Below are 52784 nucleotides of genomic sequence, written 5' to 3' on the forward strand. Positions count from 1 at the left end.
TACCAATATCCCCATACCAATTGCCACCTGGGGACCTTCAGGTGGCCTCTGGGTGTCAGCTGCAGCCGAGGTCCCCAGCTCTGTACAGTGCAGCCTGGGGAGTGAGTGGCCACTCTGCATGTTTGTGGTGGCCCCTGAAGAGTGACCAGTGGCCACTGAGGAACAGGGGTGGTTTCAAAAAGACCAGGGCCCCAAATGCTTCTGGCGGTACATGATGCCTGAGGCTGTGCAACACGTGTGTGCGTGCGTGTGTGTGTCTACACATGTGGCAAATGACAAGCCTGAGGAGAAACTGGGCCAGGCACTAGGTTCCAGTGATGCCCCAACAGACAGAGGTTAGGGCCCCTAACCTCTGGGAACTCCCAGTCACTGAGGGAGATGAACAAATAAAGAGTCAGTGATTTGACAGCCAGGGCCATGATATGAGTGGCCACTTGGCTAGGGAGGTCAAGAGGTGACATCTGACCTGATCTGAAGGAGCCAAGAGCTGGGCAGTAATGTACCAGGCAGAGAGCACAGCATGTGCCAAGGCCCTGGGGTAGGAACAGAGCTATTTCTGTATTTACCCATGTAAGGTCACTTTTTGTGCTAAAACTGTCTCAAAAATAATAAGTGGTTATCATATCATAATGTATAAATGTATCATATCAGCATGTATACCTTAAACTGAACACTATCTCAGTTTAAAACAAGCTAATTATTAAAAATCTTTATAATAACTAAAAAGTGAAAACAACTCAAAAATACTTCAGCAGATGAACAGATAAACGTTTGCCCATCCACACACTGGAATATTACTCAGCCATGAAAAGGCATGAAGCTCTGACACTCACAACAGCATGGATGGACCCTGAACACACAATGCTTGGTAAGAGAAGCCAGACACAAAAGGCTTCTCTGTGTGATTCCATTTATGTGAAATGCCCAGGACAGAGACAGGAAGTGGATTGGCAGGGGCTAGGGGTGACTGCTGATGGGGATAGGTCTCTTCGAGGGTGACGGAAGGTTCTGAAATTGAATAGAGGTGCTGATCGTGCAACCCTGTGAATGTATTTAAAATTGTGGAATTATGCTTAGATGGATGGTGTGGTATGTGAATTATAACTCAATTTTTTTTCTTTTTTTTTTAAATAACAAAATCAAAGTCAGTTGCCAAGATTCAGCCCCATGACCCCTGCATTTGCTTCTCTCCTTCTAGCTCCATCTGACCCCATGGCTGAGCTGGAGTTTGGGCAAGAGGTCTCAGGGAGGCCTCCACCCTCTCTGAGCTTCAGGGTCCTCACCGTTGAGGGGGGACTCTGGTCTCTCTCATAGAGCGCAGCACACATGCGTGCACGCTCCACCCCCTGCCACGGGGCAGGGGCGGGTGGGGGACACACAGGAGTCTTTGTGCTGTTGGCTGGCCTCATTAAGAGGCAGCCCCTGTCACCAAGCCCTGCATGGCCAAGGCCAAATTCATTAGCTGAGAGCCTTCCCTCTCGGCAAACTGTGCCCAAGACGCTGCAGTCCTGGGGGGTGAAACCAAGGCAGGAGCAGCCTCTAAGACCCCAGACCCTCAGCCCTACTGGGTGTGCCCAGCCTCTCTGTGCTTCCACCTGGGGCTAAACTAGGGTGAAGTTTCCTGGAATCCTACAACCCACTGGCACACGCCTTGTGCATAACCGGAAAGGGATTCAGAGATGACAGACACAACCCGGCCTCCCTCCCTGGCCTGGGGCAGTTAGGGAAACTAAGTCATGCAGCAGCAGAGCTGGGCAATGAAAATGTCACAGAATTTGGTTCCTAAGAGACCTGTCGTGTGCTCGGAGGGACACTTAATAAACTCCTGCTGCGTACTCAGTACCAGCCCAGGGGAAATGCCAGCCCACCCTCCCAAGGGAACCCTATGGCACAGGGGGTTTGTCCATTCCCATTTCTCAGAAGGGGAAAATCGAGGCCCATGGGTGACAAGGAAGGTTACAGTGCCCCATAAAATGTTTATTGCAGAGCCTGGTCCCCAAAAGATGGAGAGAACTAAAGGACCAATCGTGATCATCCCCAGACGTCCGTCTAGGGATGCCCCTCCCTAGCAGGGACCTGACTCCCAAATTAGTAGCTCAAAGCACTCCTGCAATGAGAGTCACAAGCCCCTCACACAGAGATGCACACCCTACAAGTTTATGCTCATTTTATTATAAAAAATACAGAATCCAACATTGATTGTGACGGGAAGGGGGAGGTGCCATCACTAGCTCCAGGCATGGCGACACCACCGCCCATGCCAACCCCTACAAAAGCCCCCCCAGCTGGCATGCCTGGTGGTCTCCTGGCAGCTGTGCACCATATATATTTATATATAATATATATAAAACACAGATCAGGAAAGGAGGGTAGAAATATGAAATCTGTATAAATGTGCCATTTGCTTCATCAAAGTGTCTTCGGGAGGCCACTTCCTTTTTTTGGTGGCGCTCCCACCCCCCATTTCATTTTGTCCTGTTTTCTTTTTTCTTATAAACATTACTAGTCATAGAGTAGAGGAGGGGGCTCTGACAGATGAACAAGCTTATTGCAAAGTGCAGCTTCTATTCTAAAAAGTCCACCCCACCCCCACGAAAATAAAAACCCCCATGAAGGTGTGACCAAAAAAAACAACCTGTCCAGTTCATCCTCAAGAATACAGTAAAAATAAATCACAGTATATACTTGCTGGCTCTATTTACAGAAATGTAACATCCTCTCGGACGCAGGGACGACTGGGAGAGGCTGCAGGACAGCGGGGAGAACTGCGAGTCCAAGGGGCCAGGGCAGCGCAGTGGCCTCTGATGTAACAGCGTGGGTTTCCACTCCGGGTGATGACTGCCAGGTACGAGGGAGGGTGGGGTTGGGACTAGGGGGACAGGAGTCTGAGGTGGGCTCAGAGTCCAGGGGTCTCGCCTTGCCCCTCTGCCTCGTACTGGCCTGTCCTGGGGTAACTGTGGGTTCTGTGGTGGCCTTCAGCCAGGACCCAACAAACGGAGTAACCAGACTAGGGATCCCCTTCCCCCAGGGGGCCAAGGACCTTCACCTCATCCATTCTGTTTCCTTCCCAAAGTCACTGGCAATAGCAAGGAATAAATTAAATTAAAAACTCCAGTCTTTCTTAGCTAACCATGAAAAAATAAACAAAACCCCCCAACATCACTGACAATTTCTCAGGTTCTCCAGGCCCCTGATGAGACGGCCTGGCCGGGAGCTGAGCTCACATACGGCCTTTCGGGTGTCTGAGGCGTTGGCGCCCCCTGACCCTGGGGTCAGTCCTGGGGCCAGCAAACAGGCCTCTGCAGATGGGGGCAGCACCAGTTGTGGGAGAGCCAGGTGTCTCTATTTGGTCTTGGATGCGGTCGTCCAGGTGGGGCTGGTGTCTTGCAGGCCAGGACTAGGAGCCCAAGAGTGTCCAGAGCACTGGGACAGTGCTGAGGAAGAGCTGGCAGCTGCCCAGGTTACTGCACGAATTATTGCTGGTGAAGATGGGCTCAGGGGCCTCGTACAGGGTCTCATCTGGGGGACATGGAGACAGGATGGTCAGCGGTGGCCCAGACCCCTCCCTAAATGGCCACCCTCCCCCATGTGTTTTTCACTGCTTCCTAGAGCTTATCCTGACCTGACCATCATTAACTGTCTCAACCTCGGCTCCCTGTGGGGCACTGAGGTTTCTGTCTACCTTGATTGGGGCTGTGCCTCCAGTGCACACCAAGGTAAGTATCCAGCACCCAGCTAATGTGTCCCTGGCCCCTGGGTGAGTCTCAAAGCTGCAGTAGCTCCTTTGCCTCTGCATGTGGCTATGGTGTTTCAAGAGCTCAGAACACAGGCTCTTGAGTCTGTCTCAGGAAACTTCCCTGACACCCACACCCCAGGGACCTCAGCGAGGGGCCTTGTGATAGGCTTCAATCTTCACTTGTGAAGGTCTGAAATGTTCTGATTTGCAGATGGAAAACTGAGGCTCAAGAGTGAGCCTGCCATTGCTGAGGTGGTCGGACTCCCTGAGCTGTGCTGTGACCATCCCCTGACTCTTCTGACTGCTCAGAGGGTCCTCAGTGAAGACACAAGGGTTGGGGCCTGGACTCTGCCCGACTCCCTTGATACTTACTGGTTGGCCGCACATAAACCTTCAGCCGCAGGCAGGGTGTGTCCACGGCGTGGGGAGGTGTGGCAGCTGGAAGAGAGGAGTTGGACAAGACATCCTGGCACTGTGGCCCCCTCCTGCACCTGTCCCCCGCCCCTCCCTTTTGCTGAACCCTAACCTCAGAAATGGCACATATCTGCATGTAGCTCCATCTTACCCTGGAGCGGCATAAGGCAAGGCTCAAAGGTGACAGGTAAAAATACATTTACTTTCAACTGATTTTCAAATCTCCATGTAACCAAATGATCACCACGGGGTCAAATCCCTGCTCTCTGGATGCCTGTCAGCAATCACTACCTATCTGGATCTCAGCTGGCACACAGTAGGTACTTGGGAAACAATTATTTCCATCTGGGAGACAGCAGAAGCCAGTTACCCTGGGACAGAGGCAGGTTCCACCTCTCCTGCAGGAAGCCACACTGCAGAAGTCACAGGAACACAGAAGCATATTGGGTCCTCATGCCTAAAATGCCATCGTTATTGCTCCTTGCTTCCTGGCCAATGTGACAAGGGCCCTGGAGGGGTGGTACCACAGCTCAGCGATGAATCAGAGGGAGGTGGCTGGCACTGTGCACACCTGTAAATAGGTGTGGGCAGCCGCAGAGCTGCAGCCAGGCCTGTCCCCACCTATCCCCCCAACCTGTCCTCTGTCTTTGGCTGCCACCTCTGCTCTGGCCCCCAGAAGCCCCTCACTTTGGGAGATGAAAATAAAGAGCATGTAAAAAAATAACATTTGTCACAGAGATAAGACAACTAATTACAATAATTATCTTTATGAAACTCCCATTGTAGAAAGAAACATAATTCTTCTTACATTACAGGACTTAAACACCTACTCCCTCTGCCCTCACCCCCTTCTTCCCTGAATTAAAAGGAAAAACCCAAGTAGAGCAGAAAAGGAGGAAATGGAGTTTTTAAGTTTTTAAAAACCTTGTGGAGTTTAATTTGACACAGCAGGAGCCTCAGTGTCGAGGAGCTGGGTCCCTTCCCTGCAGCAGGGGATGGGGTGGCGAGGCGGGGACAGGGCCCAGGAGACACCTGCCCAGGCCAGGAGGTGCTGGGCAGAACCAGGGCTCCGCCCTCCCCTGGCTCTGACCAAGCTCTGCTCTGCAGCCAGACTCACCATGCCTCATTCTCCTCCCAGAGTGCTGCAGGGGGTAGGCAGCCCTGTCGCAGTGTGGGACAGGCTGACTGACAGTGAGGCCATTGGCCCCCACAGCAGAGAGGTCCAGTGGCCGATCCTGAAGCTGAGACCGTATGTGTGGCCTCAGCCCATCTGAGCCTCACTTTCCCCGCATGCAAAATGGGGACTCTGACAGTGGGGTTTCTGTGGCTTGCTGGGTGGATAAGAACACCCAGGCTGACCTGGGGACAGAGGCCAGTGCTGGACAAGGTACCGGATGGAACCATGCCCTACCATCCACCGCCCCCACCTCGCCCTCTCCCGCCACCTCCTCATTTCCCAGTCCCACCCGCCCACTCACAGATGTAGTAGTATTCGTGGCCCGGGCGGAACTCAAAGCCCAGCGAGAAAGGTGTGAAGAGCTGGAATTTCTCGGAGAACTTGAGCGGTCCCCCGGGCGCGGCGGGCTGGTTGCATTCCCAGCGCTTGAAGCCGCGCTGCCGGTGGTCACAGGAGGCGTGGCCCTCGCCATTGACCATGTACAGCACGTAGTGCTCCATGCGCTCGACCGGCGGCAGTGGCGCCCCGTAGTGTGGGCAATAGATGTCCAGGTAGTCGTTGATGCTCACCTCCACCGTGTAACCCCCACTGTCATCCGCTGCATCCGCGTGAAACCTGGGAGAGGGACCAGCGGTCAGCGCAAAGCCGAGCCCACTCGGGGGCGGAGCCAGCTGTCGAGGAGGGAGCCGGGTCCCGAACGTGTAACAGGAGGGGCCAAAGCAGGGCAGGGTGAGGGATGGAAAACGTGAAGGGTCTATGTGGGGGTGTGGTCAGCACATGGCGGAGGGCAGTTTTAGGAGGCTGGGCAGATGCTAGGAGAGATTCGAGGGTGAGAGTCCACGGTCCCGTGCCTGGCACTCACCACCACCCCCAGGTCGCAGGCTCAGCAAAACAGTCAGCTGGTAAGCACCTGGGCCTCTGGCCCACAACACGATGGGAGCTAGAAAAGAGTGACTGCCACCAGGTACTCTGGGTAACATGCACACGACTGGTACCACGTGATTCCGAGCCGCCTCCCTACCCCCAGGCCCAGCATGTGGGCCCCTCTTAAACAAACAGGCTTCGAACAAGCTGTTGCCCCACCAGGAAGTCCTTCTCCAGAAACATTATTACAGCTTGACTTCTGTGTCCCCACCTCCAGGCGGCCCCTTATCCTGCCCATCACATACAGTCTTAGCTTTCCTTCTCCAGATCCGCCTGCCAAGAAGGCCCAAGGTGGCGTGGTGACATACGCCTGGAGTTCCAGCCTCCGAGGCAAGCTCTGCCTCCACTATCCTTCCCCCCCATGTGACAAGGCTCCGAAAGAACGCCTCAGTCACTCCCTCGCTCTAGCTCAGTGTCCTGGGTTCAACCGCAGCTCCACCCCTTCCATCCTGTGTCACCCCAGCAAGTTCGCCTCACTGTCCTTCCTCAGGAGCCTCAGGAATCCGGCAATTCTCCCCCAAGCTCTTGGTCACTCCACCACATTCCCCCCGCCCATGACATCCCTACCCCCCCCAGCCCTGACTCCCAGCCTTTGCCAGGGAGGTTCCTTTAGACTGTCATGCAGCTGAGCCCCTTCCTGGGGGAGCCCTGACCCAGCCTTGTTTTGGGAAGATGGAGGTCAGCTGGCAGCTCCCCTTCCATCACCGCCTCGGGTTACAGCGCCAGGAGCCTTTAGATCTTCTGGACATGGTCTCCTGGGTCCCTGTCTTGTTAATGCGGCCTGGACTGAGGGGGGACAAGGGGGGGCTCCCCAGAGGGGCTTATTAGCACATAAAAGGCCTAAGCATCCAGGCTTGCAGAGTAGGCTCTGCCATGCAGCCCCTGTATTCTCCTCCCTTCCCGTACAGGCAGGGAAACTGAGACCTCGCCAGGGTAGGTAGCAGGGAGGGCACAGGCTGCTGGGATCCCAGCCTTGCCTCTGTCTCTGTACCCATCCTGCCAGCAGCCTCAGCCCGTGGGAGGGAGCTCGGAGGGTCCCCATGCCTGGAGCAGTAATTGGCACAGCCGGCACCTGAGGGGGCAGAGGGATTACCAGATGGCAGAGGCTGGCCTCCTGCAGCCCCAGAGATGCTGCACCAGGGCCCCTGGGACCGGCAGGAATGAGGCAAGCAGAAGACCCTGATCACTTGTACCGTTTTCCTATTCATCACTACAGCAGTGATTTTGAGTCTGTAGCTAAGATCACAGCACGTAGAATTTCAGTTCTGGGAGCTGAAGGGAGCAGATTCTCCTCAAGCCCCTTTCCATTCTGCTGGGTTTATCCAGGGATGGGGAGCTCATTCCGCCCCCAAAGAGGTAGGAGGGTTTTTTAATAGAATTAATGTGTCTGGAAACAAGACTCAGGAAGTGAGCGTCAGGCTGGGGCCAGGGTCAGCCTTGCACTCACTCTGTCCAACCCTCAGGCTGCCCAAGACTGGCCGGGCATGGGTGTCTCAGTGATGGCCCATACCCTCCAGCCCCTTACAACTGATGAGTGCGGAGACTATTCCAGGCTTTTTGAAAAGTCATTTTTGCTCCTTCCCAGCCCCACTGAAAACCCCATTGACAGCCTGGCTCTCTACAGGACTGTTTTGAGACCACAATGGACTCAGGAAGGTGGGGCCACAGCATGCTCCTTTCTTCCCCCTCCACCTCTGCCTGTGTGCCCCATTACACCTGCCTCCCCTGCACCAGCTGCCACCATCATTCTCCCTTCACCTTCTGAAAAGCATCAGAGACCAAGGACACTTTGCTGGCTCAGAGACTGGACATCTGTGCCCCACCAGGCCCGTCAGTCTTCTGTCCTTCCAAAATCCAGGGCTTGCTTTTCTGAATATGAGTCAGACTCTGTGATCTAATGGCTCAAAACCCTCCCCATCGCTCAGAATAAAACCCACGGTTCTACCCTGGCTGGTGTGGCTCAATGGATTGAGTGCCGGCCTGCAAACCAAAGGGTTACTGGTTCAACTACCACTCAGGGCACATGCCTGGGTTGCAGGCCAGGTCCCTAGAAGGGAGCACACAAGAGGCAACCACACATCAGTGTTTCTTCCCCTCTTTTTCCTTCCCTTCCCCTCTCTCTAAAAATAAATAAATAAAATCTTTTCTTAAAAATAACCCCACAGTCCTCCCAGGCCCACAAGGCCCCATGTGGCCCCGACACCCCCCACCCTCATCACCCTCTGCCTGCCTTCCAGCCACACCAGCTTCCCGGCTGTTCCTGTTCCCACCCAGGGCCTTTGCACATGCTCTTCCCTGTGCCTGAATGCTTTTCCCAGCCTCCTTATCATATATGTTATTACAATATCATCAGTTCTACCTCCACGTAATCTACTGTCTGCCCTCCTAACCATGGGGGTCAGCCTCCTTCTCTGCCCCTTCCCTGTGACTAACACAAGTCCTATATACAATGGCACTTAATACATGTTGGTAGATCAAACAAAGGCCAATGATTCAAGGTGTTAGAGTCTTGGGGAGCAAACAGTGGCCCCTATGTGGGAAAGAGAGGACTCCAGGCAGGCGTGTCCCAGGAGAAGCCCCCCACCCCCTACCAGTACTCTGGCTACTTAAGCGGACCATTTTTTCCCCTTCCTGGCTCTAAAATAGCAATGGCCTTGCTGTGTCGGCATTCCCGGTGCCAAGTTGGCTATCAAGCCAGGGCGAGCACCTCTGCTCCTGCCTGTGTGGACAGGCCAACCCCCAAAGGGAGCCTGGTGCCTGGTAACTCTGGCACAAGCAAGACAAAGCCTTCATTTCCTCCATCTGGGCCTTAGCCTGATATGCAAATACTCTCCTTTTGCAGCAGACAGAGATGGAAATTCTCACTAAGGGGTTAGTGACTGACTTAGGGTCTTTCCCAGACAGTGGGCTCTTGAGGCTTTCAGACTTTCTGCTCCCTCCCCTACTTCCACCAGCCACACCTCTGCCCCCATCTTGATCGCCCTGCCAAAGTATGCTCCTCCAGGTAGTCCTCCCAGCCCCACGATCCCTCACCCATCAGGGCTCCCTGACCTGCCCTTCACAGCCACCCCAACATTGCCAGCCACCCGCCCCCTGCAATCATCAGGCAAATGGCTAATTAGCTCCAATTGGCCAAACTGTCATCATTAGGAGCCAATAGCAAAGCAACTAATTAGGGAATCTCACCCAAAACAGATGTGGGGGCTTCCAAGACTGGAAAGTGAGGCACTGGGGGGTGGGCAGCAGGCCAGGGCCCTGGGCACCTATCCTGCACCCTAGTGGGTCACAGCCTACTTGTCCCTGCTGCCCCAAGAGAGGCCCCTGAGGCCTTAGTGCCTACCCCCAGGGTTTTGAGGGCCTGAGAAGGTATTTCCCCATCTGAGGCCTGGACACCAGGAAGTGAGGACTGGGTAGGACCTCGGGGAAAATTAGGGCCCCAAATTAGTGCAGGGTTGGAAAGGATAGGTATGGTCTTGTGGGTACAGGAGATACAATGAATGCAGGGGCCCCAGAGCTAAAGCAAGAGGAAAAAGAAGGGACATGGTAGGTGCAAAGGTGGGAAAGGGGCACGGAGTCAGAATCAGTGAGGGGCCTTAGTCTCAGTAAGACATGGTGCAGATGCACTGTCCACAGGCCTGTCTGGACACCCCCACTCTGTCCCCAGAATGCACAGTGTCTGTGACACTCCCTGGCTAGCCCCAGATCTGGCTGCCTCTAGGAGAGGGGCAACACCCAGTTGTGCCTGGCTTCCCCATGGCCTTGCTTGACTCACTCACTCTGGGTCTGTGAAATGGAAGCACAATGGGGCACCTGACCCACAAAATGGGTGGGTTAGAAGGCTGCATGGCTGGGTGGTGGGCTGGGGGAGAGGGCAACTTGGCCCATGTGGTGACTGGAGCCCCTCAAAGCCAATATCCTCAGGTTGACAGGAAGATCAAGGCATGGGGCCGAGTGTCCATAATAGTCAGGTGTGGGGTGCACCTGCAGTGGGGTTTGACTGGCCATGAGTTCAAAGTCTGGTTGAGGTGAAAACAAAATCCCCAATAGGTTTTGTGCTCACATGCCAACCTAGGATGGAACAGCATGGTGGGAACTTGGCCCCTTTTCCTCCCACCACACAGGGCTCACCTGGTGAGTAGAAGACACATTCCAACCCTCCCTCTGGACCCACTTCCTGAAGAGAAAAATCCTACCGGGACACCATGGGGCACTTCCTGAAGTGGAGGGAAGGGGAAAGGGGGTGTCATAGAGAAAACCTGACTGATGGGGTGGGACCTCCATCCAGCCTGGCCCGGTGCAGGGGCTGCAGAAGGCCCATGGGAGGAAATCACTGCCTCCACACCCCCATTAAGGGGGCTGCTGCCCCCAGGACACTGCCACCTCCACCCATGCCCTGAGGGACTTGTAATCCTGGAGAGAACATCCTCAGGGAGACCCAAAGGTGGGATATGCCAGCCCCCTCCCCAGCGCAGCTCCCCGGCAGGTAGAGGCCAACTCCATCAGTGTCTTCTGTTGGCCTGGATCCTCCATCCCAGATCCTGGGTCTCCCTCTGCTGAGACCACCCAGGGTTGTCTATGATGGGGAGGGATGAAGGCTGGGGACAGGAGGACCCACCTGCTTACCAGACCACAGGAATCATTTGCACCCTAGCTCAGATCCAAATGGGGGGACCCAGGTCCCCAGCAGGTGGGCAGTCTTGGAACTGCCCCATTCAGCAATCCCTGTCCCCCAGTCCTGCCATACCCACCCTGGAATGTCACTGTCACTATGGATTTGAAGCCCTGGAGGAACCTATTCTTGCCCACGGGAGCTGGCTCCTTTTCCCCCCTCTTTGGGAGGGCTCTCTGCCCCTGGGAGTCCTGCTGCCATCTGCCCAGGGGCACAGCCTGCCCCCCCTCACTTCACAGAAAAGACATAGGTTTAGAGCAACCAGGCCGCTTGCCTGAGACCACACCCAGGGTTTCAGGACCCACAATTCCAAGTCCAGGCCCTCCCATGACCTCCTGGACCCCATCTTCTTTTTTGTTTTTTTTTTTAAGATTTTATTTATTTTTATTTTTAGAGAGAGGGGAAGGGAAGGAAAAAGGGAGGAGAGAGAAGCATCGCTATGTGAGAGAAATGTAGACTGGTTACCTCTTACAAACTCCCAACCCAGGCCTGTGCCCTGACTGGGAATTGAAACGGCGACCTTTCCCTCGGCAAGCTGGTGCTCAATCCACTGAGCCACACCAGCCAGGGCACCTCCCTTTCTTGCTCCAAGTCACCAGAGCCACCAGGTCTCACTCTCTAAGCCCCACAAGCCGAGTGGAAGAGCTGCTTTCAAACAAAGCAAAAAGCCTCCTGTGACAAAACATAGCATTACCCCTTTAAAGCTGCCACCCTCAGAGGCCCAGGCAAGGCTGGAAGGGATGGGACAGGAACAGAGGCCCCACACCTATACCACAGGAACATCCTTCTCAAAGCCCCATTTTCCTGCCAGATTATCTGAGAGGAAACTCGGTCACCACTACCGCCCCCCATGAGCAATCAGGCCGATGGAGGGCCGTGGGAGGCTAGAGCCCAAGATGCCTGGTGGGGGTAGGTGCCAAGCCCAGAGTCCCCATCCGGGTCAGCACAGCTGGGTCCACTTTGACTGCGGTGATCTTGTTGGGTGGGGAGTCTGAGGGCTGGCAGGCACCCCGCATGGTGCCTACTCTGCACAACAGTGGCCCCTCTGCAAAACAGGCAGCACAGGGTCCAGGGGGTCTGGACACATCTCCCAGCAGGGACCCACCTGGCCCAAGAAGGAGGCAAAGGGTGAACAAGGAAGGTAGACTGTGTGTCACCATCAGTGAGGCCCTGGGGCAGCCAAGCCAGGCTGTACATGCAGACACAAGAATTCTCCAGACATGCTAAAGACACACGTGTGTACCCCCACAGGGACACACATATTCTCCCCATGCACAGATATGAAGGTGCAGGTACACACATGCATCCCTAGACACCACACACATTCCACACACAAACATGCTCCTGCGAATGTGTTACACTCTCCACATGCATGCACTCCAGGCATAATCACGAGGACACGTGTAAAGACGTCAGGGGTGCCGTGCATATGTACGCATATGTGTCACTCTACCACACAAACCAGTGTATGCACCACACACACAGGCATGCACCTCCCAAGGTCCCCAGGACCCCAAATGTCAGAGACAAGAACGTGCGCCGACACACACAGACACACCCCACGGCCCCCATGAGCACAAGTGCATGTGCAGCCCCACACTTGGCCAGCGGCCAGGCCAGGTAAGGGCAGCTGGCCCAGGAACCTGGCCCAGTGATGCCCAGTGGGCAGCCTGGAGATGGACAGCAGCTGATGGGGGTGCCCAGGAGGGTGGCTGGACTGGCAACAGGGTGCCTCCCAATGACAGCATGGAAGTGGGTATGGGGCTCCCTCTTTGACGAAGTCCACAGGCCTCAGGAAATGATCTGCACATCGGGAGGACATAATTTGGGAACAGCCATACACTTACTACCTCGGTGCAGCTAAGCACAACGCCCAGCCACGCAAGGGTGCCTGTCCGTCCCCATCTGAGCACAGCCACCCCTTGGGCTCCTCTCTTCTCCTCTCTCTGTCTGTCCTTGACTCAAGCTGCCAAGCTCTACCTGAGTCCCCTTCCTCACAGAGCCGTGTGTGTGCCACTTGGGCTCACCAACCACCCCTCTTATGTCTGGGTTTCCCCAGCCTGCTACCACCACTGATCTCTCTGATTTGGCCCCACAGCTGTCTCTCCCCAATCTGGCCTATCTCTCATGTCCATCCCTGAAACCACCTCATGTCTCAGGCCTGTCCCTCACCCTGTACCTCTCCCTGGGCCACAGTCCCTGTACCAGTTGCCCTCAAACCCTGAGGCCGAACACCACCCCTCCACCTGTGCCTGAGACACCTTAGCACCGGGCACAGGCTCTAGTTCAGCCCTCCCTGAACACTCAACCTCCCAAAGGGTCCCGGGCATCAAGGCCCTCTTTGGCAGAACCCCCCCAACCTCAGAATGAGTAGAGCCCACATCCACTCAACCCCCACCCCTATGACAAGATTTTGGGGGAGTCACCCCCCACCTGAGATGCCCCGGGCAGGAGGAAGAAGAGGAGGTGAGAAAGGTGTATGGGTCAGGGTCTGCTCCAGACCAGGAAGGCCATCCCTCAGGCAGCAGGTCAGAGCAGGCCATCAACAGGAGGTGGCTGTGCGGTAGCACAGCCAAGACTGGATGCCCTCTTTTCCTGTCAGGATCCTGCCAGCAGCACAGTCCTGTGGCAGGTGGGGCAGAGGGCTGTCCCAGAGACCCCCTTCCGTCCCAGTTCCACATTTGTTTGGCATTTGCTAGAACAAAGGACAGGCCATGACAGGGACAGGAATTTTGGAGCTGAAACCAAAAACTTGGGCTGGGAAGCACTGCCCGCTGGGCTCCCTGCTCAGCCGGCTACAGGGAAGAGCCTTAATCAAATCCACATGTGACCAGCAGGGCTAGCAGCAAGGGGACCAGCACTAAGGTGGCCTTCCTTGGCATGGGATCTCTGTCTTGGGCCCCGGGGTCTGACCCCACAGCTGGGTAACTGGGAGTGTCTGGACATGCTCCCTGCCCCCATGGCGGACACTGGCCACCCTTGTCCCACAGACTGCCTCAAAGACTGCCGTTTATACAACTTTTGGCCCAAGGACTGAGGACAGCAGAAGACAGTGGAGGAACAGCAGGCTTAGAAGGGCACTCGGCAGGGCTTAGAAAAGAAGAGAAAGTGATCAGTGGCAGAGGCGCTAGGAGCTGGAAGGCCATCTGCCTAAGACCCTGTTTGCAGCCCGGCTACCTCAGGAGAGCCGTGTGACCCCGTGTGCTGGCACTGACAATAAAGCCACAGGACCTCAGAGCCCTATCTCCCATGGGACCCCCAGCCCACTCTGGCCTTCAAGACCCAGGGATGGCCTGGAGGCTTCTGCTGATGTCCAGAATGTGGTCAGTCACCAGCAAACTTTTCTCACTTCGTCTAACAGGGGCTTTTGCTGCTCCCCAAATTGTACTCAGCGCCCAGCACTGAGGAGGCTGTGCAGGCAGGCAGGCGCTGGCACACAGGCAGGCTGGGCACGAGGCCACCTGGGTCCCTAGCCCAGTTCTGTTCCCTTGCCATGACCTTGAGCGAGTTGCTCATCCTTTCTGCCCCTCAGTTTCCCCATCAGAGCTAGGATGGGTGAGGGTACCACCAAATCAAGACTGGGGACTTATCCCTAGTTCCCTAGGTACCTCAGTCTCCCCGTTCCTACAAAGCACTGCACAGAAACCTAGAGGGAAAGTGGAAGGCGGGTCAGTGGGGAGGGATATTCCAACTTCCTCAAGTTATTCTGGGGACCTGCTGGCAGGACATGTCTGTGGACCCTGGGGAGAAGGGACACAGTCCCCCATCTCCAGGCACAGCTCAGTAGTGAGGTCCCCAGGGATCCCCACCAACCCCGAGAGGAGGTTCCCTGGAGAGGCCCAAGGAAGGGATCCCCCAAGTCCGAAAGGGAACTTAGGGCTGCATGGCTTCTGAGGGTGCCAGAGGGGATCCCCAAACTCCTGGGGATGGCAGCACTCTGGGGCATGTGGGCACAAGTCCTCCAAGACTGCATGACAGGGGGGCACCCAGGAAGGAGAATACAAAAGGAGTATGAGTCCCCCAAACTCCGGTGGGGCCAGGACTCCCTGGGGGCTCCTGCAGGACCGGGCACCCCCACTCCGGAAGCAGCGCGCTTGGAGGACGCTAGGAGCTCCGGGCGGGGAGGCCGGGCCAGGACGGGGGACATCCAGGTTCCCTCGGCACCCCGTCCCCACCCGCACTCACCTGGGGTTGCTGCGGTTCCAGTAGACAGCGTAGCGGTCCGAGTTGGCTCGGGTGGCGTCCTCCGCGCGCGCTAAGGGTGGCGACGGCGGTGGCAGAAGCAGCAGCAGTAGCACTGGCAGCAGTGGGCGCTGCGCGGGCGCCATGGCCCGGGTCCGGCCGCCGCGCTCGCCTGGCCACCGCCTGCCAGCCGTCTCCACCTCCTCCTCCGCCACCACCGCCGCCGCCGCCACCACCACCACTGAGCAGGCGGGAGCAGGGCGGGCGGGAGGAGGGAGCTCCTACGCTTGGAGATCCCCGGCCGCCCCCTCCTGGGCGCGCGACCTCCGGCGCCGAAAAGTCAGGCGGCGATGGGCTGGGCGCCGGGGTCGCCCCGGGCGCCGGCCCAGCCGCAGGGACTCTGGGAGCGCGGGCCGCCACCGCACCCACTGAAGAGGGGCCGGGGCTCCGGCCTTTGTCCCTCCCAAGCGCCGGGAGGGCCGCGGGCGCCCCCTCCTGCCGTGCCCCGGCCAAGCGGGGGTGGGCGGGGGCTGCTGCTTCAACCGCGCCCCCTGCCCCAGCTAAAGCGTCCGGTCCGGTCCACGTCGGGCTGCCTAGACCCCAAGGGTCCTGCCCCTGCCATCCCATCATTATCACGTGGCCCTGACCGAGGTTCCGAGTTCCTCTCTGTCCCCTCCATTCAGGCCACCAAGCCCCTCTGCAGAGCCTGGCAGTTCCAGGAGCAGGAGTTATAGATGACTCACCCCCATCGCACCTGGGCATTTAAACCCAAATGAACCAGACTGAGCTAACTCAATGCCCCGATCCCAAATCCTAAACTGTGCCAAGCCAACTTGGCCTCTCCGGTCCCACCTGGTGGAGACTTGTAAGTTGGGCTGACTAAAGTCCACTACAGCTCCCCTGGGAGCCCCCAGGACAGTCACATCCCTCCTGACCTCCATCTTCTCATCTGGGAAATGGAACAGTAGTCCCCACCTTGATACCTTCAGCAAGTAAGTCAACACATAGGGGAAGTCTGGCAAGGGGAGAATAGGAAGGGCGTTCAGGCAGAGGGCCTGGAGTGGGCTCAGAGTGAGCATTCCTGCAGGGCTGACTTCTAGTTGTCTTCATTTACACCACAGCCCCCTGATGAGACTGAGCTCATGGAGGTAAGCTGTCACTGAGTACTAGCTGGAAAATACTGATGGTGCCCAGCCAGGTTCCATTTTGCTGGGCTTGCTTCCCTGGCTAAGGTCCGCTGCAGGGTCCAGAGTCCAGAGCACTTGCACTGGAAGTTTCCCAAGTGATGGATAGTTGAAGCTCCTGCTAAGGTCCGTGAGAGGCCAGAAATGGGCAAACTAATCTTTGGCCAAGACCCACCCCAGACACACACCTCTGTTATGTTGTGGGTACGTCACGTGGCCCTTGAGCTTCTCTATAACTCCACTTCCCACCTTGGCTTGCTGTACCTGGAGTCCCTCCCCTCCCCTTCTCATTAAAATTCTGTTCCTCCTTCAAGGCCTGTCCCACCCTATGCCCCTCCTCCCCACAGGATAAGTTTCTCAGTCCTCTGACCTCTAGGGAAATCAGCTCAGTCTGTTCTGGCTTGTGGGTCCTGTCCTCTGACCCAACTGCAGTTGCCCATCCCAAGGCTGGCCCAATGACTCTGAGGAGGCAGGAACTTGCCTACAAGTAGTGGCTGGGGAAAGCCTGGAGGCCCCGAACTGGCCCAGTGCACCTGGCAGGGCCTTCAGACAAACTCTCTGGACACCCCTGGGCTAACCACCCAGCTAGTTAGCTGGCTCTTCGGGGGGCAGAGAGACAGCTACTTCCTAAGCAGGGATGTGGTGGCTGAACCCAAGCACAGGAAGTGCCTGGCCCAGCCCACTAACCTGCTTGGCAAAGGGGACCCCTCCAGAAGCCTCCTATGCTGTTGGAAGAGAACCCTTCTACTTTATTGAATCTCGCAGATGCAGCGGGGCTTCCTGTCAAACCCAGTGGGATTGGACTTGTGCAGGAAAGTGGGCAGGGCACCGGGGCAGAGAGGACCTACTCCAAAAAGGCCCGCCTTGTGCTGGCTCATCGGCATGCAGGGACCACCAAGGCAAAGCGCAAGCCACCTCTGCGAGAGCTACCACTGCCGCTGAGTGGATTTCAGCTGAAGCTCCGTTTTCCTTCTGTTCTTGTCTCTCTCAAGGTCAGAGCTAGAGCACGGACAGGAACAAAAGCATGTGTCCCCCACTCGATCTCTTCACCTGGGAGCGCCTGGGGGTGGAGGCAGCGCTGGGCAGCTGTGAGGCCTGGACCTCAGGCACGGCACAGGAGGGAGGGGTGGAGGCACAGGAATACCTGACCAGATGCTCATGGGGACCCCTGCCCAGCCAGGGCAAGCTATGGGCACCTGTCCCCTCCCAGGGTTGGGGGCTGTCAAAGCCTCCAGCCTCAGCAGACAGGGCATCAGCTGGGAGCAGGGATCATTCTGGAGTAAGCTTCCTCTGGACTCAAGAGATGGACCTCAGGATCATTCTGGGGACAGGGTTTAAGTCTTGGGTTTAATGCTCAGTCAGGGTCAGGGGTCATCCAGGGTCCTCTATCAGCCCCAGGCTCAGGACAGGATTTCTGATGAGAGTCTATCCCCATCCACCTAGGTCTACACTCTTGGGCTCAAGGGTGTGCCCTAGACTCAGGAAGGACCTTGACCCAGCCAGTCCCAGATCTGGTCCCTAGCCTGTGCTCGGCACCCCTGGCTCAACACCCAGTACCAGCCACCCACTTACCCCAGTCCAGCACACACTGACAGTTGACCTGCTACCCAGCAGCCACAATCCATCACCTGCCATCCAATACACAGGATAGGTCCCCAGGGTGGGGATCAGTGTCCAGCACCCTTGGCCTCCAAAGGCCACAGCACCATGCAGACTAAAACTATGTGGGAATAAACTTCTCATTACAGAATACATTGTATTAAATCCACAGCGTACTCTGGCTCCACTGGTCTTTAGGTGCCCAGCTCAGCCAGGCAGGTTTCTGACAGAGAAGGGTGGCGGGGCCTCAGCAGGCTGAGCACCTGGGGTGGAGAGGTCAAGAGTTCCTTGAGGTTGGGGGGCTGTTGGTTTCTGTCACTGAGGATAAACTGTATCCCTTTGTCTTGCTGATAAATGAAACTTCCCACCCTTGTGTCCACCCAGGCCCTTGAAACAGCCCAAACCTAAGATTCCTGCAATTGCAAAGTCTAGAAACTGAATGGGCCCCATATCCCTGCTAGTTTCCTTCTCCCCCTTACCCTCCCTCTTTCCTTCTGACCCTCCCAGCCCCAGGCCTGGACAGAGAGCAGTCCTCCATAGACACCACCTGCCAGTTTGGGGCTAGACTTCTCTGGAGGACCAAAACATTCCAGATCTTTGCTGTCACATACGTGTCCCAAGCTCCAGGTGGCTACTGCACACATGGAATGTGGCCAGTGCAACCAGGAGTAGGACTTTTAATTTCACTCTGAGTGTAAATGTAAACAATCACATGTGACTGCTATGCTGGGTAGCACAGCTCCAGGTGCACCTGCACAGCCACACCTGCCTGAGACAGGACATCATTGGTGTGTGTGTGTGGGGGGGGGTTGTATGGCAGCTCAGACTCCTCCAGGAAGGATGAGACGAGCCACCTGAGAGGATGGGGGATCAGAGAGGACTTCTGTCCTGGGAACCCCAGGAGGGCACAGCAGCATCACTTGCTAAGACCAGGTGAGAGGGATGTGGCCCTACTGGATGCAGGGGCCATATCCTAGGGAGCACACATCAGAGCCAGCAGAACCCCCACCTCCTGGAAGACAAATTAACTACCACCAGGCACTGGCCTGAGACAGCCGGCCACAAGCCACCCCTTTAATGAGCCTGAAGTATCCAGCTCCCACTTGTCCACATTCCCAAGATGGAGAAGCCATTTAGTGGTCAACCAGGAGCTGGACACTCCAACCTACCCACGGCTGAGGGGACAGGTTTGCTGCATATTCAGTGGACATGTGTGGGGGAAGGTGGTGGAGGTACTGAGAGGGGCCTCAAGGGGGCCAGGCCATGCACTGCACATCCCAGTCTGGCTCCGGCTTGGGGTCTGTTAGAGGTGGTATGTCAGCATGTGTGTCATGTGTGATAGTCCATGGCACACGCTACGTGTCCCTGTGAGTGTGAGAGGTGGAAGAATGCTAGAAGCCCCTCCATGCTCAAATGTATGCACACACACGGGCCCTCAAGCCACCAGACCTGGGCCTTTCATCTTGTGCTGACAGGACCCTCTTTCAGCTTTTAGCCACTGAGAACTTCCTGCTAATATTGCATTAACCTTGGAGGGGCTGCCAATTACTCTACACTAACTAATGCAGGGGGTGTGCAGTGCGGCTGGCAGGCACTGACAGGTGCCGGGGCCTGGAAGCAAGGGGCACCCCACCCCGCCCCACAGGGTGGGCAGGAGGCAGCCAGGCTGGAGGGCATATAGTGTGTTCTCGGCTCCGGATGGCAGGCGTGGGGTCTCTCCTGACCTCATCAGAGTAATTAATGTGCCTTTTGAAGCTCAAGAAATTTCTCAGAGCTGTGGGAGAGGGGCACAGATCACAGAGTGGGGGAACCCACATGGTTTCTGTGTACCTGTTAAAAGCATGTCCCAGCCCTGGCTGGTGTAGCTCAGTGGATTGAGCATGGGCCTGTGAACCAAACAATTGTGGTTCGGTTCCCAGTCAGGGCACATGCCTGGGTTGCAGGCTGGTTCCCAGCAGGGGATGCACGAGAAGCAACCATATATTGATGTTTCTCTCCCTCTCTCCTTCCCTTCCCTTCTAAAGATAAATAAAAATCTAAAAAAAAATTTATTTAAAAAAAAAAAAGCGTGTCCCAGTGGTTCAGACAGGGAGAGAGCTAGAGAGCAGAGACAGACTGAAACGAAAGGAGACCAAGTGGGAGGCTATGCAGATATAGAGACACAAACAGGGAGGCAGGCAGGGGCTTAGAAGTGGAGAAAGACAGAGATGTGTGGAGAGGGGTGGGGACAGATAGGGAGGGAAGAGCCAGAGCCCAAAAAGCAGGGGGTGTGACATCTGGGGCCTCCAGGGGACTCTAGCCTAATGTCTTCAACCTTCCCTGGAGGATCTACTGGTCCCTCAGTATAGGACCCTCCCAAAGAATGGTGGTGGGGGTGGGCAGGAAGCAGTCATGGAGAAAAAACTTCCTGAGGGTGGAGGGGAAAGGGAAATAGAAATGTGAAGAGAGTTAGGAGGCGTAGATAGAGATGCCCAAGGAAGCCAACTGGGGATCAGCTCAAAGGACCAGAGATGGAGAGAGGAGTGATGAACTGACTGGCAGAGATGGCAGCAGGCAGGGACCCAGGCTCAGCTCTAGTGAGGAGGGTCAGTGGGGCTGAGCAGGACAGGCCCAGGAGGCTGATGAATCCCAAATGGGCAGCAGGCTTGGCCCATCCCACAGTGGACATGGGAACAAGGTGAGGCTCAGGAGTAGGCATGAAAAACAAGGCTTCCAGATGGATCTATTTCCCCACCTGTACAAGTGGCTGAGCCCAGGCTACGCCAGGGCACAGCAGGCTAGTGGGGCAGAGGCCAGGCAGCACAAGGCTACCACCTAGTGGCTGCTCTCCCTAATGACATGGCCATGGTGGCTCTGGCCAGGGGCCTGGGGGGAAGGCCTCAGGTTGTGGGGCTGCCAGAGGCCAGCCCTTCTCCTTGGCCGCCCCCTCACCCCAACTCTCCAGGATCATTTACAGTGGGCAGGGGTGACAGAGCTGGACTCTGTGCAGACATAGTGACTTGAAGGAAAAACAAAGCCCACAGAGGAACCCCTTGACTCTCACCAGGAATGAAGTTGGGTGCCTGGGTCAATGAGGCTGACAGGGATAGGGCATGGTAGCGCACAGGGTTCCTGAGGCTTCAGGAAGCTCCAGACCCCATACACTACAGACCCAAAGGTGCTGGTGGTGTGAATGGGGTGAGGCAAATATCCCAGAGAATATGACCTTTAAGGGCCCTAGACTGAAGGAAACACAGAAGGGTTCTTATACAGGGCCTTTGGTAGAGTAGGTCCAGAGGCAATGACTTGGAAGTCCCCCCATTTCTCTGTCTGCTTCATAGAACTCCTCCTTGTGCCCTCTGGACAGCTGGGGACAAGACCAAAGAAACCCAGCATGGTCACAGGTAAGAAAAGCCAAGACTGAATCAAGCTCTGTTCTGCTATCCACCCTGCTTGTGAGCCAGAATGCCAGGTCTGGCCCAATATGGAGTTGGGTGACAGCTACGGAGCCACTGCTGCCTTTATTGTTCTCAGCCCAGTGGGAAGGCACTCCCAGACAGGACCATAAGCCCACCTGCCTGCCAGGCCTCAGCTGTGTCCCCATGGGGGAGGGTCAAGGGCACAAGTCAAAGTCCAGTCATAGGGTCTCAGAATTCTGGATGGGGCAGCCAGAGGCCCCTCTGGTTCGCACCTGGCATCCTGGGTGGTCCTGTGGCAGTGGAGGGCCAAGGTGGCTTCAGGCTGGCTGGGCAGGTCCCACTTGAGCTCTCAGGCCAGCAGAACTGCCAGGTGTGTAGGCATTGGGAGTGAGGCCCTGTCTCTTGTCCTTCCCCCAGAGCTGCTGGGAACGCTGCCTCCCCGACCTGAATGTCTGGAAGATGAGGGATAGGGGTGAGAAATGTGGAGCAAGGGGCCTACCCTGATCCACTCCCTTCCACTGTGCCTGAGGCTCACCCTCCAAGTGCTCTTCTCCCCTGTCCAACTGCTGCCCCCAGGTCAACCAGGGTCCACCTCCCCCAGCCTGCCAGGCCCTGCCTGATTTTGCACGTTGGGGGAAGGGGGAAGGGGTTCCCTAGCCACAAGAGGTGGAGGAGACCAGAGAGGCTACCACGTTATAGCAATGTCTCCCCTGGGAAGCTTGGGCTCAACAGCCATCACTCCATGCTCAGGTCCAGTCCCAGCTCTGTGCCCAGCAGCCCCTGGGTCCTCAGTCCTGCCCTCCTTCTTCCTTTCTGCCATTCCCTTTGCCTGCTATGCTCTTCCTGGGGCTGGAGCCATGAAGAGGCCACCCAACCCACCCCCTCTGTAGCACCCTGCAGTTAATTCTCCAATTCTGATGACAATGTTGGTCTTCAAGGCTGGGTCCAGAGCACTGACTCAAGACTGTGGCCCCTTCCCCTCTGAAAAAAATGAGAAACTGAGACTGGGTAGGGCACAAGTCTTACCCCAAGCCACACAGCCTGGTCACAAGTGATGACCTCAAGAATCAGTGGTCTTCCCAACTCTCCAACCCTACTCCAGCCACCCACCCACCCGGAGCTTCTGGAGGTAGGGGAAAGACTTCACTACCATCTCCAATTCCTGGTCTCAAAGACGGTTTCCTCATCGCTGTCCAGGGAGGCCATCTCTGTGGGGTCCTCACTGTTGGTGAGGAGGCCGTAGCTCCTCTGCTGGGGTTTCTTCAACCTGGAAGCAGTCCCAGGCACAATCAGTGGCTGTCTTGAGTCATCTCTGGGGGCGGCTCACACCCCATCCTGCTTCAGGCCTTCTCCCATAAGCCTCCATTGTCTCTGCTCTCCACCTCCTCTCCCAATCCCTAAAGTTTTGTGTGAAGCTTCCTTGTCTAATTGTGTTTCTTTTGCTTCATAACATTCATAGTAATTATTAGTAGCTCTTATGTCAATAATGGGAGATGAATGCTTCCTTGGCAGGACCTCTCAAGAGGGCGCTGTTATCCCACTCTACTGATGAGAAAATGGGGTCTCGGAGTAGGGTTAGTGGTACAAGGGACACCTAAACCGAGTGCTGTCCGTTTCAGGCGCAAGCCCTCACTCTTGACCACCACCAGGGAGAGGATGGAGGCTTTCTGTAGCAGATGCAGCAAGATTAAGTACTCAAAGGGAACAAGAGCACTGTGCACCCACAGGAGTGCCAGTCAGGGACAAACAGGACCTCTTTAAAGAGTCTGAACATGGTCAGCTCTGTGTGACAAAGGCCCTCTGGAGCTCAGTCCCGAATAGGAAGTGAAACAGGGAAGCCAGAGACCAAACTAGAACCTGGCAGGGCATGTGGGCCAAGGACGAGGAAAAGGAGTCCTCAACTCTCTAGAGAGAACACCGGAGGAACCAAGAAACTGATTTCCGGGTAAGGAAAGAGCGGTTCCATCCACCCCTGCCCAGTGTTCTCTCTTCTCCATTATCTGGGCTGGGTGGCTTAAAAGGGAGGGTGCAGATGCTGGGAGCACAGGCCCATGTTGGGCTGCTGGGTGTCGCCTGGTACAGGGAACTGCAGAAAAACATAAAGCGAGTACAAGCCCACGCCCACCCTCACTGTCCAGCCTGAATCGCTGCATTCGAGAACCCCGAACCCGTACCCGCATTAGGAAGTACCAAGGCCTCACGTGACCCATATAACCCACCCAGACCACATGATGACATGATGACAAGCACCATCCACGCCCACTCTGGAGGGCAAGGCGCGCACTGGTTGGGCTCGCAGGGGAGGCTGCGGGCATGCGCCTGACGTACCTGAAGGCCCGGATGAGGAAGTAGAGCGCAGCCAGGCTGGTGAAGCCAATAAGCACGTAAAAAGAGCGCAGTAGCTGCGAGCTCAGCGAGCCCGGCGGCTGCAGATGCGTACTGTTGTGCGGCGCAGCCGGCTGGCTTTCGTTTGCTATGGCCTGTGGTGGCGAAAGCGTAGACTGCGAGGAGCGCGACGATAGAGAAGTGACCTCCTGGACTCTGCAGAATAGCGCTGACAGCAGCAGTGACGGCAGGAGCAACAGCAGCGGCACCACACACAGCCCCATCGCCCTGCGGAAGCGGTGGCTCCAACCCGCCCCGCAAACTCCCGTCCCTCACTGGCACAGGCGGCACCAGCCAATAGCTCGCAGGGGGGCGGAGCTTCGCACTTGGAAACACCCCGCCCCTATCCACTAACGTCGTATCACCTCTGCCGTCCTGGGCTTTTCCCTCAGTGCTTTGCACCTAGCCAGCTGTGCATACAACCTGGACCTTGAGCCTGGAGGCTGAGGCTTGTTCCTCCTGGGTCCCAGCCTGAGTGCCACAGCCATGGGGAACTCCCAGTCAGAAAAGGGTGCTTGGAGGCCACTCTACAAGCCACACAGGAGATAGTGCCTTCCCAGGAACGAGGTTCCCAATTGTATAGTGGGGTCAGACCCACGCAAGGGACATGGTCATACCAAGCTCAGCACAATACCCTTGAAGCTTCTCCCACATGGGCTTGGGAACTCTTGCTGCTTTGGTCCCCACCCTGGCTCTTGTGCCAATGAATAGGCCCTCCTGGAAAGCAGGCCTGCCTGTCCCAGCCTGGGCATTCTGCCCTGGGTAGCTGTAGGGGGGACCAAAGCCATCCTGACCTCACTGCACTGACCGAACCTTGGGTCAGGTGCCACCATCCTTTCCTCCCCACCTCCCTCAGTTTAGCAGATAGGCCCAACCCCAAGGGGCTCTCAGCCACCAGCTCAGAAGAAAGCTTGGCCCTATGGGCAATATGGATGATGTTGTCTAAGGTCACTCTGCCAACACCGTCGCCAGGACCCTGAGAGACAGATGCCCATCTTAGATGAAGAGGCCCAGAGGCCACCGCCTTCTCCTCTCAGGCTGAGTGTGCCCCCAGTGAAACCAAGAAGACAATGAAGTGACTGACTGGTCTGGTTGGGGCCCAGCACGTACCCTGAACCAAGGCCAAAAGTTGTTTTTCTCTAGGGGACTCCCACTTCCCACCCAGCCTTCACCTGAGGCTCAAGGATACCCCCCCCAGGTACACCCCAAACGACTCAGATTTCTGGGTAGACACACCAGTCCTTTATTCAAATCTGACTTCCATGTCCTGCCACACTGTTGCAGGTGAGGACTGGCCACTTGCAAGCTGCCACTCACTCGTCCTCCTGGAGTGACTTCAAGCCCTGCACGCCATCCTTGCCAGTGAAGAACCTGCTGGATAAATGAAGAAGTAAAAGGAGAACTAGAGTTGGCTCCAGTAGAAGGAATACACAAATACACAGGTGTCCCCAAAGGGTGCTGTGGGTTGGACAGGAAACCAGAAAGAACCCACAGGGAAGACCAGACACTACCAGGGGCATAGGATTGTGTGTCATCCCCCAGAAATGAACTTACAGGTGACAGGCTGCAAGAGCAGGGGACTGTGCCTTTGGCTCCTGCTCCCAGGTGAAATCCCTCTTGGGACAGTATCTCAGGTCATCACTGCTATTGGGCCACCCTTCTGAGATGCACTGGCTTCCCTTCAACCTGCCAAAACAAAGGAGTGTTACCCCCAGGGACTTGGACGTGCTCACAGCTGCCCCTCCCCACCTCACCCGAAACCATCCACAGCTCCTAGGAGGGTCTCAAGCTAGTCATCGGGCCCTCCTGGCAGAGCCCCCATCATGGGTTGGCATGACCAGGGCAAGCCTGAGCCTTGACCAGGCCACATTCCATCCCTAAGCAGAGCCAGCTACCCACTGGGGATGGAGCTGCTTAGAGAATGGTGCGGGATCTGGGAAAAAAAAAAAAACCCCAAAAAACTCATGGTGGCAAGAAACATCAGAGAGCTATAAGGAAGGAATGTGACTTAAAGAGGTCTGGAAAACACTGTCAATTGATGAACAAAAAAAGCCAAAAGGCAGGATGCTCAGCGCTCTCCAATCCTGCTTACAGATTGAACCTACTTGCGAAGTGCAACTGCCTGGCCTGCTTGCCTGGCTGCAGGCAGGGAAGGGCTAATGGCTGGGATCTGACTTTAGTTCCAGCTTGATTTTTTTTAAAAAGAAAAGAAAATGGAAAAGCAAAAAACAGTCAAAGAAACATTACCCAGGCACATAATTTTACTTTCAAATGAGCTCTTGACAAGAGGAGGGATGTGGACACGAGCAAAAGGAGTTACCTCGAATTACAGGGCTATTTCCACATATGAGCTAGCCAAGGGAGCAGCTTGCGTCTCAGAGGTTTCTGTTGGGCGCACAACACTTCTGTCCTCCGAGGGGCTGCAGCTTCCATAGGCTAGCGGAGAACTCTCAGAACTTGTAAAGCAACAGCAGAGCTAGCTAACAAGCAGTCAGTCTGTGGTTACCCAGGGACACTGCCTGCGGTCTGCTTTCTGGCCTGCTTCTAGGCTATGCAGTCTGGTCAACGTCAAGTGCCCATGTGTCTAATGTTCCTGCTGAGCTGCCCGCCCCATTGAGCCCTCCAGCTGCCACCGCCAGAAGCCTGCCAGGGCCGCCTCGAGGTCAACCTGCCCACTTTTGTCACCCACCTGCTCACCTAACCAGAACCAGTGGCAGTCAGCTGTCACAAGGGGCCTGTCAGTGTCAGTTTACTCGGCCTTCCTGGCCTAGCTCTCTGCAAGCCTCAGGCAGGGCTCACAGGCCTGCTTCTCAAATTGCCCTTTCTGCTGAGGTCTGAGTGCCAAGAGCTAGCAGCAGGAGTGTGTTGAGCAATGAAAGGGAAATTGTCAGAGCAAGGTTCATTTCAGACGGTCTTTTAATCAGCTTCGTAAAGCCAAAGAAACTGTGTACAAGAATTCCTTAACCACTTCAAATACAACATCAATAGGATATGCATATGTCTTCCAGTAAAAAAGGACAATATAAATAAAATATTTTCAAGAACCTCTCAGGGACATCTTTGAGTCTATTGTGAGCTATACACAGCAGATGGGCTGTACAGGCTGGGCCCAGACAACCAGGCACCTCTGCTGCCACCTGGGGCCAGTCCCAGCATGCTACACTCAGGAACAGTACATGGAATTCAAAAAAAGCTACAGCCTGCTCAGCTTCCAACAAAAAGTGGACTCAGAGTCTGCCCAATCTCAGAGACTTGAATCAGGCGAAGGTGGGGGAGCCCAACTTCACCCAACCCCACTAAAAAAATATATGTAAAAAAAGACAACACAACCAAAACCAAAAAACCCACACAACCCCCAATGATTTTCTCAAAAACTCAAGGCTCATGGTTAAAAAAAAAAATATTTAAATCAGAAGTGCTTTTCAAAAACATTTTTAAAACCCTTAAAAACTGACAGCACTTCCTTAAAAAGTAAAGTCTAATAAGCCATCTAGGGGGTGAGAAGCAGTCAGGCTGTGTTTGACAAGATTAGAACTGGTAAGACTACAAAAGTAGGTACAAGGAGGTGTGTTCACTACACATTAACGATTCAGCGAAGCTCCCAAAATCTTTAAATATACAGCCATTGGAAGGACGATCTTGAGCAGGAAGGATTTTTACTCGTTGTGTGTAGCTGAGAACAAGAAGCAGGTACAGTGTAAAAGCACTGAAGCACGCAACAAGAGGCAGCATTCCACTCCCGGGTTCAGACCTGAAGGGCTCGGCTCTGTGGCCTCGGGAGCAACCAACCCCCCCCACAGCTGAGGGCGGCGGGGCTGGGTGGCCACACATGCACTTATGCTGCCTGCTCAGCGGGCCCCTCATCTCCCTTTCTTTCTTGGTCTGGTCTAGCTTTTGTGTTTTGTGGTAGAAATGGCTGCTGGCTGGAGACCTGAGAGGGCAATCTTGTCCCTTATGGGCAAGCACAGTGACAAGGTCTGAGTGTTGCTCACAGAGGGTGCCAAAGCTTGCTCAGCTCCCACCACAGGCCCTCGGAGTGTGACTTACCATAACTGTCGTAGCTGTCTCTATAGGACCCTCCTGAGCTCCGGTCACCATAGCCACCGCCCTGACTCCGGCTGTAGGAAGGAAATATGTGGGCGCTGGAGGGCACCTTAGTCTACCCACCCTGACCCTGTGCCAGCATCCCAACAAAAGCCTGCCACACACTCAGGCAGGACCACATCCTCACCTGCTGTAGTCTCTGGAGCCCCCGTAGCCCCCACTCCTGGACTCAAACCGGCTCCCCCCATAGCCTCGGTCCCCTCCTCCTACAGACAAGAACAGGGAGGACAATTGAGTGCCAGCTCCTTGCAGCAGTGCTCCCATCATGTCCTCAAGGGCCTCAGGCACCAAAGTGGTACTCACCTCTAGAGAACCCACGTCCCCGGCCTCGGCCCCCACGGAAGAAGCCTCCTCGGCCCCCAGCAGAGCCACCTCGGTACCCACGGGATCGGTTGTCAGATGACTTGCCAGCCTGGTCAACTCGAATCTGTCGCCCATCTACAGACTGTGGAGACCAAGACATTGGCTCAGGTCAGCTTCTGCACCTCCCTGCCCTGCAAACCAGAACCCTCTACATCCCCAGAGCAGCTGCCCCTCACCTTCCCATTCATGGCCATCATAGCGTCCTTGGCGTCGTCAATGTTCTCAAAGGTGACAAACCCAAAGCCCCGCGACCGCTGGGTCTCCCTGTCTTTCACGACCACCACTGTGCAGGGGAGAAGTCTGCAGTTGGCACCCAACATCCCCAAAAGTAGTTTTTGCTCAGCTGCCACCAGGCCAGCACCAGCCTCACCTTCAGAAATCTGTCCATATTTTGAGAAGACCTGCTCCAGCGACTGCTCATTGGTGTCAAAACTCAGCCCTCCAACGAAAAGCTTGCCTTCATCTGATGCCATGGTGGCCTGTGGTAAACCGTTGAAATCTTGAGGTCCTCCAAAGGCTTCATTGTTCACCCCTCCCTCCTACTCTACTTTATATACAAGTAATATGTGCTTGTTGAGGACCTGCTAAATTATCTTTCTGCTACTTACCATCCTAGACCCACAACCAAAATGTAATTCAAAAAAAGTTGTTAATTCTTTCATTACTCTGGGCTCCCTGTCCCCACCTAGGCCAGGTTCTTTATACTCCTTAGTGCGGTCCTGGCAGTGGACCCCAGATGATGCCTTCAAGAGATATTTAGGACTGGACACTTAAGGCAGGCAACTGCCTTCTTTGTTATATCTCGGTTCTTCCTTTCACACACAGGCACCCAACTACTTAACAGAACCATTGGGGTGGAAATAGCAAAGTCGTTGGCTTGTAAGGCGGGGTGGCCAGAAACCGGGCCTTCATAGGGAGATGGGGTGGGGTTCCAACGTGCAGTGGGTATGTGGGGCCGGTGCTAATTTGGACCGACCCTTTCTGGGCTGGAAGAACCCCTGCCACATGGTTCCGTAAACACGGGCCTGGAAACGTGCAACTGGAAACCCAATTTGGGACCGAGACACGGGGTCTGAGTTCACCTCGTGCAAATTCAACGAGAAGCCCAGGAAACAGAAGCCGTAGCAGAGAACCGCCAAGTGGCCCCGCCCCAGGCCCGCCCACACCGCGCGCATGCGTCCTGCGCAGGCCCTGAGACATTGCATCCGGGCACTCGTCGCTCCCGCCATTTCGCGGGTCTCAGCCTCGCGCTCACGGCCGCCATTTTGCGACGGCGGCGCCCCACTTTCAGCAAACCTAGGCCACCGAGGGGACGCCCCCCGGCTGAGGATCGGCCGGGTCTACCGCCGCCCCACACCGCCGGTGGGGCAGACTCCACCCTGAGCCCGCCCCGGCACTACTCCTACTCAGGGGTATACCGCCGCCGCCCTGCCTCCTCCGGCCGGCCCCAGGCCGCCCGCCGCCCGGGGCCCTTGGAGCTAGTGCCGCCAGGGCCCTCACCACAAAGTAGGGCAGGTCCCTGACGCAGGCAGGAAGACGACACCACAAAACGACCAGAGCCTCCTAACGCGCAAGTGAGGGGGGGCCTCCACCGGGGGCCGCTCTTATGTACGCCGCCGCTGGGCTCCGCCCCCAGCTGTCCCTTTGGCCAATCTCAGGCTAGGCGGTCATTGGCCACGCCTTATATTCGTAGCTGTAGGCCGGACTTGTATAGGTCACGCCTTTTCCGCGCTCCAGTGCCGGGCGCCGTAACTGGCGGGAACGCGCAGGCCCGCAGTGCCCAGCCCTCGAGAGGAGGAGGGACAGGGGCGGGGCTGACCCACTTCCGCGTACCCACCTCCCACCCGGAACAAAGGCCTCCGACCGCTGTTGCCAGAGGCTAGAGTCTCTGGTGGAACTGTGACCTTTGCTTTGCTCCAACAATTGCCTACATTTCCACCTCACCCAGGTTCCCATAGATACTACGCCCAGTTTTGATACTTCAACATTTGAACCCCAACAACAGTCCTGTATACTTGTTCAGATAACTATACTTGTCCAGCACTCCCAGGAGTCCAAAGCTGCAAATCACCACTTCAACACTTCACGAGACTGGCCGCAAAGCCCACCCAAACCCCGACACTGAGACAAGCTCATTTACGTGGACCCCAATATTAACCACAATTCAAATTCTCCATACTTCCCAACTTTGGGGAACCCACTTCACTCAGTTCAGTTTACCTACAAATCTGACCTGCACCAGCTCACATCCCAACACTCACCTAGCTAAACACTTGTGCATCCCAGCTCTAGCCACAGACTGACCCCACCGGCCTTTCAAGCCTGCCACTAGGGCTCAGTCCTCCAGTACCCCCTGTACTCTTCCACTGGGCTCAGCTCTGGCTTACTCTCCATTAGTTGCTCCATCACCCCTGCCCCAGTGCACCCAGAACCCACTCACTACACCCACAGGGGGCCGGTGCCACTCTAGTCCTCCCATTGTTTCGTTTTCCTGTCTTTTCAAGGCGTCCCAACATCTCTGCTATCAGGAGAACAATTTTTGCAGGGATCCTCAAGCCTTGGGGAGTCCCTTCCTGTAGCCAACACCTGCCTCCTGCCCAAGTCTCTGCTCATGCTGTCTCCTGTGGCCCTAGACCCTTCCGTGGGTAAAGAAAGTTAGTGCAGATTCCAGACCAAAGATCCAAGCTACATGCATGCACTAGAAAGTCTTCAGAGGTTTTGTGAAGTGCCTTGTTCATTCGTCCATTTCACCAGCACGAATTTATTAAACATTTACTATGATTCCATTGCTGGTATAGGCTCCACTGTCCTGAGTTCCCATCAAGATGTGGACTGATAACTGTGGATACCTGTCCTCGGGTGCATCTGCACCAGGCATCGTGTAGGAATTGTGTACTTGTGTCACAGGTATGTAAAATGTCTCTGTGTCTGTTTCTGTGGTAACACGAGTATGTGTGTCCCTATGACTCGGAGTGTAACCAAAACCGTGTGTCTCCCATGGGGTGCTCTCAGGGAGCTGGGACCACCTTCATCTCTGCCACAGCCGCTGTGTCACGCTCACCCCGAGGACAGTAGGAGGCGCTGCGGCCTAGCTGTCACCCTGACCCGCGTCAGGCCTGCCACGAGTCCCAGCGTGGGAGGGGGTCTCCGTCTCGCCCCACGCCTCAGCCCGAGCGCTGCAGGGGTGGGTAGCCGGGGAGGAGGAGGCTCAAAATAGCCGCGGACGGGGGCGAGGCTGCTATTTGCGTCCCGGAACGCGCGGTACTCGCCGCCTCCCTGGCGGGGACTGGGGATTAGGCCAGGAGGACCAGGTCGGCACATTCGGAAATCGCCCCTCCCCAAAGACCGACATGGAGGGGGCGACCCCCTTCTGAACCCCCACAACGGTCTCCGCAACCAGGGCTTGACGCCCCGCCCCTACTCGCATTGGCATCGCCTTGGAGATGGAGGGTGCGGCCACCTCGCTCCTGTACCACCCCCTCCATCCTCTCAGCTGGGCCTCGCCCACCGGATGCCAGGCTCTACCCCGACACAAGAGTAATGACCTGGCAGGAGACACTAATGAGGACCTCAGACTTGGACCGTAGTGGCCGGGATGAGACGATTGTATGTGGGAGACCTGGGGGCCGCCTAATTACCACACCCTTCTGGCCCGCCGGGTGAGCACCCGGCGCCTGCCGAGCCCAGGCAAGGAAGCCCGAGGATCCTGGCCCATGCCCCTGGGGTCCAGAGCCAGGGCTGGGGAAACAGACTAAATGTGTGTGTGTGCGTTGCCAGGCGTGATGCACATGTGTGCCCATGGGCAGTCTACTCATGGATGCAGAGAGGGAAACAAGGATTTCTGGGGACACTTACTTGTGTGGACATGAAAATGGGACTATGTAAGAGTGCACCCGGGTATGGCAGTGAGAGCATGGAACTCATCTGTGAGAAAAACTGGCATGGAGGTGTGTGTGAGCACACATGGAAACATACTTGCAGGGCACTCCATGTGGAAAATTGCAGGGGGTTGTGCATTCAGGATGTGGATGTGGGAGCAGCTGGGGACAGGGTTGGGTGTGCGTGACTTGGATAGACTGGTCTCACAAAGCATATGTGTCCATGGCTGGTGGCATGACTCATGCTCCTGGGGTGGGCACGCATGCTGTGCATTAGCAGTGGCCAGGGCCTCTTGGGACAGAGGAGGGACACAGGAGGCCACAACCAGGAGGAAGTTTTAAACTGATCCTTACCTAGTTTCCGCCTGCAGGAGGAGGTGGGGGCTTCTGATCCTAGGAGGCCCCAGCTGGTTGCCAACTGTGAGCACAGGAGATTTAGCTGCCCTGAGTGTAGTTTCTCTGGTTTCTAAGAGGAGGTCTCCACATGGAGGAGGATTCGAAGGGCAGGGGGACAACTGGAAGATGCTGATGATTCACAGTTCAGAACATGGAAACTGACTTGTTTGTGTCCCCCCAGGTTCCCATCCCAGGAGTATAAAGGCCAGGTAGTGACCCCAGTCCCCACAAACTGCATGCACACATGATGGGCTGCAGAGTGGGATCCTGGAGGACACAGGGAGACACAGACCTTGTGCATTTGCTCCAACCTGCACCTGGGTGGAAGGCCTGTGGGAGCCACAAGCCTGCCTCTCCCATCATAGACGTTTGCTCTTTCCCCACTTCATGATGGTGGCCCCTTCTACTGAGGAAAACTGAGGCACAGGATGGTAAATGCAGTGACTGGTAAGCACACACCAAACATGCGTTCAGGCATAAAACATGGATCAGGAGGAGCTAATCCCCACAGATGCCTTGTACACTTGACCTTGGCCCCACACACAAGTGTCTTCACCCACACACAGGCTCTCCACAGGCACAAGGGGCTTGTGGCAGGTCCATGGCAACCCTGGAGTACACAAATGAAGAGTGCTCCCTCCCTGGGCAGCTGCAGAGACTCAGGGAAGAGCTGTGGGGCAAGCAGCCCACACATGTGCCCACACCCCCCTGCACCTGTCCCCACCAGAATCATCTGGCTGGGCTCCAGTGGGCCTGTGTGGGCGAGCCTGTGGCTGAGTGCTGGGTGTGTCTGGGGAGGGTGCTGCATTGGGTGAGCAAGTCTTCCAGGACCTGAGTGTCCAATGCTGGGTGTAACTTCCAACTTTGCAGTTTTCTTACAGGAGATCTTGGCCCAGGCTGAGAGTGGAGGTGCGGTTTGATTTGAGGGTCATGAAGTTGATTGAGGTTGTGGCAGAACCAAAGTATGGGTTGGGGCTGGTTTGGAGTGTGTGCAGAGTGTCGTGTATTAGAGTTGCTGTGTTGCAGAACAGGGAGCGACTGAACTATGGAGGAGGGTGCCTCATGTAAATGTCCAGTAAGAAGGCAGATTAGTCTGTCTGAGGCTGTAAGGGGCCCTGTGAGGGAGTCTGAGGTGGTGTTGCTTCTCCTGGAGGCCTGTGGAGAGCATCTGGGGAGTGGGGAGGGGGATACAGTGCAGTTGGGGTCAGCCTGTGAGGGGTTGCCTTCCCCTGCCACCCTGTGGGGCAGGCCCTGCCCAGATTCCAGAAGGGTTAGGGGTGTCCTCCCCACCTCTGCCTGCTCCCCAACCTGTAACCTTGGCCCAAGCCCACTTCCTTGGTGCTGGGCACCCAACTCAGGTGGAGCAGCTGGCTCCAGGGAGGGGTGGTGAGGCATGGGTGGAGGCCAGAATACGCCTAGGGTAATAAAGGAAGGGGCCCCCAGAGCAGGGCAGAAGTAGTGGAGGGGCTGGTGGGACAGAAACCAGATGAAAATAGAGGGAGAACCATACAGGAATAGGGACAGGCCAAGAGACTAAGTGGGGCAAAAAGAAAGAGAGAGGGGACAAAGACAGAGGAAGAAAACTGGACAGAGGGAGGAGAGGAAGGCAGAGATGGATGAAGACCAGGGGCAGACACGAAGGCAGCAGAACAAGGACACAGGTCTAGGGTACAGCAGTCAGGAAGCAGGGCTTCAGTTGACAGGGGGCCTGCCCCCACCCACAGGCAGGCTGCTCACCTGCCCTCAGTGACACCAGAGGTTGCTGATCCTCCGCCTTCCCAGGGTTGGGCAGCCGTGGGTGGGATTGGAGTCAAGACTCCTGGGTTGGGCCCCGGTGCTCTTGGCTTGGTAACTCCCATTCCCAATGAGCCTGGAGAGGAGGGCGGGTTCTACCAGGCCCGGGGGGGCGGGCAGCTGTGCCCCAGGCACTCTCCCAGTGCTGTGGGTGCAGCTGGCCCTGGTGGCACACCGCTCACTCCATCTCATCAGACGGCTCCACCCTAATGTCCTCCCCAAGCGACCCCCTGACTGACTTCGGCCTTTGGCATTTCAACACCATGCAGCTAGCCCCAGTGACCCATTTGGCCACCCCCGGAGGGCTCTTGCCACAAGCAGAAAGCCATGACCCCAGGGACCTCCTGCCCACCCACAGCAGTTTCTTCACCCCAGGAGCACTGTCCACCTGTGAGCCACCACCTGGACTCAGGCTCCACACCTTGGTGGCGACGCCATTCCACACCGCCATCCCCCACTGGACCCTCATCTCAGTCTTGAGCTCTCTGCCTGGGACCAATGGTTTGGTTCACATCCTCCCCAGCTGACAGAGCCTACTCTGTTCACACTGACCTCTGCTTTCTCTGTGTAAATCCTGGTCACAGCCCAATCTGAACCACAGCCAGGCAGCGACGTGGACTTCCTGCTGCCCTAATCTCTCCCTCTGGGGTGCTCAACAATCTCTGCCTAGAGGCTGGCCAGGTACTAGGGGCTCTTAAAAGGCACCTTTCTCCGATATCCCAGCTACCTGAAGCTCCCATGCCTATCACCTCGCTGAGAACAGGAGGCCCCTTCAAACGATACCTCGTCTGATCCTTCTCTGCACTTCTCAGGCCTCTCCCCCAAGCCCAGGCCCAGCGACCAGCCACGTTCGTCCTGTTATGTCCTGGCTTCTGTTCCCTCTGCCAGCTCCCTCCCTGGTTGCCATCTCATTCCCCAAACCACAGACTTGGAGAATCACCCTTTCGTGTCCTTGGCCTTTTATTTCTCCCCCATCCTGATCTCCCGGCTGCCCCCAAAATGCCCTTGCTTTTACGCCTCCTGGTTTTTGTATACTCCGTGCCTTCTACCTTGGGGGCACGCCTCCCTGTTCCTCTATTTGGCAAACTCCTAATCCTTTCGTAGCCTCAGCCCCACCAACTGAACTGCCTCAACTCAACCGCCTTCCTCCCGTTCGGTCCCCAGCGCTCTCACAGCGTGGAGGCTGCAGTACTCCCCCAGCTCGGGATCTCGCACACGGAGTCGTGGGAGAGGGGGCAGAAAGCAATACCTGGGCGTGGAAGGGTGCACGCGACAGCGCGAGTACGGGTATGGGGTAGCCGCGTGCTGGGCCCCCGGATACGCCCCCTCTTCCGTCCAGGCCTATCTGCCGCTGTCAAAACTGCCGCTGCAGGCAGGGGTGGGGTGCCTAACGCCCCCGCTTCGCGCTTGCGCACTCAGCCGGGTCACTAAGCAGTACCTCTTCAGGGAGGCAACCGCGTACCACTATTGGTGTGTACAGAAGAGCCAATGGGGAAATAACCAATGAGGCGTCCCCCAGTGGTGGGCGGGGCCTGGGCTTCAAATGCACTGTAGGGGGTGGGCAGGGGCGCCCTCTTCTTGGTGACGTCAGACACGTTTCGCGGCGTGTTGCCCTGGAAACCACGTTTCCATCCCCGAGGGTTTCCGGGGACCGCCTCTTCCCATTCATCTTTTTCCTCAATGAGAGAGGGGGCGGTGCAGGGCCGATCCGGACCCTTGCTGCCCCTGCCCTCTCTTGGCATCAGTTTACCTTTCTGTGTCTCCTGCTCCTTCCTGGTCTGACCTGCTGTCACTCCGGCCGCTGTACAGCCTTGGCTGGCAACCCCACCCCACCCCCTGCAGGTGTGTGAGCTGTGACCCTAACCCCCCACGAAGAGTTGGGTCCTCCTAGGACCCTCGGGCTGGGCCGTGACTCTCGCACTCGGAGCTGCGCCCTGAGGGGTAGGTTCCAGAGCTGCAAGAAAAGAGAAGTGCTCCCCGCCCTGCATTGTGCAGACACAGCCCCGTGATTCAGCGGATTCCTCATTCGATCACCTCCCTCCGCATCCCTCACTCAGCTCTATGGAGGTCACCTGGGTCACAGAACTCGGCTCTCACCCCGGGACCGGACTGCATAGGCGGAAGTTCCACCTGACTTGTCCCACCCACGCTTCCACAACCTTCGGGGACGTTTCCGCCATTGACATTGAGGTCTGAAGGGATCCGCCTGACCTGGGCATCCTGATACCTTTTTCCTGTTGATTTTGGAGTAACTGGGCGAAGGAAGAAAGGCAGAAGGGCCTCCACAAAATTCCTCCAATGACATTCCTGGGAAGGAAACTTTCCCTCCCTTTTAGGGTCCCTGGAGCTGGTGCTTTGGATGGCAGGAGCTTGGGTCATCACAAAGTGGCCAGAGGTAGTAGTCACTAATTTCGGAAACACCAATTGTCCCCGGGGCAAGTAAATGATGCTTCTCTCTGGGCCTCCACAAATGGGAGTGTAATTTTATCTCCTAAGTGGCAGTACTTGTTAAGTGAGGAAATCCATTGTACAATAGCTTAAGTTTTATGATTATCCCCTCACCCAGCCCCAAAGTGAATGAAGGTGGGACCCCCCCAGCTCTCGAGGTTGTAGATGCCTTAAGTTCCCAGGCCCAGCAGGGGTGCCTAAGAAGGCAGTACCTGGGTAGGGCACAGCCTGGAGGTTGGATGCATGAAGGTCAGAGCTGGGGAGTGCTGGAATGCCAAGGCCAAGGAGTCTACCCAGGGCCAGGTTGCCTAGCACACCAGTCCTGGGACCTGGAAATTTAAGAGAGGATTGGGTCCTCCAGAGGTCTGATACAAGGAGGGAGCCTTGGTGATATTGGGGGGGGGGGGGGGGGGGCTTGGATCAGGGGCCAACCAGAGCAGGGAAACCAGAAGTCAAGACCCCACAGTCTGGGCCCACGCCCTGCAGGACTTCCCGTCTTGGGTGCCTGAGGTGGCCTGCTCCTCCCTCTGCAGGGGCAGCTTCCTGCCGGCTCTTACCCCAAGCCATGGAGGGCACCTGGGATGTTAAGGGATGCAAGCCTTCCTCTTTTTACACTCGGACACCCTTCAAACTCCGAGATCGTGGAAGACCCCAGCATACCACCACATAACCCCCATGCCATCCCCAGGCATATAAGACCCGCCCCCCCCAGGGGGAGCAGGCAGTCTTTTACTTGTGTCATTTTCTCTTTATTACTTGAAATCACTGTGTTTGTGTAGGTTTTTTTTTCTTCTCATACAGGAAACTCACGAAAGGTGCAGGCACACCTCACAGCCTGACCCCCACCCCCAGGGAAGGTAATGCTTTCTTCAGGGGGCCATGGGGAGGGCTGGGGGCTGGGAAGGGCCTGTTCCTGCCTGGGGCCTCTACCCTTAGACCCTGGGGACACAGACATTACTTTAAAATTGTTAAAAAAAACAAAAAACAAGAGAACACACATTTAAATATCCAGGACAGTTCTTCAAAAACAAACCCGCCCTTTTCCCCTTTTGAAAAAAAAAATCCTTGACCCCTAACCCTCTGACCCCTCCCTGCCCACCCCCCAACAACAAAAAAAATTTACAGAGCTACAGTTAACACATGATGTTCACATCTGAAACCATTAACTTGAAACACATAATGGGGAGGGTTGAAGACCTGGGGTTCATCTACAGGTAGGACAAAGGGAGGGAGACAGGCAAGGGGTGGGGTATTCTACAGGACAGACAGGTGGGGGAGGGGGAAGGCCCAGACATCTCCATTTATCAGTAAAAAAATGAATGAAAAATAAACACCCCCACTGAAATGGCCCCAATGGGGAGGGGGTCCGTCCCTCTGCTATAGGGGCCAAAGACCCCTGGGGAATGGGCATGAATGGGGAGGTTCCAAATTAGACCAGCAGCAACCCCCCCAGGGGGTTAATGCTACACAGTGTAGCCCCTAACCATGCAATTCACAGCTCAGCACCCCCTCCCCTCCAGGCTGCAGGAGGGCCACCCCCAGACAGTCCACAGGCCCAGCTCTCTCAGGTTGGGCTGAGAAGTAGGGCTGAGGGCATCTCCCTGGCCCCACAGCCATTTCTCTCCTGATTTTTCAAGGGATTCCCAACTACTATTGGCTCAGTCAGAAAATTAACAGTCTATAAATACCCCGAGCTCAGAAAGAAAAATGGGGCAGGGGGGGCGGCCTGGAGAGTAGCATCAGAGGATATAGCACAGTGCGTGGCCGGCAAAGGCTGGCAACAGGTCTGTTCCCGTTCCTCTCTTTCCCGCTAGGGAAAGGGTAGCACATCATCACCCCAACCCAAGGTAGGCTTTGGCCAGCCTCTCCCCTGAAACAGCTTTTGTTTTCCGGAAAAAAGAAACCAAGAGAAAAAAAGTACAGACGGGGAATAGACAGCCACTGGTTGGTGTAGCTGCAGGTCCTATGAGGTGCTTGGAGCCCTGCAGGGCCCTGCTGGCTAGGGGAAGGCCAGAATTGGCAGTGGGGGTTCTCTTCTCTGTGGCCCCCTCCTGTCTGTAAAGTGCATATGAGGCATCTACATTTTTGACTTAAACCTGAAGAGGGTGGGGGCTGCAGAGCCAGTGGAAGGGGTGGGGCAGCTTCCTCATCTCTGCTCTGAACTATCTAAAAAGACTGCTACATATCTGGAGCTTGGGAAGATGGGCAGGGAAGGACCCTGTGTGGCTGAGGCAGGGCAACAGAGGAAATGAGGAGAAGGTGGGGAGGCGTGAGCTGAACCTAGAAGGCAGAAACCCAAGGCAATGCACGGTTGGGAAAGTCGTGGTAAGAAATGAAAATAAAAACAAAAACAAAACAAAACAAAACAGAAGGATGCTGGCCAGGAAGGGAGGGGCCTCCTGCAGTGCCCACTGCCCACCCTCCTGAGCTGGGCAATACTCTCAGCCACCCTGGGGAGGGGGGGCATAGGACAAGATTCCTAGGCAACCACGAACTCTGACTTGATGTCAGGGTTGACTTCTGGCTTCCAGACGGATTCCTCGAAGTCAAGGCCCAAGCCGGCAGCCTCACTGGGGCTGCCACTGCTGCCTCCACTGCTGCTGTCACTGCGGCCAGCCTTGCGGCTGGGTGGCCAGTGGTAGGGGCCACGGGCATCCCGCCGGGCCTTTCTGCGGAGCCGTTTTTGCTGGAGCAGCAGCTGCAGGCGCTCTACCTTGCAACGGGTGGCTCGGTTTTCTGTCTGCCGCAGCCGGTCCCCTGTAAAAGAGGCAGTGACCATGACCCCCTGGGAGAAACTGGACCCCCAGCAAATACCCCCCCCCCCCAGCATTAGGCACAGCCCAAGCCTCCTGGACACTTGCTCCACTCACTCTCCAGTAGACCTCTGGGATCATTAAAACTTGTTGCAGCCCTGGCTGGGTAGCTCAGTTGGTTAGTGTGTCATCCCATATGCCAAGAATGCGGGTTTGATCCCCAGTCAGGATACATAAGAATCAATCAGTGAGTGCATAAATAAGTGGGACAACAATCTATGTTTTTCTCTCCCCTTCTCTCTTTATAACAAATTTTTAAAAAATGCCCCAACCAGTGTGGCTTAGTTGAATGGGCACTGTCCCACAAAGCGAAAGGTCACTGGTTTGATTCCCGTTCAGGGCATGTGCCGGGGTTGTGGGATTATCCCAGTAGGGAAGCAGTTGGGGCACATAGGACAGACAGCCAATCAATGATTCTCACATTGATGTTTCTTTCCCTCCCTTCCCCTCTCTCTAAAACTTGATCCAGGGCCCAGCACACCAGCTGCGAACCTTGTGAAGGCAAGGGCATGTCTAAGACAGGCACTCAGGAAGCATTCATTACATGAATTAAATGCATATTGAGCCCTTCCAGCTGCTTCTGTGACTGAGAAGAACTCAGGCTTGTGCCTTGGTTTCCCCTTCATGGCCTGGGCTGGGGGGCCCACTGGACACAGTGGTATCAATGGTCAGCGCAACTGCAGATTTACAGGGTAAAAACAGGTTGGGAGACTCGGGTTGTTGTGTGGGAAGGGAGGCTGGGTTCCCTCCTTAGCCTGATTAGACCATTCACAAAGGATCCACTTGCCATCTGGAGAAGGCGCCCGAGTGGCATGAGGAGGAAGTAAGAACAAACCCCCTTGGAGGGTACAAGGATACTTTGTGCCCCCAACACACGATCCCTTCTCTCTGGGCTCTCCCAGATCAGGCTGAGTGGCAGCTGGTCACTCTGCAGCCTGAGGTGGGTCAGCTGCTCCGAGCCGCACACAGAAGGGCGTTGAGTAGTGAGGATGGGCAAGGCACCCTGGACACTCACCTGTGGGCTTGCCCAGGCGGGCCTGGCTCAGGGAGGCCGGGGATGTGGCTGCCAGCTTCTCACAGGAGGTAGTTTTGGGGGTGAGGTCTGCAGCGGGCGAGACTGGTGCACATTGGGCGTGGCATCGCAGTTGGGTCAGTGATGGGGGCATTCCCTGGTAGTGCCTTGTAGCACTCAGGAGGTCATTGAGGATTTGCAGAATGGTTCCAATGTCCCGTCGTGGCCGCCCGCTGCTATCCTGGCAGTTGGGGTGCAGCGTGCCTACGGGGTGCAGAGTTTGTTGGTGAGTGCCCAGGGGGTAAGACCCTGGGGCTGGAGTGACACAAGGACCCCCCCAATGCACAAGGACACAAAGCCTGCTGTAGGGTCATGAGTGTACATGGAATCACGAGCGTACATGGAACTGTGAGAGTGTCCCACCCACCATGTATGCGTGTGCACGTGACCACTGCTGGGAAACAAGTGGAAGACACTGACACCTACCAGAGAAGGTCCCTGAGAAGACCCCCGGGGCGTGGTTCACGAAGCTCTCGATAATGGCACCAGGTTTTCGGGAACGGGAGGTGGGGCTGCCCCCAGGGGTGGATGTGGGGCTGGCCCGGGTGCTGGTAGCAGGGGAACAGTCCATCTGCTGATGGGGGAGGGGGTACATGAGCTTAGGGTATAAGCCCAGGCCTTGGTGTTCAGGGTCTAGGAATTACCCACCAGCCCAGGGTCCAGGAACAGCCTTTGAAACAAGGAATGCAGTAAGGTCTCTGAGTCCCTGTGCCAGCCTCTAACCCCCAACACCATGTCCCAGCAAAGCCCAGCCTTGGGTTCACAGGATAAGCCCTTCCCAGACTTACCTCGGGGCAGGTGGTGGGGGCTGAGTGGGAACGGAAGGAGCCGGCTGTCACAGGTGAGGGGGATGCAGGAGCAGGGCTGGTGGGCACTGGGGGAACTCGGGCAGCACTGGACAGTGGCCGGCAGGGAGAGGACATGGGGGTAGTCATGCTGGGGTCCCCACGGGTGGCAGCAGCTGCAGCGGCAGCAGCAGCCAGCACATGGCGGTGTTGTAGTGGGGCGTGCTGGGCCGCAAGCTGAAGCTGGACGAACATCATGTGGTCACCCACTCGAAGAGCCAGGGTCAGTGGTGAGCGGCCGGACAAGAAGTCACTGACCTGCAAGGAGTGGCCCATCAGTCAGCCCCAAGGTAACAGCCCTAAGGCATCCCCAGCCCGGCCCAGCCCAGCCCCCCATGCTGTGTGACCTGGGGCCTCTCGCCGCCCCTCTCTGGGCTCTGGGGTCCCTGTCGGTGCCACGGATGCTTAAATAAAATGAATCGGTATTTCCGGAAGCCGCCTCCGCCAGCCCGGCCCGGCCCGGGCGCCGCTGGGGGCTGTGGGGGACAGAGGCAGGTCAGATAGCGGGGCCTGGCCCTCCCTGGCCAGCTTGGTTCTTTTAAGGGGAAAGTGAGGCCAGAGGGGGCGGGGCCTAGCTAGAGGTCACTGCTCTAACCCTCACCTTGTACGTTTTCCCCTCCCTGGAACCCCCAGATCTTCTCTGCCCAGGGATCCTCTTATGGCACAGGAATCTACCTCGAGACCCCTCTCACTTAAACCATGGGGGTGGACAATGAGTGGGTAGAATTGCTGGACAAATTCTTCATCCTAACCTTTGCTTTCTCAAGATAAATATTTATCTGTCCTGGGCGGGGCAGAGGCTGAGAGGCGTCACTGCTGCGGGAGGGGCCCTGACTGGTTCCCTAGAGCCAGGGTCCCCCAGGGCCTGAACGAGGCCCACACAAACATGAACCCCCTTTCTCAGAGGGTGTGGGGTGCCTCTGACCCCCAGCTGCATTGGGGCCTGGCCAGCACAGAACTCTCCCCAGGGGCCGGACTGGAGGTTGGGGGGGAGGTTTCTGAGAAGTGACACAGGCCGGATGACTCAGAACAACCGCCTCCCAGCTCTCCCCTGGCAGCGGCTGGTGTAACCTTCTGTGCTTGGTGGCCTCAGGGAGGAGGCGAGGGAGGCAAGCAGTGCGAAGCCCCCAGCCCCCAGCCCAGTCTGCATGACCCTCCCTCATTCCCAAAAATGCCCTTTGCAGGAAGAGCAGCTGGGGAGCCCCCTCCACTCCCTCCTGCAACTTCCTCCCTCGGGAGGAGGAATGGGCAGGCATGATGTGATGGTGCCAGGCAGGGAGCAGCCCTGGGAGTCCAGTTGATCCACCCAGTGCCCCCCCATCTCCCTCCTGACGCAGGCATCCCAGGGCGGATGTGAACCAAACACACAGGGCCCCCTTGGCAACCACATTTCCCCTTCCCCCAGGAGAAGGGAGCTCAGTTCACATCTGCCCCAGGAAATTAAGAGTCCCCTTGGGGCTACCAGGACCCCTGTTCTTCTCCTACCCCACCACCAGTCCTGATGGCAGACCACCCAGTTCCTGGCCCCCCTTGTCTTCCACACTAGCCTGCTGGTGAGGGCAGGATGCTACTTGTCGGGGAGGGGGCGAGGGCCTCAGGCAGGAGGAAGGGAAGCGGCTGAGCAGGTTTCCTGCGGCTGGCCAGCCCAGACAGGGAGGCCTAGAACCTGCCCACCCCCTCTAGGGGAGGGCAGCAGCCTGCTTCCCCCACCCTGGCAGCAGGCGGATAGCTAAGGCCTGTGTCACCCTCCTGGGAGGAGGCCCTGCCGCCAGAAAAATGAGAAAAGGAGGGGGGAAAAAAGGGCTGCAACAAAACCGGGAATCTGGGTGTGTGCCAGCCCAGGCCTCCCTCCTCATCTCCCTCTAGGCTGGTTACTAAATATTTTCCTAACATCCTGTGTTGCCCTAGCTGGGTGCCTAGTTGCCCCCCCATCCCTCCCCCTTTTGGGGCAGAGAACAAAGGCCAGAAAGAGGAGGAGGAGGAGTGACTATCCACCCCTCACAAAGGGGTCATGGAAGGCAGAAGGAGTGTCACCCAGGAGAGCCCCTCCCCCCCCCCAGCTTAAATTTTATAAAGGTTGCTCTGGGGAAACTTCAGTGGCCCTGGAAGGGGGTGTTCAGGGACATAGACCTCAGGGGTGGGAGACTGGGCCAAGGTCACCCCAAAGGCAGACTTGTGAAAGCTTGACCCACTCCTCCATGGCAGCCACCGTGGGAGAGAAGGCCCTCAAGGTCAGGTGGTGAGTGTTTGCGAGGAGGGGGAAGAGGAAGCTGGGTGACCAGGCCAAGAAGTCAAGAAGGTGGGGCAGCAAAAGTCCCCTCCCCCCAGGCTTCCTGGGAGCACAAACAACCCCAGGCTCTCCAGAGGGGCTTGGCACTGGGCCTGCTACCCACTGGGCTAGGAGGGGTGGCGCATATCTCACCTGGGTCTCTGTCAAGCTCTCCAGGGCCTGCATCACAGACTGTTCTGGCCTTGAGGCCTGAGACTGCAAAGAGAGGGAGGGGAGAAGAGGAGACCCTGAGTATGCATCCTGGGCTGGGCACCTGGGCTGGGAGGGCCCTGCTAGGTGGGGAGATTGGGAGGGGGTGACTGCCTTGGAGAGCAAGGGAGCCCAGACTTGTGTGATGGGGACCACGCTGGCATAAAAGGGGGTTGCCCACCCAAGTTGGGGCCTCCTCAGCCATTTACCATGAGGCCCGCCTCCACGGTGGGCACGAGAGTCAGCTTGCTGCCATCCCCCACGCCGAACTCCTGCAGCTTCCCCGAACTGAGCCGGCTGGTGGGGGTGGGGGGAGGAAGGAAGAGGGTGAGGCTACAGCACAGACCAGGCAGGGACACGGAAGCAGCGGCTGAGGGAGAGGTCTGTGCTTACTGAGGTGAGACTGTAGTTTTTCCACCCCGTCTCTCACTGGCCCCTAGACCCAGGGCACTGAACATGGGGCGAGGTTCACTCTCTGGCCCTGGGCTCCCATGCTATTGATTCAGACTCCTTCTCTCAAGGAACACCATCTGTGGACTGTGGCACCTTAACATCTCAGCGAGGCAGTTTTCATTACCCATGCCCCATTGTGCCCTGTGACACCTTCCCAGTCACCCAAGGGCCAGCCCTGCCTATAATTTACCCACTGGGGCCCTGGGCTCGTCTTTGTGGGGCCACAGGGCTTAGCCTTTAGGGGCTTTACCCAGCCGGGCTCCCCCTCCTCCCTCCCTCCCTGGTGCAGGCTGCCGCCGTTCAGACAAAGGAGACCCTCCCCCTCCTGCCCCTCCCCCACCGGGGCCCCTCCGCTGGGGATGGACACAGCGTGTCCCTGGAGGCCCGCGGGAGGAGGGCTCCCCAGCCTGGAGGCGATTTAAATACCATGGGGGAGGGGGAGGCTGAGGGGAGCGCTGGGTGGCGAGAACAAAGGGGGGCAGAGAGAGGCAAGTGGGGAGAGACAACTAGCCGCAGAGGGGGCCTCAGAGCAGATACGATACGTAAACCGGCAGAAGATGAAGGTTGGGGAAGCGACGGCAGCGCACCCCACCCCCGCAGCCGGGAGCACCGCACCACCCCAGGGCTCCTGCCATCCTGTAAGGGGGGTCGCCTAAGCCCAGCCAGGGCACTCTCGAAGCCGCCTTTGTGCAGCGACCCCGGTCAGGGGAGGGGGCTGAAGCAAGCAAGGCCGAGCAGAGGGCGCCCGAGAGCGCGCCACCCCCACCCACCGCGTTTGGCCGCCCCCTTCCTTCCCGGAGCCGCGAGCTCTTTGTTCCCGTCCGGGGGCCGGGGCCAAAGGGGGCAACAGGCCAGAGGTGCCCTGGGGCCGGGGCAGCGCGCGATACTTACGTGTCTTTGTGGAGCAGCGCCAGGCGCTCCTTGGGTACTTTGAGCCGCTGGGACAGCCTCTTTCGCAGCCCCTCCACCGTCTCGTCGGGGGACACAGACAACTCGTAGCGGGTGCCCGTCGTGCTGTGGATGGCCAGGCTCATGGACGCCACATCCGCCACCGGGCCTAACTCGCAGGCACCGCCGGGGCCCCCGCGCCGGCAGCTCCGGGCGCCGCCGGGCTGCGGCTCCATCCCCTGCCCGCGCTAGGGGGCTGGGGTCCGCGGGGCGCCGCCAATCCTCACCGCGCCTCCAGGCAGGGCAGGGCAGGGGCTCCCCGAACCAGGGTCCTCGGGGGGACCACTAGGGGCGAAAGGCAGCGCGTGTTCCCTTCGAGAAGGTCCCAGGAGCAAATGGCGAATCAAGAATCCCAGTGGCGCTCAGGGGTCGCGTCGGCTCGTCGGGGCGCCTTCCGGGGGTGGGGACGGCACTTTCGGCTTCTTTCAAGGGCAGCAGGCGGCGACCAAGACACCGCGGTCGCGGGGGGGAGGGTCCCAAAGGAGTCGGCTCCCCAGGCCGGCGGAGCTTAGGTCCGTCTGCCGCGATTCCCGGCGCGTCACCTCCCTTAGCAACAATCGCAGCCGCCGCCGCCGCCGCCGCCGCAGCCGCTCCGAGGATCTGGGGGTGAAAGTAACAAAAAAAAAGTTATAATGTAGCAATGTTCCAAGGGGCGGGGTCTCCGCCCCCTCCCATTCACTACTTACTCCGCCGGCCCGAGCCGGCCAATCGGCGCGCGGCAAACGCTTAGTAGGCCGCGCTGTCCAGCCAATGGGAGTACCCGCGACGCTGCCCCACGTGTCCGCCGCACCCGCCTCTGGCCCCGCCCCCGTCCCGGTGGCCAAGGAGAACGCAGCGGGGGCGGAGCTGGTGCTGCAGAAGCCGGCCCCCACGCCCCCGCCCGCGCTGGGGGCCATTCATAAGGCCGGCTGCCCACAACAAAGGGCGAGCAGCCCGGTAAGGCGCGAGACCCCGGCCGGGAGTAGTGCGGCGTGAAGTTAGGCATTGTCCCCGCTCCAGAAGGGGCAGGATATCGCGTGGCCTCTCCCCGATCAATCTGGGAAGCTACTGCGGGCGGAAGCGAGGCAATCCCCGCGCCTCATGGCTGGGCCCCTTTCGGCGGCTCGCGGGTGGGCTCGACTTTGGGGCATGAAGTCTCCACGAGAAGTGGGGCTGAGGGCGAAGTCTGCATACCGGTGACGTAGCCGGTGTCGGGAGCAACCTTCCCGCACGGGTGCCACCTCACGTCCCACCCCAGTCTCGCGGGCCGAGCCCGCTTCTCAAGTCGCACCCGCCCGAGCAGTGACGTGACGCGGCGTCCCTGTTGCGCCCGCGCGCACCGCTCTGCTAGGGGCTGGGGTGAGTCAGCAGCGCTGGCGTGCCCTCTGCCGGCCTTGTCCGGGAGCGCTGCCGGGAGTCCAGGGGAAGGGGCGAGAGGCTACCCCGGACAGGAGTGAAGCGAACCAACTGTGGGCTTGGGGAGAGCCTCGCTATGAGTGTTAAGCCTCTAAATCAGGAAACTGGGACCGTACAGCGGGGGAAACAGGCCGGAACAGCAAATAGTTCAAGGTCACTCTGGGGAGGGGGAGTGCCTAGGGTGAGGGTGAAGGGCGGGGGCTGAGGTCCCTCCACCGGGGTGCTGGCTGTGCCTAGCTCCTCCCACTCCAGGTCCCGGGGTTGCTTCCAAGGGCTGGAGATATCCCGAATTCTGCCTGCCCCAAGAACAAAGAAAAGTGAGACACCCTTAAGAGCCTAGAGTGGGGAAGCCCTCCTTGGCCCATGAGATCCCGCCCAAAACTCACCGAGCGAGGCCAGTCGGAGGTCACAACAATCCTGAATGTACCCAAGTAAAGAAGAACTGCGCGGTGACGGGGTAGGTCTGGGGCAGAGCAGCCGGCCCGAACCTTTATCCGCGCCGCCTTCCCTGGGGTGGAGTTTGGGCGGGCAGGGGGCGGGGGTGAGGGGAAATGGGCTGGCGGTGACGCAGGCTATCCCCCGCCCCTCCCAGCGGGCTTGGGCCCTGGGGCGCCACCCGGCCGGGGCCACTGGCCTCGCAAATGACTGTACTCCCTGAATGCCGCTGAACCCAGGACGCACCCCTGCTCGAGCCTCAGGAACTGGGTTTCGGGGTGCACAATCGAGTTCCCTGTCTCGCTCTTTTTCTGCCCCTCTGTGCTTCGGCCTGAGGGCGCTTGCGTCGCGGGTGGGGGACGGGAAGGGGAGCCTGAGTCAGCAGCGCAGTCCAGGAAAACAGGCTGGCTGAAGTCACCTGTCTGGAGTGGGGGGTGCCCCAGCAGGCAGCCTCCTGCATCCCTTAACAGTGACCTCAGAGGGCATTTAGGGAGCGATTAACCAGTGCCAGGCCTGCCTTGTGCAGCCAGTCACTATAGGTCCTGTGACCTCGGGAAGATTTTGGCCTCTAGAGCCTGTTTCTCCCAGCTGGCCGTGGGTTGGAATGAGAATGCAGCATGCCTCACTGTGGGGCCTGAGGTATGGGTCTCTTACACAGATCCAGTGATGCTGTCAGCACTCAATAATGCAAGTTCACAGCCCACTGTCCATCCTTTGGGGTAGGTATAACCCTCCTACCCATTTTACATACTAGAAAACAGGTCACACAGACAGGAATGTGGCATGTCCTTTCTCCCTGCCATTGCCCAGGGTGGGAGGCTTTCTGAGGATGATCTTGGTTGGTTGTGAGGCCTTCTTAGTCTTCCTGCCCCCTCTGCATAGAGAGGAACCCCAAGTTCTATACCCCTGTCCACTTATCTAGTTTCTCCCTTTATCCGACCTGCCCAACCCCACCTCCAACTCCACCCTGGCCATCCCTCCCAGTGCTCCTGTGGCCTCTGCTCCCACCCCAGCACACCCAGACACTCCCAGCCCCACAGGGTCAGTCAGGGTCAGTCAGTGCTGGGTCAGCAAGAGGGAGTAGCTGGGGCTGGGACTGAGGGATGGAAAGGAGTTTGCCATACACAGAAGATGGTGCTCTAGGAAGTGGAAACAGCCAGTGCAAAGCTCTGCAGACGTTAAGTAACTGCAGGCTGAGTGGTCCAGGGTGAGGGCTGTTTCCAGAGTGGGCATGGAGATAGCAGAGGAAGCAGGAGAAGCAGGCTAGACAGGACCCTTAAGGAGCAGGTGTGCTCCTCTCAGGGTGGGCAGAACTGTGTGCTCTCTGGTGGGGCTCTGACCTTAACTCTGCAAATCCAATTTAATAAATGTACTAATCTACCAGCTTCCCGTTCCTTCTCTTTTAGTGTGTCCCCATAGTTCAACAATTCTGCCAGGATGTGAGCACAGGTGTACTAGAGGACCCCCTTCTTGCCCTCATCAGGTCCCAAGCCTACCCTATGGGTCTCCATTCCTGGTTCCTGGCTCTGGGGCCTGCTCTACCCGGACCCCTCCTATCCCAGGTCTTGGCCCTGCCAGCACTAGCCCATGTCAGGGGGGCAGTGTCCCCTAGGCTCACAAGTCTCCCACAAGGGCTGTGCTACGAGGGCCCAGTTGCATCCTGCTGTCTCCTACCTGGAAGCTAAAGCCTCTCAAGGCGGGGCCAGGAGATCCCTGTTGTGGGAGGTGCTGGAGGAGTGCCTTAGTGAAGGTCTCCCTCTTCATCCCTCCTTCCTTGGTCTTACAGTGCCCAACCTGGCCAAGAACTCTTGGACCTTGGCTCTGAGCTAGAGACACAGAGGGGTGGGGCTGCACCTGTGACATCCCTGGCTGTCACAGCTTCTCTGGGCTGGGGGTTCCTGGGTGGTTGGGGAATGCTGCTGGGGCCTAATCGGTTTAAGAGTAGGGAGAACCAGATACACGCACCTCCTCCCTCCACTGATCTGTACGTTTGCCTGGAGGCCCATACACAAGGGTCTCCCACCACGTCAAGAGTCAAACACAGAGACGACAGTCACTTACATGAGACTGTGACACAGTACTGCATAGCAAATCACAGCTGATGACACGCCCCGTGGTGACCTCCTTGTGTGTCACGGGGAGGCCCAGGCTTTCCCACACAGTCACTTCCCTGGAATACCCTGTACGCCCTACCCAGGCTCAGGGCTGAGAAGAGGGGGGGCTTTTCTTTAAAGCCCCCTGCCTACCACCTGATGCCCAAAGTCTGGGTCCCCTAGAGGATTACAAAAGGGAAGAGGTGGGGCAGCAGAGTGAAGGCATGCACTGCCAGGGCCACCCCTCCCCAGATACCCCACCTCATTTGGGGCAGGGGTGCCAGAGAGATGCCAACACTACCAGGGGTTAAGCAGCCAGCAGGGCTACCCACAGGCCAGGCCAGCGCAGGGAACCCACAGGTTAGAAATCATAGCCTGGCACCTGACAGGACCCCAGGTGTCTGTCTAGCAACCCAGGCTTGGCCCAAGAGCCACAGTCCTCTCCTCAGTTTCTGTCCCCATGCCTGGCCCCACCCTCTTGACCTGCTATCACTGGCTATGCCACCCCCCCTTTCGTTCTCCAGAAGGCCCCCAAGGACCTCTCAGGGCACAACCTCCAAATCCCCAAGGCTGAAGCCCTACCTCACAGGGAGTACAGGGTTTGAAGTCCACTGCCCTGGGTAGGAGACAAAATCAGCACACACAAGTGGGGTCCCTGGTGTTTAATGGGGTGCAGGCCAAGAGGTAAGCTGTTTGAAGAAGGTGGCGGGGAGCAGAGATCTCTATAGGGATGAGAGTGGCAGGCAGCAAGTCAGGTTGGTGGTATCTCTGCAGGCAGGAGGCCAGCCCCCCAGGGGACAAATCACCCCAAGGGCAGAACAGGGTCTCCAACCTCACCCCCACCCAGCAGGCCTGGGCCCAGGGAGTGTGCTGTAGGATACACTGGCCCTGCCCTGCCCCCTGGTGGCTGTGTTGGCTACCATGGCTCCCTCCCAAAGGAGTTGCCTCTACCCAGTCATAATGGACCCATGGGAGCCGATTCCAGCCTGTCCTATTCTGGACCTCGGTTTCCCTGCTGATGCTGGTGAGGGACACGCACTGCCTACTCCAGAGCCTTCACCAGGGCTTCGTTGGCCTCGATGCGGATTTGGATCTCGGCCCTCGCGGCCTCGTCTGCTGCCCCTGATAGCTCCGACTGTGCCTTCTCCAAGTTTGCCTTGGCGGCCTGCAGTAAATAGGTGGGTGGGTGGTGAGGGCCAAGCAGAGTCCCTGGCCTGGCTCCTGCCTCTCCACCCCCAAAGCCAGGAGCTCTTAGCTCGTGCCTGCTTAGTGCCTCAGTTTCCCCTGGGACACTTACTGCCAGGTCCAGCATGTCCAGCGTCACTGCCTCTTCAGCCAATAACTGAACTGACGAATCAGCATTCACTGTGACTGAGCCGCTGCTCACTGTGGGAGGACTGGGACTGAGATCACGTCCAGGCTTGGGGGGAACCACCAGCCCCAGAACCAGGACAGTGTCTTCACAGGAGCCCTGGGGTCCAGCATGGGGAATGGGCACCTGGAGAGAACACATGGGACCAGGGGGCCACCAGGGGCATCTGCGGGTGGCTGAGCAGGGAGAGACAGACCCTTCCCTTCACCTACCAGCCACCTAGCTGAGCAGAGGTCAGGTGAACAGAGGGCTGTGTTTGAATTCTGGCTGAGGCTTTGAAGACTGATGCTGGTGGAAGGCCTTCTTAGAGCCAATTTCTTCCTCCACAGGTTTCCCTCTCTAAGTCAAGAGCCTTTCCAACATGGTTTTACTGTTCTTCCCAGCATCTGTAACCCTCCCCCAACCTGCTACATGCTACTTAACCACAGCCAGTCTCGAGCTGAAGGCTGCAAGATGCTTCTGGCTTGCTTCCCACTGTGTCCTTTGGGTGCCCACAGTACTTTTTCTTGCCATATCAACTGATATGGGAATCGACCTTCGATGAACTCACCAAAGTATTTGGAAGTGGTGCCATCCTCAGCGTGAACAATGACCAGCCCTGGCCGCAGGACCTGCAGGGTAGGCACGTGGGCTGCCAGTATACCAAAGGCTCCGGTCTGCGTGGGCACATCCACCTGCCTGACGTTGGCACCATTGAAGAAGACCTGGAGAAGACACACGGGGAGTAAGTCACTGCAGGCCAGTCCCACTCCATCAGGACTTACTCTCCCCAGCAGTGAAATGGGCTGGGTCAGGGCCGACTGCCATGGGAAACACAGAAGCAGCGGCGCTGGGGCCGACACTTGGGGTTTGCTCCTTTGGTCTGTGCCATCATCTGTGAGAATGAAATCCAGCCACTCAAATCCTTCGGCAAAGAGATACTGTAAGGATACGAGGACGTGCCTCAAGGGAGGAGCACACAGCAGGTTATCTCGGGAGAGGTGCCTGCAACGAAAGGCAATGCCGGCTTGAAGGGCAGGCAGGGCTCTTGGGCGTCGGATTCCAGGTGGAAGGCCCGAGAGTTCGGGGGTTGAGGGACTCGGATCCCGGGTCCGTAATGGGGGTTCGCGACCTGAGAGTTGAGGAAACCGGATCCGGAATGGGAGTTGGGGGGGGGGGTCTCAGTCAGACCCAGCCTGCGTGGGAGAAGGACGCGGATCCTGGCTCCGAAATAGCGTCCGCACCTGCGTGGGTGATGCGAAGGTAAAAGACATTTGTCCCGGGCCCGAGGCTGGGGCCGGGGCGGCCGCAGCCTCAGCGTAAGCGCGGGCCTGGCGCACTAGGCGACCCAGGCCGGGGCGGCGGAGCAGCGCGGCTGGCAGCATAACGGCAGCGGCAGGTGATCAGTCTTGCCGAACACGGATGCCTTGGAGGGCGAGGAGGACAACGCGCGTGGACGTCTGGGAGAAGGATTAAACTTGAGGGCGCACGCGCGGAATACGACCCCCCCCCTCCCGTGGCTACGCGCGATCTTGACGACAACACTCTACCAGGCGCGCGGCATGCTGGAAGTTGTAGTTTCATTTCGGCCTCAGCTCCGGGTTCACTTGTCAGGTGTGTGGGAGGGAAGTCAGACGGTTCTGCATGAGGAGATCAAAAGCCTGCGCGGAGGACGAGACCCTTAAGTTGAATTTAAGATTTGGAGAGCGTTCATTGGATGCTAGGAGCTAGAAAGAAATCAGAAATACCAAGACTCCACTGCTGGTGTAGGTGGTGAGAGCGTTTCACAGACATTCAACGTAATAACTAAGCAAATCATACAGTATGTTAGGGGGGATCAAATACTTTTTTTTTAATGTGCAAAAGAATGTGAAGGGTGGGGATGAATCAGGTTGCAACTGAGAGAGGTTCAGGAATCCCGGGAATAGCATGCAGCGCGAGCAGTACCTTCGGTGCAGTGGTAGCACGGCTTGGCTGCAAAGTCCGAGAGCATCACGAGAGGGCGCCTCCGCGTCCAAGGATGCTCTAGTCCCAGCCTCGCCTGGCTGTCGCCCCCACGCGGCACTGACGCAGAAGCGCCTGCGCGGGCGGCCCGGGGTTCCGCTGACATCATCGTGGCCTGCGCAGTCTCGCTCGCGGCGCTGACGTCGCCGCCGCGCCTCCGCGGTCACGCACGCAGGTCGGCGCACAGGGGTGGGTCCTGAACCCCCGCCCCCCACCTTGGGCTCGGGGGAAAACGCTGAGTCCGG

At 57.3% G+C, this 52784-nt stretch overlaps 5 protein-coding genes across 12 annotated transcripts; all 5 read right to left on the reverse strand.

Moving 5' to 3' along the window:
* Window positions 1-2152: 2152 nt before the first annotated feature.
* EFNA2 (ephrin A2) lies at window positions 2153-21198 on the reverse strand. Of its 2 annotated transcripts, XM_037138414.2 has the most exons (5): window positions 15106-21198; window positions 5629-5942; window positions 4521-4563; window positions 4109-4174; window positions 3429-3519 (listed from the first exon to the last, which is right to left on the reverse strand). In XM_037138414.2, exons 1-5 carry the CDS (start codon window positions 15246-15248, stop codon window positions 3516-3518), a joined length of 570 nt encoding a protein of 189 aa, XP_036994309.2. In that variant the 5' UTR covers window positions 15249-21198; the 3' UTR covers window positions 3429-3515. The 2 variants fall into 2 exon arrangements, with proteins under 2 accessions (XP_036994299.1, XP_036994309.2); XM_037138404.2 differs by lacking the exon at window positions 4521-4563 and having other exon boundaries at window positions 2153-3519.
* A 168-nt stretch (window positions 21199-21366) lies between these two features.
* On the reverse strand, window positions 21367-23953 carry FAM174C (family with sequence similarity 174 member C). Of its 2 annotated transcripts, XM_037138383.2 has the most exons (3): window positions 23612-23950; window positions 22434-22550; window positions 21367-21735 (listed from the first exon to the last, which is right to left on the reverse strand). In XM_037138383.2, coding segments are annotated over exons 1-3 (399 nt in total). In that variant the 5' UTR covers window positions 23893-23950; the 3' UTR covers window positions 21367-21734. The 2 variants fall into 2 exon arrangements, with proteins under 2 accessions (XP_036994278.2, XP_036994272.2); XM_037138377.2 differs by lacking the exon at window positions 21367-21735 and having other exon boundaries at window positions 22430-22550; window positions 23612-23953.
* Window positions 23954-24895: 942 nt separating this feature from the next.
* On the reverse strand, window positions 24896-28634 carry CIRBP (cold inducible RNA binding protein). 3 transcript variants are annotated; one of them, XM_037138359.2, is made up of 7 exons: window positions 28506-28633; window positions 28312-28418; window positions 28076-28217; window positions 27900-27978; window positions 27716-27786; window positions 25223-25354; window positions 24896-25042 (listed from the first exon to the last, which is right to left on the reverse strand). In XM_037138359.2, exons 1-6 carry the CDS (start codon window positions 28606-28608, stop codon window positions 25350-25352), a joined length of 507 nt encoding a protein of 168 aa, XP_036994254.2. In that variant the 5' UTR covers window positions 28609-28633; the 3' UTR covers window positions 24896-25042; window positions 25223-25349. The 3 variants fall into 3 exon arrangements, with proteins under 3 accessions (XP_036994254.2, XP_036994244.2, XP_036994238.2); XM_037138349.2 differs by lacking the exons at window positions 24896-25042; window positions 25223-25354 and adding an exon at window positions 26567-27341; XM_037138343.2 differs by lacking the exons at window positions 24896-25042; window positions 25223-25354 and having other exon boundaries at window positions 27348-27786; window positions 28506-28634.
* An 8744-nt stretch (window positions 28635-37378) lies between these two features.
* Window positions 37379-47636, reverse strand: MIDN (midnolin). 4 transcript variants are annotated; one of them, XM_053658451.1, is made up of 9 exons: window positions 47043-47636; window positions 45205-45861; window positions 44070-44157; window positions 43804-43866; window positions 41729-41857; window positions 41325-41639; window positions 40963-41107; window positions 40480-40740; window positions 37379-39408 (listed from the first exon to the last, which is right to left on the reverse strand). In XM_053658451.1, the coding sequence occupies exons 2-9, from the start codon at window positions 45435-45437 to the stop codon at window positions 39131-39133; spliced, it is 1512 nt and encodes a 503-aa protein (XP_053514426.1). In that variant the 5' UTR covers window positions 45438-45861; window positions 47043-47636; the 3' UTR covers window positions 37379-39130. The 4 variants fall into 4 exon arrangements, with proteins under 4 accessions (XP_053514426.1, XP_053514425.1, XP_053514428.1 ...); XM_053658450.1 differs by having other exon boundaries at window positions 40963-41110; window positions 47043-47136; XM_053658453.1 differs by lacking the exon at window positions 41729-41857 and having other exon boundaries at window positions 47043-47183.
* Window positions 47637-49831: 2195 nt separating this feature from the next.
* Window positions 49832-52011, reverse strand: ATP5F1D (ATP synthase F1 subunit delta). The gene is made up of 4 exons (XM_037138335.2): window positions 51780-52011; window positions 51107-51260; window positions 50482-50570; window positions 49832-50349 (listed from the first exon to the last, which is right to left on the reverse strand). The coding sequence occupies exons 1-4, from the start codon at window positions 51918-51920 to the stop codon at window positions 50227-50229; spliced, it is 507 nt and encodes a 168-aa protein (XP_036994230.1). The 5' UTR covers window positions 51921-52011; the 3' UTR covers window positions 49832-50226.
* Window positions 52012-52784: the final 773 nt, after the last annotated feature.

The sequence above is a fragment of the Artibeus jamaicensis genome, unplaced genomic scaffold, assembly GCF_021234435.1.
Source record: "Artibeus jamaicensis isolate MK-2021 breed Jamaican fruit bat unplaced genomic scaffold, CSHL_Jam_final scaffold_537, whole genome shotgun sequence".
Classification (NCBI taxonomy): domain Eukaryota; kingdom Metazoa; phylum Chordata; class Mammalia; order Chiroptera; family Phyllostomidae; genus Artibeus; species Artibeus jamaicensis.

Excerpts from the sequence above, each read along its gene's own strand:
- FAM174C (XM_037138377.2), bottom strand. The coding sequence starts at position 23,892 with ATGGGGCTGTGTGTGGTGCCGCTGCTGTTGCTCCTGCCGTCACTGCTG. Across the intron at positions 22,551-23,611 it reads TTCCTCATCCGGGCCTTCAG|GTTGAAGAAACCCCAGCAGA; the intron begins GTACGTCAGGCG and ends GACTGCTTCCAG.
- ATP5F1D (XM_037138335.2), bottom strand. The coding sequence starts at position 51,920 with ATGCTGCCAGCCGCGCTGCTCCGCCGCCCCGGCCTGGGTCGCCTAGTG. Across the intron at positions 51,261-51,779 it reads CCTTCGCATCACCCACGCAG|GTCTTCTTCAATGGTGCCAA; the intron begins GTGCGGACGCTA and ends TGTCTTCTCCAG. Across the intron at positions 50,350-50,481 it reads TGGACATGCTGGACCTGGCA|GCCGCCAAGGCAAACTTGGA; the intron begins GTAAGTGTCCCA and ends TATTTACTGCAG.
- EFNA2 (XM_037138404.2), bottom strand. The coding sequence starts at position 15,248 with ATGGCGCCCGCGCAGCGCCCACTGCTGCCAGTGCTACTGCTGCTGCTT. Across the intron at positions 5,943-15,105 it reads TGGAACCGCAGCAACCCCAG|GTTTCACGCGGATGCAGCGG; the intron begins GTGAGTGCGGGT and ends TCCCTCTCCCAG. Across the intron at positions 3,520-4,108 it reads GGTTTATGTGCGGCCAACCA|ATGAGACCCTGTACGAGGCC; the intron begins GTAAGTATCAAG and ends CATGTCCCCCAG.
- MIDN (XM_053658450.1), bottom strand. The coding sequence starts at position 45,437 with ATGGAGCCGCAGCCCGGCGGCGCCCGGAGCTGCCGGCGCGGGGGCCCC. Across the intron at positions 41,640-41,728 it reads GGGGCGGCGAGAGGCCCCAG|GTCAGTGACTTCTTGTCCGG; the intron begins GTCACACAGCAT and ends CACTCCTTGCAG. Across the intron at positions 41,111-41,324 it reads CCCCCACCACCTGCCCCGAG|CAGATGGACTGTTCCCCTGC; the intron begins GTAAGTCTGGGA and ends CTCCCCCATCAG.
- CIRBP (XM_037138343.2), bottom strand. The coding sequence starts at position 28,608 with ATGGCATCAGATGAAGGCAAGCTTTTCGTTGGAGGGCTGAGTTTTGAC. Across the intron at positions 28,419-28,505 it reads ATATGGACAGATTTCTGAAG|TGGTGGTCGTGAAAGACAGG; the intron begins GTGAGGCTGGTG and ends TCCCCTGCACAG. Across the intron at positions 28,218-28,311 it reads TGATGGCCATGAATGGGAAG|TCTGTAGATGGGCGACAGAT; the intron begins GTGAGGGGCAGC and ends TGGTCTCCACAG.